The following is a 70017-nucleotide window of genomic DNA, read 5'->3' on the forward strand; positions in this document are numbered from 1 at the left end:
GAATCCGTTGTAGATGAACGTGGCAGGACATGATAGAATCCCCTCCCTCGCTGGTGTGCCCACTTCGACCAGATATTGACCGCAAAGGCGCACCTAAAATTAGGGTTTCAGATGAGTTTATGGGAAAGGGGTCCCGAAGGGCTTGAATAAGGTGGGCGGGTCATGATTGAAGAGCTTACTAAGAAATGCGAGCAATGCCACGATGTCATTGGTCTCTCTTCGATGGCAGAAGAATCTAGATCATCGGGGCGGGAGCTCTACATGCAGTTGGTTGGGCCTTGAGGGACAATGCGGGCGGAGGAAAGACTATTGGTGTCGTGGCGGACGTTCAACGTTGTCATCCGTAGTTCACCGCAGGAGTCAGAGCCTGTGATGCGGGCAGGCTGCGGCGATGGCTAGTCTTTGGGAGGTGGGAGGTGTTGCTCGAGGTAGTGTGCGGTCTGCCATTCACAAATGAGAGAGAGAACAGACCCGACCTGTCATATGTTGCCTCGGCCTTACCTGTTATAAGCTACCTCAGTTGCCTCGGCCCCACCTGTCATAATTTACCTCGGCCCCACCTGTCAGGATTTAACGCGTCACCACTATGGGGAGAAAGAGAGAGTGGCCCAACCCCACCTGCCAGGATATAACGCGCCCCGCTCGCCAGGAGGTAATGGTTAAAGGCTTTTACTGGACGACCGTGCTCCGTTTGGGCTTTTGTGAGTAGGGGGTGAAGGAGGGAGGAGAAAAGTGAGCAATGTTAGATGACTGGGGTAAAACTGAGCACAACTAAGCAATCAAGGGCATGAAAATAGAAAACCCTCACTTTATACCTCTTGATGACGCCGATAAACCTTTTTGGACTCTTGAAGCTTATAGGATTTATCCTACTATATCCTTTTACAACAAAATCAAATGGGGGTGGGGTTTCTACCCCTGGTCGGGACAAATTTGGAAAAATAATTGTTCCACAAAGATATATTGTGTTTGTTTAGTTGATGGTTCATATCAAAATCCTTACAAGAGACAATTTGAGTAAAAGAGAACACTTTGCTGATTTAACTTGTCTCTTTTATAATGAGTATGAATATTGCCGATCACTTGCTTTTTGGGTTCATTATTGCAAGACATGTTTTGAAAGATATTGCTGAAGCTTTTCACTTTTATCTCTCTTGACAATATAAATGAATTATCTTTTTTGTGGGATAGAGATAATAAGAAATATGTTATAGTTATGGCTTGTGTCGCCTTCATCTAGAGCTTATGGGCTATGATAAATGATTTGTGTTTCATGGAGCTGTGTGGAAAGAAATCTGAATTCTTCTGAGTAGAGTAAGTGTGCTCCTTTATAGATGGATGATTATATGCTTGGATTCTCAATCAAAAATAATGAAAGACTGCCTGCTACTGCAGGATTGAAGAAGAGGAGAGCTCCTAAGGATCGTCTGGTGATGAAGAATGATGTGGGTGCAGGGATTGATCAACAGAACTTCTATCCAAGAGGCCATTCTAGCTGATGCTGATGATTATGTAATAGATAGCTTTTGTTGCTGAATTTCCTTTGCTCATGTTGTTAGTTGTCTGAGCCTGAGTGTTGTAAAGAGTCGTGTGTTTTGCTTGCCATGTTTTAAATAAAAATAAGGCAGGAGAAAACCCCTTTCTCAAAAAAAATTAGACAATGCTTAGTTGGATGTGCTTTTTTTTACGGGTAGTTGGATGTGCTTTCGTGTTTTTATAGGTGTAAGTTTTCTCCATGCGGAAGAAAAAAAGACCCGCTGAAAATGGCACCTTTTTTTGAGCATCAATACAGACACAAGCGCTCATATATACGCGCATACACTCACCCCTATGAACGCACACACGTACACCCTACCCGTATGAGCACCTCCGAGAGACTAAGCCGGCATATCATCTTGAGATTTAAATCCTGAAATAAATCCAGGAATAATGCGAGCACCAGGATTTGAACCCTGATGGGTTATACCACTGTCCACCTAACCATCTTAACCACAGTTTGATTCGCGCTGAAAATGGCGCCTGAACCAACTCAATCTGGATCATCAGATTCATCCGTAGCTCTAGGCTTCTCCTTGTACCGCACCCCCACGCGTCCACCGTCCACGCCCCACTTCTTCTGGCACGCGCACGCGTCTTCACGCCCCGCCCGAAAAGCGCAACGCGCAGATCCCCTATACGCGATACCCCAATCGAAGAAGAGAGGAAAAAGAAAGCGAGCTCTGCGGCGGAGCCATGTCCGGGGCCGGGGAGTACCGGGAGATGGCCGCGTCGGTGCCGCCGGCGCTCAAGGCCATCACGCTCACCCACGTCCGCTACCACCGGGGCGACAGGGTCGGCCTCTTCCTCGCGTGGGTCTCCCTAATCCCCGTCTTCATCAGCCTCGGCGGCTTCATCTCCCACTTCATGTTCCGCCGCGAGCTGCAGGGCATCTGCTTCGCCTTGGGGCTCCTCGTCTCGCAGGTCCTCAACGAGCTCATCAAGCACTCCGTCGCGCAGTCCCGCCCGGCCTCGTGCGAGCTGCTCGAGACCTGCGACTCCCACGGATGGCCGTCCAGCCACGCGCAGTACACCTTCTTCTTCGCCACGTACCTCTCGCTCTTCGTGCTCCGGAGGTCGCCGGCGAGCCGCGTCATGGCCGCCTTCTCATGGCCTCTCGCGTTCCTCACCATGCTCTCCAGGGTGTATCTCGGCTACCACACCGTCCCGCAGGTCAGAGCCCCTGAATTTCGGATCCGATCTGCGCGGACGCGATGGGATTTTGATTATTGATTGATGCACTTTTAGCCAACGATTGGGCATTACAGTCAGATAATTTAAGACTTCTTCGAAATGCAGGATTTGCAAAACACTGGGATACTAATTGATATCCTACAGGAATCGAAAGAATAAAAAAAGTGATCTAACCTTTCTATGAATCAATCATATGGGATTGGGTGGAAAGCAATACATACGATTTTTGGCGCTTTCATTCCTTTGATCCGAAGGGCCTTCATAGGGAAAGTTTGTATGGTTGAAACCATAGGGATTATTCACATAGGAATTTGCGTATCTGTTTGCATTTGAATTTCAATTGGTTGAAATCCATCAATTGAATCATTCGGATCTAAAACTCAAGAATATTTCTTTGAAAACACAAAAATTACAGCTAAAGCGCTATCCTTATGGCCTCAATAGGTGAATGAAATTCATATGGTTAATCTGTTGGACCTATCTGTTTGCATATGAATTTGAACCATAGGACAATTACATTTTGGATGGATATGTACTTGAAAGTTGGGTATCCTCTCTTCATAGTATACTTGTTCCTGAATCAGCAGTGTGATTCGGCTTAATGGCATCATCCTTGAGAAAAGTTGGTGGTCTCCCTGCATACCTGCTTGTTTGGAACATTGTTGGTTTTATTGCTTTTATAAATGTCATGACTGCCACTAAAAAACTGACATATATTTCAATTTGATGGGTTCATTAGGTTTTCGCGGGAGCAGTAGTCGGCCTTGTATTTGGTGCTATCTGGTACTGGTTCGCCAACACCATTCTTGCTCAATACTTCCCAATGATTGAGGAGAGCGCAATTGGGAGGTGGTTTTATATCAAGGATACTTCACATATTCAAGATGTGCTCAAGTTTGAGTATGATAATGCAAGGGCGGCAAGGAAGAAAGTTGCTACTGATTGAGGATGTAAGCCACAGCATCTCTTAACTTTTTGATCATCTGGCACATCTTGCTCTGACATGAATAACCATATCTCTACATCACAAGTACTCTGTTCTGCTCTTACATGAAGTATAAGCTGTCATCATCCATTAAAATGTGCTTCAGATTAGCAGTTTACAAATAGCATATGTAATTAAGTTAGATGCATATCATTTTACCTAATTATTTTTATGGAAGGGTTTTAGGTTCTTTGTGATATGACTACCTCATAATTCCCACATATCAACTTCTTTACCGAAAAAGGCTTTCGCCCCGCTTTATATATAAAGCAATGACCGACCACAGCTCAGATACAAACGCACACCACCACAACCCACGCACACACCCAAGGCTGGATACATAGGCACTGAGCGCAGCAACACTACCCCTAGTACTACAAGAGCAACCGGAGTCCTCAACCGTGGACACGCCAACGCGAAGAGAAGAAGCCGCATATGACGAACCGTGTGCTCCAAAGCGGCGCCTTCAAGAAGGTTACGACACCAGAGCGCCGTCACCACCCGACCCAAGGATCAGAGTTTCCCCTGGAGCAACACGACGGGCAATGAGAGCCGCGACGACGCCTTCAAGAAGGGAGCGAGCTTCGCCGCCGCCAGTCCGTCCGAAGATCGAACAGGTTTTCACCCCGGCCAACACTCACCACCACCGGACGCCACATCCCATTGACCACGCCGCCCACACGGCCATGACCACCGGGCAGCACCTAACCACGGGCTCTGCCCAAGAGCACCACGGAGCCACCACCAGGGCCGCCGCCCTGGCATCCAAGACCTGGACACCACCTCACTCGAGACCCACCGCTACCCCAACCAAAGATACGAGCGGAAAGGAACCGCCTTTCGCACCCCTGGGCTGCCCCCAACGCCGAAACCCAGAGGCCGGCCAAAATTGGCCTCCATCGACCCGTCCTGCAGCCGGGCGCGAGACGAGCACGGTCCTGCTGCCGAGCGCGAGACGAGCATGGTCCTGCTGCCGGGCGCGAGACGAGGTCGGTCCTGCTGCCGGGCGCGAGACGAGGTCGGTCCTGCTGCCGGGCGCGAGACGAGGTCGGTCCTGCTGCCGAGCGCGAGATGAGCGATGGACCGAAGTCGGGGGAAGGCCGAACCTTCGACGGAGGTAGCAACCAGTCGACGAGGAGAGGGCCGAAGGTCAAAACGGGCCGCCTAGAGACAAGCCGACGCCGGAAAGCCAGCCGCCGCCCCAGTCGACCCGCCGAGCTGTTGTGGAGCCGGCACGACGAAGCCACCACGCCGCCGCCGCCCACAGCTGGGACCGCAGCCGCGCCGGGCCGGGGCCCCAAACCCGCGCCGCCGGCCAGAGAAGAGGCGAAATCCGGCCGACACGCAACACCACCACAGCCACCATGCCGACGACGACGAGCGCATCAGCCGCCGCGCGCCGCCGGCAGGCCCTTGCCGCTCCCGGCCCGCGCCGCGAGCAGCCGCCACCGCGCAGATCTGGCGTGCCATCCCCGCCGCCGCAGCAACCACCGCACGCCCCGCCACCAACCACGCCGCCCGAAGCCTGACAGGAACACCGGAGCCCACCACGACCCCGTGCGCCGCCGCGCCGCGCCCAGGATGGAGGGGCAGCGCCGCGCCAACCCTAGCCACCATGGGAACGTGAGGGCCCCGCCGCCGCCGGCTCCAGTCGGGCTTTGCCCGTCCGAGCCCCGGGGCGGCGGCGGGGGAGGGAGGGGAGGGGGCTAGAGGCGCCGGATTTGGAGGCCCCCGGTCGCCGCGCGGGGGCGACACAGGAGGGAGCAGAGGGAGGAGAGGGCGAGTCGTACTTGGGATGTTTTGATCACCGTCTGGGTCCTCTCTTTCCGTCTTCACATATCAACTTCTTTCTCCAGGAGATAAAATCACCTGACCTACTCACATTATCTGCAAAGTTCAAAAAGGCACTAGGCATAAATTGTTCGTTTTGGGACCTACTTGCGCCTAGCTCGCTTATGCGCTGCTTAGGCGCGCGCCTAAGTATCCCGTACAATACTGTACTGACACCATACGGACAAGCCAGCAGGACATAGCTGGGATCGCTGGGGAAGTAGTTTTCAGCTGGGAAAACATAGGAATGTCAATACATAGCTCTCCATGTAGCAGATTATAGCCATGTGCCCATCTATATACAACTAAAATGTAAATTGGAGTGGGATATAATCATTGAACAGATAAATACCTTGTCAGTATATCGCTCTCATAGCCATGTGCTCACGTATATACTAATAGCAGATTATAGCCATACATAGCTAATAGCACAAGCACATCACAAATACACAACACAATAGCACAGCACAAGTGCACCACACATTAGCACAGCCAACAACAGCAGCTAGCAGCTAGTGGCACCAAATTTGAGTAGCAGTAGCTGGCCAGCCAGCGACAGAGCATGACCAGCAACAGAGGGGGCAGCACCAGCAGTGAGCAGCAGCAAAATAGCAGCACCAACAGCAAACCAAGACAAAAGAGGAGAGGGAGGCACCGAGGCAGATAGCTCAAAGGGGGAGACAGGGAGGGCTCGGGGTTTGCCTGCCTGAAAAGAAGAAGAGCACGAGGAGGGGCGCGAGATCCGTGGCGGGGCAAGGTCGGCGTCCAGCAGCCGGCGGCGTGAGGAGGGTGCGAGACGAAGGAGTTCCGACCGAGGCGAGGACGAGCTTCAGATCCGTGGCAGCGCGAGGAAGGCCCGGCGACGCAAGGAGAGGAGAGCCAAGGTTAACCCTAACACGAGCCATAATTTTGGGCTTTTGGCTCTCGTCCCGCGCCTGCCTGCCTTGCCTTCTAATTCCTGCTGACCCCCTTCCCGCCGTTCTGCGCCATTACACGTGATTTCTGGCATTCCGCGCGCCTAATCGTGCTTCAGCAGGAAAGGTGCTCAGCCTAGTCATGCGTTTCCGAGCGCACATGGCCAAAGCGAGGCGTTATGCCAGCACCTTGTGCGTAGGCATGCATAAGCGCATGATTAATAGTGCCTTTTTGAACTTTGATTATCTGTCAAACCGTTGCTTATGTTCTTACTTCAGTGCAGGTTTCTGCTCATGGATTATATGGTTGGTCTATCTCAGGGAGGGTAAGAACTTGTGTGGCATGGCAAGATGTTTGCTTCGTTGAAGCTGCACGCGAACCCATGTACTCCTAGCTGGACTTTTATTAGAAGAGAAGCCCATTGGAGTTGTGGTGTTTTTTTTGCTTTTCCTGGCCATAAGCCATTGTTCTTTTTAACCCCAGACCCTTGTATTCATTTGGCGATGAGTTGATTTTCGTTTACATTTGGACAAAGACCACAGCTTTTTTGTACTCGACTGAATTATATCTGTGCCATATATTGTTCATATAGATGGTGTATTTTTTGTTTACATGGGCAATGGGTGTGGTGTCCGCTGTAATCTTCACCAATGGGCGGTGTGTTAACATCCAAAGTTCCTCCCCTCCCGATGTTTATGGGCCAGTTATTTTGGTTTATTCCGGGAGAATCGGCCCCCTCCCCAGCTTCTCCTATAATCTTCAACTCCCATCCGATTGCTAATCCTAGTTAGGGTCTAATTTGTTAGGATTGTAAATGAATGGGGGTTGAAGATTCTTGGAGAATTGGCCAAAAAAAAACTGGCCCAAGTTATATCTGCTACCGAAAGTTGGATAAACTTGCCTGCAAGTGTCACTGAAATATGCCAGCAAACTTTTTTTTTTTTGAACCATGAACCGTGGAACCATTGTTCTATTATAACTTTCATAATAAAGCTATTTACAAGTAAAGTACAGGCCAAAAACAGACCAACGCCTGTTCTAGGAAAATTCATGGCAGTATTAATACAAATTTATCTCAATCCACTGTCTGAAAACATCTCTATGCTTGCTTATGACCATGCCACGTAGTATAAGCTTGGCGTCACTTGCGCCTTTTTTTCCGAGAAAACACGAAGGACCTTTGCGTTTCATTCCATTGAAAAGAGAGAGTTTAAGGTTACAACCCTCGTAGGAGGCTAGGAGGCAGAGTTACAGGCATTGAACAGGTACGCACGTCCCAGGTTGAGGGCAAGACTACTCTAAGCCCAACGGCGCCTACCGTATCCCAAAGTCTGGCCTCTTCCTTGATTCTACCAACTAGGGCGTGAACTGAAGGGCGCTCGTCATTCAAGATGCAGTCGTTCCTGTGCTTTCAAATCATCCAGGACTTGAGGAGCATCGCGGATGCTAGCCCTCATCGGCTTGGGCGTGACTTGTCTGCCGCCGTGCCACCAGTCCAGAAGGGTGACTTCATTGTCCGGAGGCCTGCAGGTCATGCGCATCTATGAGAGGATCTCAAACCAGACGTGGCCCAAAAAGGGGCAAATGAGCAATTAACTGGGTAATTCTTTTCTGCTTAATTAATCGATGAGGCAAATCTTTTACGTTCTGAAAAAAAAAGGCAACTGAGAAGAATACGGCGCATCATCTCAGGCTCCGAGCGAGGCGGCCTACCGTCCAGCATCGATCCAAGCTAACGAGCCAGTGAAAGAATTTTACTTCACTTTTGGGGGCGCCTAACTCTTCCAGATAAGCTTCTAGGTGCTGAATGGTCCAATCGTGGAAGGAAGGCATGTAGGCAGATTTGGTAATGTAAGTGCCAAAAGCGTTCCACATCCACACAATCCGGTCGGGCACGTCGGAGAGCGCCGTGGCCTCGATCAGGCGCCACAGTAGGAGGTACTGGCCGATTTCGCCATGGATGTCTCGCGCCCATAGGTGTCCCGGCGGGCAAATTTGATAAATTTAACCCGTAGACAAAATTAAATCATAGAATAAACTGCCTGTGAAACTATTTCACGCGGCTGGCCTTTTTCTGTGACGCCCGACACGAAGGCGTCACATTACACTGTGCAACGCCTCACAGATAGGCGCTACACGCCTGCCAGCGTTGCACCCCAGACTATCTAAAAATTGCTAAGTCAATGTGCAGAGCCTAAGAGCTAGGTGTTGCACTGTATAGTGTGGCGCCTAGCTCTCAGGCGTTGCAATAGTGGTTGTACTACAAAATGAAGCAACCACTAGTGCAACGCCTAGAAGCTAGGCGCTACACTGTATAGTGTGGCGCCTAGCTCTCAGGCGCTGCACACTGACTTAGTAATTTTCGGATCACACGGGTGCGACGCTGACCAGGTGTGTAGCGCCTATCTGTGAGGCGTTGCACAGTGTAGTGTGGCGCCTTCGTGTCGGGCGTCACACAAAAAGGTCAGCCGCGTGAAATAATTTTACGGGCGGTTCATTCTATGATTTGATTTCGTACATAGGTCAATTTTGTCAATTTTGCCGTCCCGGCGAGCCCTCGCCTTTCTGCACCTTTTAGGAATGCATGCGTGGAGAAGGGGGGCGATCTCGCGAACAAAGCGTCACTTGCGACTTGAGATGGTCTAATTTGTTTTATCTGTAGGAACGAACAAGTAGTTAGCTAGTTTTCCTGTACAAGTTGAATGCGTTCGGCTTTTCAAGCAAAAAAACAATGTAAAAACATTTACCTCCAAAGTACTCTTCTAGTCCCGAGTTCAAATGACCTTGGATGAACAGTAAAATCAAAAAAAATATTTACAAAAAAGTCTAAATATTTTTAGTGATAAACATTGACAAAAGTTTTCAGCGTTTGCAAAATTTCAGCATGAAACGACAATTGTAAAAGCCATGGCAAAAAAAAATGACCGCTCCCATTTACCTTCTTTTTATCTCCCTGGATACCAGGAGTATATATTGTTTGATTTCTTCCGTATGAAGTACACCCCCGATCCAACCTTAGTTCAAAGCTGCGACACTTATTATGGATCGGAGGGAGTACTAAGTATAAAACTGACTTAACACATTGACAGAACACTCCTCGCTAATATGAGTATAAAACTTGCTTAACACAGAATGTTGATCAGTTCACCAGTGCACACATTCGGTTTGTTTCTAAAAGACTGATGTTCTACCATCCAATCACACGAAAAAGGAACAAATTGTAACGCTGGTCTGGTTACAAACTCGAACTCAACAGCTCTTTGCACCAAGAAACCAAAGCCACTCTGAAATTGCTCAAACGATGAGATATTTAGGCAAATAGTTTCGGTTGGGTGTGTGATATACACATACCACAGCTCCCAGAGAATCACAAGCAAAGCAGGGTAAAAGTATCGCTTATATCCGTTTGCCAGGATTCAGAAAATCTCGCCGAGTTATACCATAGAGAGCAGCAGCACCAAGGGTATGCACCATGAAGCACCAAAACGCTATACCTCTGGCTGCTGACTTGTAACATCTTCTTGGTTAGAGGCGTCATCAGGAATACTGGAAGATGGGCTTTGTTTCTGACTTGTAACATCTTCTTGGTTAGAGGCATCATTAGGAATACTGACAGATGGGCTTTGTTTCCTTTCTGCCTGTAGCGACCGGCACAGGGACTCGAGTTTGTCCTTTTGATTCTTATATTTGTCTAGTTGCTTCTTCATCACCTCACGCTGCACGCATGACCAAAAATAGGTTCTAAGTTAGCAACATGCGTACCAACTTGCACAAAATTCTCCTAGTATGCAAGCTAAGGTAGATGAAACTGCATAACCATAAAAAATAAATAAGGTGATACCACACACGGGTATGGTATTAAAGGAGATTAATATGAGCTATCAAAAGCATGTGGCTATTAGCTTCAAACAAATAAGATCAGGTAGGTGCGCTTGTTTTCGAACATCCTGATTAGTTTGTATAATGTATGCATTACCTCCTCAATGAGCTTCACAAGAGCAATATCTGAATTCTCACACTTGTTCTTCAGGGCTTCATTTTGCTTCCTGAAGTCTTTTATCGCCTTCACCATCTAATGTGGAGATAACAAAATAAATTTTAAGTTCTGTAGGCAGAGCAATTAATAAGAACAAAGGTTCAAAGCAGAATAGCAGACACAGTGATGAGTGTGAAGTGAGATGGGTAAAAACCTGTTCCATCTCCTTCTTGTAAGTTTCGAACACTTCATTGCTTTTTGACAGGGCATCCTGAAACGATATAATGGAACACAACATTTACACCTATAATCCCCATTAAAATGGATAAGCTGGAATGCTGTTTATGTGCTCATCTACTGGGGGAGGGGAAATCCACCATTAAGATAAACTGGAGCAATAGAATTAAGAGTTAAGAGTAGGATTTTCTCTGCAAAAGTACCTGAAACTGCTGAAATTTTTCACCATCAGCAGCTAGCTGCACCCGCAGGTTCTTCTCAGTAGTGACAAGTTGAGAAACTTGCTCAGCATACAATACCATTTGGGCATGTTCTTGAGCTGCTTTCGCTTGATGCTGTTGAATTTTCAGATCAGCAAGCTCAAGTTCCAGCGTCTTTTCTTTCAGCTGCATGTGTGACGAGCCAACGAGAAACAAAAGTTCATAGAAAGTACAATAAACAACACATAAATCATTGTTGTGGGCTTGTGGCAGTATTGGATCCTTGGAGATACTGGTCAAGCATACCTGATGAGCATATTTCTGCTGAATGATATTATATTGATCAGCAAGGTCTTTGAGTTTATTTCTCAGCCTACAAAATAGCAGCCATCATCACGTATGTAACTTTGTTGTGAATCGAGGTTGTTTCAATTATTGAAACTCTTAAAACTGAAGACATGCCTAAGCTTAGTAGTCTTACGAATTGTTCTCTTCAAACTGAGCAATGCATTCGTTTTTCTGCTCCTCAAGCTTGACACTGACAGCCTATAAAATATTATAAATATAATGGTAAATAAAGGATAAAAAGTACTCCATTTAATGACCAAGTCAAATACAGGGATCAAGCTGGCCCGGAAACATGCTATCCCCCTTTCATGGGGGGCAGCCAATCCCATAGAGTATGTATTTAAGGTAATGAAATTAAAAAGGACATTCATAAATATTTATTTCAGATTACTGTCATGTAATGTATCATTGACCTTCATAGCATTCTCGAATTTGTCGGACATCTCCATCCGAAAGTTCTGCCCCTCTGTTGACACCCTTTGGCACTCTTCCTGAACCACAGACCTAAAATATATCACGGTTGAACAAAAGTGCAAAATACTTATGAATACTAGTTTCACATCTCAGAACTAACTGAACATACCTTTAACATTTTGTTTTGACGCTGAAATTCTCTACAAAGAGATTCTAATTTTTCTTTAACTGCAATGGCTGCAAGAGACAAAATGCAAACATCACATCTTAGTAGGTGGGAAGGATAGAGTAAAAACCCAGAGTAATCATGTATTTAGTGAGATCTATTTTGCTTTGTCCTAATGACATGTATATTATACTCCCTCCGTTCCTAAATGCAAGTCTTTGTAGAGATTTCACTATAGACCACATACGGATGTATGTAGATGCATTTTAGAGTGTAGATTCACTCATTTTGCTTTGTATGTAGACCATAGTGGAATCTCTACAAAGACCTATATTTAGGTGCAGCTGTAGTGTTTGGGCAGTGAACCCTTAACTGTTGAAAAACAGGCATGTAGTCGGGATCATGGTTTCACATAATACAAACTTGCCTGCATCCCTCTCTGCTACCAGCCTACCACCCTATGGAGATATGATTTCTAACCAATACACTTCCAGGCAATGATTTCTACTGCGGTCAAAATAATTTTGGGCCTCTTCTGAATACATCTCTCACGCGTTCGACTTGGTGTCTTGGGCATTGCTCTTCAAGGTGCTGCGTAGGATCGGCTTTGGGCCTCACTTGAACGCTTCCATGAGTGGGTTGCCGTCCTCGAGAAGCACAATGGTGATGCTCAATGGTGAGCCGGGGCCGCCGATATGGCACCACAAGGGATTGCGACATGGTGACCCGCTATCCCCCATGTTCGTGTTGGTGATCGACACCCTCAACAGTTTGTTTTGACCAGGGCCAGGGAATTCGGGGTGCTCCGTAGTTACGCGCCTCGCACTTCGTTTGCTGGCGTCTACGCTTTACGCGAACGACGTGGTCATCTTCAGTCACCCAGATAGGGGGGAGTTGCTCGCTGTTCGCAGCTTGTTAGCGCTCTTCGGGCACATGTCAGGATTGCACAACTTCGCTAAATGCTTGGTGTCCACCATAGGTTGTTCGGACGAGGTGGCCTCAAGGCTGCATTGGTGATGAAGTGTCAGCTGGCTCCATTCCCGATCAAGTACCTCGGGATCCCCCTCGTCCTCTGGAAGTTTTTAAGTGCGGCTCTCGAGCCATTGGTTGACATGAGCACGGATCGCCTCCCTACTTGGAGGGCATCGATGATGGCGAAGGTTGGGGGCCTAACCTTGGTCAGGTCGGTGCTAGCCACCATGCCATTGCACTAGGTGGTGGTTCTTGGCTTGAACAAGCGGTCCCAGATTGACAAGATCCTCAGGGGGTTCCTTTTGGTTGGCAGGGTGGCCACTGCCATGTCAACTGGCATTGGGTGTGTAGGCCCCTTCGTCTGGGCGGCCTGGGTGTTCTGAACCTTAGGAGGGTGGCGATCAGTCTCCAGGTCCGCTGGCTCTAGAGGATGCTCACTGATCCCAACCGCCCCTGGAAAGGCCTCGGCCTCCAGTTCTCCTGGGATGAACACGCAGTGTTCACCGCATCCACCAAGATGGTGGTTGGCGACGGAGCTACTGCCTTATTCTAGGAGGACCGCTGGCTTCATGGTCGGGCAATCTCAGAGATAGCACCCAAGCTGCACCAGCTGGTCTCCCTGACTCTTCAGAATGCCCGATCGCATCGACGTTGGATCTCGGATATCAGGGGCGGCATGGGGCGCTGGCACTATGCCATCTGCCAGTTGGCACGCGTGGCGCAGCTTGCTCCCCACACGGATGCCCTCTAGTGGCGTTGGACGGCGGATGTGCAGTACATGTCCAAGAGTTGCTATGACGCTCTCTTTGAGGGCGCGGTCGGATCTCACTCTTCAAGTTCTTCCTGTAGCTCGCTTGACCAGATTGGAGCATCTTGCGCTTCATGGCTTGCAGCACACATCGAGTTTTGTGCTATACGACCAGTCCAAGGAGACGATTGCCCACCTCCTCTCTGGCAAGTGCTCTCCTGGTTCAGGTTGACTGCTATTGGCCCAGCCGAGGGGCGGACTTTGTGGATTAGTGGCAAGAAACTTGCCTCTCGGTTCCTACCTCGAGTCCTCGGCTCGGAAGGGCGTGTCCTCGGTCATCCCGTTAGTGGTTTGGTGCATCTGGAAGCATCATGACGCAATCATCTTCGACAATGCTCGGCTCAACCTCGACCGTCTCCTCAACACAATCAAGTTGGAGGCTAGGCAGTGTGAGCTCTGGCGGGCGTGTCTAGGCTTGCGGCTTTGCTCCTGAAGGGAGCAACGACTAGCGTCTAGGGGCGTTGTGTTGTGCGTTGGGTATGGCCTTGCTTGGGCTATTGTATGTCGGGTGCGTCCTTCTTGGAGCTTGTAATGACTCTTCTCTCTATCAATGCAATGAAATGCAAAGGTTTTGCGTTTTCTCAAAAAGAATACATGAACGGTAAATACAGGAACAGAAAAATACACAGTAACTAAATGTCATGACATACTGAATCCTGCATGAATTGAAAACACATGAACAATAAAAACTATTTGATCATCTGGTTGCACCATACAAAAACATATGAATTTTCTTTAGGGATTATTAGATGTATTGCCATAGCCCACAGTTGCCAGACACAGAAAAAATTCTAGAGCTCTAAGCCTTGGCTAGGAATTCTACGGAATTGGGGTGTATGGACTATGGAAACCATAGGAATTTCAGTGTTCAGAGTTTTTTAGTTTTCTGATCCCATGTGCCTCTATAGGAAAATTTTCTAGGGGTTGAAAATCCTTCCATCTAAAGGAGCTACAAAGAATCTTAACAGTGATTTTCATGTTTTCAACAAAAATGTTAATGAATTTTAAATCCTTTAATGAAACATGCGCAATTGAGCTGTCTCCGTTTGGGGGGCGTTCATTGTTAACCCAAATTTCAAAGAAAAAAGTCCACTTTACTACCCTGAATAAAGTGGGTGGTTCACTTTACCCCCTGATTATTTTTCTGCTTCTTTTACCCCCCAAACAAACCCAAACTGGACAAAACACCCCCCCCCCGGCTGGTTTTTCTCCACCCGCTGCTGATGCGGCACTAGTCAACGACGGTTTTGACCTGGGTGGGGCCCCCTTGTCAGGTTTCTCTCAGCACCCCCCCCCTTTTCTCTCTCTCTCTCTCCAGGCCGGATCCGCCGCCGCCCTAAGAGCTCGCCCCGGGCCGATCCGGGCCCGGAGCCACCCGCGCCTCACCTCCCTCACCACGTCGCCCAGGAGCCGCCGCCATCTCCCCACCATCACGCCGGCGTCCTGCCAGAGGAGCCCCGTCCCGCGCCGCGGCGGATCGCCCAGCCCCCGCGCCGTCACCGCCTCGCCGACCCCGCTGGCCACGCCATCCCGCCGCCGCGCGAGCCCGCCCCGAGTACCCAGCGCCGGTGCACCGCCTCCTGCCGACCCCGCCTGGCCCTGCTCTGCTCGCCGGCGGGTGCAGCGGCAGCTCTATCCCAGCACCACCTGACAAGTGGGCCCCACCCAGGTCAAAACCGCCGTTGACTAGTGCCACATCAGTAGCGGGTGGAGAAAAACCAGCCAGGGGGTGTTTTGTCCGGTTTGGGTTTGTTTGGGGGGTAAAAGAAGCAGAAAAATAGATCAAGGGGTAAAGTGAACCACCCACTTTATTCAGGGTAGTAAAATGGGCTTTTTTCAATTTCAAATAAATGAATACATTTATATAGTGATGGAACGATCATATAATGCATCTTTCCTATATAGAGTGGACATTTGTCCATGGAAGAAGCAGAAAGGAGATTTCGCTATGTTCTTCTTGCTAAATGTGTCTGGTCCAGCAGATGTTCCATGCTATAATTTCTGATGAAAGACCAAAAGAATACATTTTAAGGTAGGAAGGATTTTACGAGTGTGCATACAAAGGAAAAAAACAGAGTGGTATTTAGTTATATAGGTTTTGTTTTGTTTAATGAGAAGAATCCAGAAGTTTCCAAATTACCACACGTTATATATTAACATGGTTATTAGATAACTTTATTCCAAACAAAGGACAGCTGTGGGTTTTTTAACAGTGGATCCTTAACTGAGAGTAACCAACGGATTTATCCATTACATTCAACTGTTGGAGAACTAAACATCGGGGTCACATTTTGGATAACAGAAACTTGCCTGCATCCCTCTCCGCTACCACTCCATGGTACCTCTGGGCAAGTTGCAACAACTCCCTGTCCTTCTCTAGCTTACTGTTGCGCTTCACGACCTTACGCTTTGGCTCGCCACTATCCTACAAAGTCATGGAAGCAATCCAGTTTAGCACACACTTATCTTCCCCAATGTTCAAGAAAGCGGTAAGCGTAAGCGGAGCGGAAGGCCACAGCTTAGAGCAATGGCCGCTTAAGCGCAGCTTAACCGGGATTAAGCTTTTTTTAAATTGGCCAGAATTTGGCTTTTTTCAATAATATGCAGAAGAAAACAGGTAACATAGCACATAAGTAACTGAAAATCTGAAATAGCATATAATATTGAGGTTCAGTGGTTCACACACCATAACAAATAGGCAAATAACACATAAGGATAAGGTTCAGTGGTTCACACAGCAAGCAAAAATGCATAATATTGTCTTAGAATGAGCATATAAGATAAATGGCAGCAGCCAAGCAGCAGCTCATGAAACTGCAGCAGCAGCCCAAGCAGCAGCTGCAGCACCAGCAGCCCAAGCAGCTTTTAAGCGTCGCAGGGCATCGGCTATATAGCAGGCAGAGAAATCTAAACCATATCAATTTCTGCGTTGGCAACCTTTGGATTGGCCAGCGGTTCCGATTGCTCTACCACAAAGCTCTCCTTCATTGCATCTTTGGCACCTGTGCGAAGAGCATCAAAACGAAGGTGAGCGAACATATTACAGACTTCAATGGCGATGGGCGAAGCCGCTTAATAAGTTGCCTCATTCACCCTAAACTGTAACTGACGATTTGACGTCGAAATTAGATGACATCAGATCAGGAAGCTGCCAGTGCGTGGGAGAGGGGGAGATCACCTCCTATGTCTGCGGCGGGCCCCTGCTGCTCGGGGGCACGCTCCGGCTCCGAAGCGGCGGCGGCCATGGAGAGGCTCCGCAGGGCATCGGCGGCGTCGGCGGGGGTGTATGGAGCGCCTAGGGTTTCCTCGCCGTCGGCGCGGGCGGCGCCCTCGTGATCAGGGCCGAGGGCGGGATGCAGGGGATCGCCGGCGGCGGAGGCGGGGGCGGAGGAGACTGGCTGGGCCTGGTCGGCGGAGGAGCTCTCGACGAAGCCATCGGGGAGCGCGTCGGCCTCGGGGAGACACGTCGCCGGCGAGCCTTCCATTGGTGTAGAGAGGGAGGGAGGGATGGTGTCGCCGCGCAGTCCCCTTGTGCTGGTGTCGTGTGTTTCGTGTAACTCTGCTGCTGCGAACACGCGTTCGGCACAAAGGCCGGTCATAACTCCGTCACTCCGTATACGCTACTGGTAAATCCGCCGTATAAGATTCATGTTCAGAGATGAATTCATTTCTGTTCGTTCTAGTTTCAGCAATCAAATCTGAATGGTCCTCGATTCAAAAGCAGGGCTATTGGGCTATCGCATTCAAACTTGTTCATATGCAAAAAATAAAATAAAAACAGACTTGGTTCGGAATACTAGTACATTGTAATCTACTACTCCATAAGAGCGTTTTTGACATTAGTGGTGTAAAAAACGCTCTTATATAATGGGACGGAGGGAGTAGTTTACATGCTTGCAGATGATAATCTTAGCCAAAATTTTAATGAATTTTGATTGCTGTGTGCATATATACGACACGAACACACACACGCTCACGCGCACACACGCACGCACAGCAGTTAGTCCATCCTTTGGCTGTGTGCATGCATCTTCAGACGCAGTGACCTGAAAAGTTTACTATGTTCCATCATCTAACACAAATGTTCCTCATGGTTCCCCCTCAGAAGCGTCCAGTGACCATTTAAACTCACAATACCATTTCCTGTATTGTCCACGCTGCCCCACACGCAAAAACTCAGTCTGACAGTCCGTAAGATACACTCAACACCTCATATGCGGACGTTAGCGTTCAATAGCCTCCATCTCCACAGGCTTGTAAAACATGACCTGTGAACTCTTACTGAGTGCTCAACTCATTGGATGCACATACTTTCAAATGGAAAGTTATGAGCTCAAGTATCAACTTGTGGATCGCAACGCTCCTCTCGAGTTTGTAGGATATGCGGCAGAGGGGCGGTTATCTTCAGCATCTGCATAGCCAACCAAAAAAAATGTAACGGAAACACACACCTGGTGTTCAGTCATTATCGTTTGTTGGTCAGTGAACCTAAAAGGAAAGGGACTAACAAGAAAAATATCATGTCAGCATTCCTATGAAAGAAAGGATGAATAAATGATCAAACAGTCAATTGCATAGTTCGTTCTGCCAGCCAGATCACCTAAAGTGAACAACTAGAAGCTGAACACAAACTGAAATACTGGAGTTTATATTTACAATTCTAATGTTAGATTGAAAATATTGAGGTATTTCTTGCATGACTATAACTGCATCGACAAAAATAAGCAGTGTTGATCTTTCTCTGTTTCTCTCCATTGATGGGGATTTTTTCTTCTTCCCTTTTTATAAATAATGCAAAAGCTTGCTTCCTCGTGCACTGATATAATGAAAGAATCGTTTTGTAAATGAGACTAGACAACACCCATGACCATGTCTTCGTGTAGATCTGCAGTCACCTGCTGCACGTCCGGCCACTTACCCCCACAGACACAGTCACTGCGTAGTTAGTATAAGAATTTAGACTCTCAGAGGAACCATTGATGCTTCTTTTAACATCATTTTGCATCTTGGTAATATGATTGGTAGCATATCCTACCTGCTTTGTTCAGTCTAACAATCTAACAAAATAGTAGCATATACAGTTATACAGGAGCGAACCTAATTCTTCATTGTTTTAGGGAAAGAAAATACTCTTTGTCATTTGTTAAGATTTACTCATAGTTGTACTGAAAAATAAAACCCTACAATCATGTCTTATTCAGAAATAAATCACAAAATTAGTTGCAACTCATTCCTCATTAAATAAAACAGTTCTTAAGGCCCATAAGCTATTGCGCATGTTAGGCGGAGAACACTACCCAATTTAGAAAGATCAATTTCTCATTACCTTATTCGTGGTTGGATGAGAAAGGACCAGCCAATGAGCATGCAAGTGATACCCACAGTCCCCGGGAACAGGCTGTAAAGGCCTCTCATAACCTCTGAAAAGAATTAGTAAGGTTAGTTAAACTAGATAAAAGAACAGGGGGGGTCATACATGGACGTACTTCGCAGCACAACTAAAAGATGAAAGAATTACCCGTCATATGCAAAAGAAATATCCGTACTAGTAGATTCCAGGTCATGAAATTTAGGCTGCCCACCAATACAATAGAGAGGATCATCTGGGGAAAAAATCATGCAGTGTCTGAACATTGGAATTTATTTAATGAAAATAAGATCTGCCATGCCCTTTATTTAGATTCTTTTTACCGATGATATGCAAAAACGCTTTTAGCTAAGCCTGGAAGAAAGAGCTCAAGTAAAATCATGCCCATCACAATAACAAAAGTGTTTTGGCTTACCAACAAGAGGGTGTCCAATGTATGCAAGGTGTATTCGGATTTGGTGAGGCCGTCCTGAATGAATTTCAACCTGCACCAGTCAAGGAAAAGAAACAGTGACATATATAAGAAATCATAATCTAAGCCTTGTACACATCAGTAATTCGAGGGAACGATGTGCATATATAAATGAATATGTAAAAGCAGGACACAGAACCCCATCATACCTGGACCAGCGTTTGATTTTGGTGCGCAAGTCTCTCAAGAACACACACTTTGCTCATGGCTGGCTTCCCTGAGAATTAATAATGCAAGATAAAACCACATAAGGCCATGTCCAATGCAGCGCTAAGCCGCTAACAGCAGGCACTAATCACGGTCATTTTGCCAGTTTCGGCCTTATTCCTGGTATCAGCGCTGGCATCGCTGCTGGAACTGGAGACGGACACTCCGAGCTATTCATGTAGGCGGAATTTTTCGCCAGGCAACAGCACTACGCTGTGATCTCCTTTTGATTTGTTAGCTTGTTTGTTACGATCTCGACTGTATTCATCTATCGGGATACAAGTGCTATACCGGTACTCCTTGGCATAATAGATTTGTGCGCTACATGTCTGCCTTAATTAATGCCATCTCCTGCATGCAGCTTTAACTAGCAACATTTTTCTTTTCTTTTAGAGAGCCCTTAATTAGCTAACATAATTATCTGAGAAGCTGAGAGCTCTGGAGACTTCCGCTAAAACCAGTAAAACAAATGCAGCCAACTTGGTTGTTCGAGGGATATAGGCACTTGCAAAATTTGCATTGGAATTACTGGATGCTTAAATCAAAATTTACTACCTAAGTGTCTGTAAAATAATTGCCTGGATTGGAGATCGAGGCTCTTACGCTAGACGCTTACTGCACTGGAGATGCATTAATAAATCAAGCAAGATTTGTTCGATATAACCTATATTGTCGATTTTAGTAAGCCCATTCTTGGTTCGGTAAACTTGTAGTACCTGAGGAACATGCCACATAAAGTCCCTCTGCAACTCCAGGGTAATGAACCAATCCTATGGGTTGAGTAACCACATCCTGCAGGTGCAAAGAAAAAAAAATCATACCATAAATATTGGTTTGCAAGAATATGGCCATTACACACATTTTTTAAGCAAGATATCAGTTAGGATAGTGTAATTCACAGGCGTGAGTAGGGAAAGGACAGCACCCCATCGTGTTCAAGTATACCAGTTACTAATGCTCGATAGAATTTTGAAATTTTCCGTTCTTTGCCAACCTCAGTTCCATCCCTATAAATTAAATTAATCACTTAACCAGTACTGGGTGGTGCTAACGATACAGATACTCTTTCCAAATTTAAAAGAGAAGATTGTACACCTTTTCTTCTCTGCATTTGCAGCACCTTCTGCAAAATAAGATGCAAGTTGAACTTTGGCAAGCTTTGTCTTGGCACAAAGCAGTAGACCTAATAACATGGAACATGCAGGTCATCAGCAAGAGTTTCACTTTTACATATGGAAATGCAGCGGTAACAAACATTTTTCTGTGAGACACATTTTATAACCAAAAAATTAGTAGGAAAATGAGGCTTCATTGCAGAAGGGCTCTTTGTTACAGGATGGTAAAAAAAAAGAGCTCCAGAAACAGCAAATATGTATTTCTCCTAGATTCCTGGTTTCATAGGCAAGGAACATAATTCACATCTGCTAGGCCTCAACTGGTCAGAGTGAACTAAACAAAAAGCTACAAACCTGACGTGCCCCTTCCTAATCGATGAACAGGTACAGGATGTAACTGCACATTTTTTCTCTTAGAGCAGCTTGATGGGGGCATCTTCCACTCTTTCCACTGAAGCTGTGCTAGAACAGTGCGCTGCTGGAAGATTCCTTTTGGCAGAACTTGCAAACCGGAAGGCTTGTTAAGGGCGACCTGAAAAAAAATGGTGAGCTGATTTATGGCTATGATTATATAGCTTTAAGTGTTACAACTAATTTTATTAAACATACATAGGGATGAAGGAAGATTCATACTTTCTGAAAATCGGTACCAAGATTTGCAACTACCATAGCAATAACGGACAAACATGACAATGGGAAAAAGCATTGGCTCGCAAAAAATAGATGAAAAACAGTTGAACCTTGACAACAAGCTAGGCTGAACGACAGTTGGATAGAATGTGTTTATGTGCAATTTAGCAAGAATACCAGGTTGAAGTGCATACCATGTCGTCATCTTCATAAAGCACTTGAAGCAAATGTGGTGCAAATGGCTCCTTCCATGCGAGGCGATGATATACCAACTTAGAACCCTCCCTGAAAAGGGGGATCCAAATGAAATACATATTAGTTTTGAAAGGTAGCTACTAACATAAAGGAAACGATGAAGGAGAATAAGAATGATAACACTCTTGTTGCAAATGTGTACTGCAAACAGCATAAGAGGATACCTGAGAATCATATCTGGATCAGTGACAACTTGGCCATCAACCGTTATCTGCAAAAAAATCTCAATGCCTTCATTTGTATTTCAATACGCGTGACTTACAATGCAGAAACATGAGTATTTGACAAAAAACTACCACATTAGGGGTTGCCGTCCCACAGAACCACCACATTCAACTGCACTGGTCTCGCGCGCTGGCTGCAACTGCACGGAGGACGGGAGGTAGGCAACGAAGAGCCCCAGGAGCTCATGTGGTAGCTCGGACCAAGGCCGATGCTTGAGCGTGCGCGTGCGTTGCCGTTTAATTCTTTGAACAAGAATTTAGTGGCCAATGCTTGAGCGTGCGCGTGCGTTGTAGGTTCGTGCGAGTACTAGCTAGGTTGGTTTGTGCGTGCCGGTGGCGGTGGTCACCGGCAGAGGTGACCTCGCCGAAGTGATGCGAGGGGGAGAGGCGGTCGCCGGAGTGGTTGGGCAGCTCGGGCTCTCCCGATCCAGATGGGATCGAGGCATGGGGAGAGGTGAGCGTCGGCGGTTGAGGACGGCGGAGGTGCCTTGCGAGTGCACACGAGGTGTTCGAGGAAATGCCAAAGAGAGAGAGAGAGGAGGAAAAAGAAGAGTGATGCTGACAGGTGGGCCCCACTTGTAATAACGGTCAACGTAACGGTCAAAATAAACAGAGTTGACTTTGCCACCACGTCAGCCCTGACGGGTGGGTCCCGCATGCCATAAACGTGTTTAAATCATCTAAACTGACCATTTTTTAAAAATGGTAGTTTTTAGTCACGAAATTAGAAATTTTTGGTAGTTATCAGTCACTTTTTTGAATGTGGTAGTTCTGTGGGACGGCAACCCCTAATGTGGTAGTTTTTTGTCAAATACTCGCAGAAACATACTGCTAATTAGCTACAGGATACCACATAAATTTTCTTATGCATGCATTTGAAGCTCAAAACGGCAAAGAGAAAAAGCATCCGCATGAAGGATTCATAAACCTAACAGCTAGCAATTCATAACAACAAAAAACGACTGATTGCAAACAGCATGATTTAATTTATCCACACACACACACACACACAAACAGCATGACTAATTAACTACTGGTTGCTGCGTATGCTACCTGTCCATTGCGAATCCTATGAATCCACCTGCAGAGGCGTGCAACCACCACAATCAAATCAACACGGCGTTCCAGCCTCCAGTCCAGAGAAACGAAATGCAAAAGGAGAAGGCAGCCACGGGGATTAACAAGTGAGCTCGGGCATCAGATACGTACCCTGGCAATGGCGCCGAGCTCTTGTAGTTCTCGGAGTAGAAGTTGATCAAGGAGGCGGTGGTTTCCGCATCTGCTCGCGTGTGGGTAAATCAGAGGAAGTTCAAAAGCAAAACAGGAAGAGAGCTGGGGAGAGGGAGGGGAGGCTGACCAGCGCCGCGGAACGTATCGGTGTAGGAGAGTCCTTCGTTGAGATCCGGCCATGCCCTCCCGAAGACGTAGTTCGCCTGCAGCGGCGGAGTCTCTCCGGCGGCGGCGGCGGCCATCGCGTCGGCCGTCGGGTGGGAGAATACAGCTTTAGGGGTGCAGTTTGCATATTGGTCCACTAGGTATGTTTATTTTTAGTTGAGTCCACTAGGCTCCTGCTTTTCCCCGGGACGAAACGTTTGTGCCATGAAGTTTACCGAAAAAGGGTTTCCCCCGCTTTGTATTCCAAAGCAACCAACACCGATACAGGATTGCCGAACAGCACAACAAGTCAAAAGAAAAAAAAAAGCAAATGCCAACAACGGCAGCTCGACAAGCGCGGATGACCCGCCATCGCTACGCCCACCAGAGACAAACCACTACAACCCGAGGCTCCGAACCATCGCGTACAAAACAACACCTCCAAGAAGGAAAGCGACACCGATGACTCTGCTGCCCGGACATGTCCTAGGGTTTCCCCGGCACGCGGAGGGAGGTGGGGGATGGATATCACCGACACCCTTTAGGAAGGAATGATGGCACCCACAGGTGTCACCGCATCGGAGCCGAAGACCGGCAAGGATTTCTCCCGTACTCCAATCCCCACCGCCCAACGGACCGGAGCCGACCAGCCAAACCGCCGCCCACCACCATGCGCCATCGCGGTTGCGCCGCCACCCACGCCGCCTCACTGCAAACACCCACACGAGGCCAAGGGGACCGGAGAGAAGCGCCCCGCAGAGGGAGAAGCAGCACCGAAGCCGAACGGGAGGGAACCACCTCCACCGCCGTCATGCGGGAGGCCAGAGCCTCCGGTACCGTCGCGGTAGCCGTCCGGACGCGGCAGCAGGGCATGCCAGGCCACCCCTGGCCCGGCCAGGCCCGAAACGGGCCCGCTAAGCCCCGCCGCCACGCTGCAGCAAGCAGGCGATGGTGCCGCCAGCACCCTGCCGCTCATCGCCGCTCCCCCGCCTCCCGGAAGCCACGAAGCAGACCCACCCCGCCGCCAGCCCGCCCAGGCCCAGATGGGACCCGAAGAGCCCAGATCTGGGCCGAGCGGGCGCCGCCAGACCGCGCCGCTGCGTCGCCCCGCCGCCAACGGCGACGCCGCCGACCAGAAGTTCGCCCCCGCTTGCGCCAGGAGCCCCCGCCGCCGCGCTGGACCGCCGCCGCCTAGAAGCACCGCCCGGGGTCGCCCCGTCCCGCGCCGGAGGACACCCGAGAGGGGAAAGGCCAGGGGGCTGCCGCCACCAGCGTCGCCCGGGCCAGGCCCGCAGCGGGCGCCGGCGACGGCGGCAGGGAGGAAGGAGGAGGGAGAGATGCGCGGGGGAGGAGGCTGGACGCGACCGGCCGCCCGCGGGGACGACGCGGTCGCAGGAGAGGAAAAAGGAGGATCTCGCCAACTTCGCCATGAAGTTTCAAATCGAGCCGGGGTGATTTGGCAGCCGAATACGGGCCTCGGTGTCTCAACAATTTTCTTCCCATTTTGTAGTGCTCGTGACAAAACTGATTACTCCCTCTGTCCCGTAATAATATAAGAAATGGCATACAAAATCTGATTGTTCACAATCACACGCTTAGAGTACTGTGTCAAAAACGCTTTATATTATGGGACGGAGGGAGTAGCTTCCAAGAAATGACATACAAAATCTGATTGTTCACACGTCAGAGTACTGTGTTACAATTTATTGGGCCCTTGATAAGGAAGGCAGTATTCGATCAACTCAAAAAAAGAAACTCAGTTGAGCGGACTGTGAAAATGACCATCTCCTATGGCTACACAGATGATTCCTACGGTTCAAGCCTTCAAAAGGATCATCGACCTAAGTCTCTACTGCTGGTAGCTGATGAAGCACATACTTCTCTGATGATAATGTCTCCGTAATCTCATTTTGACACTTGGACCGCATCCCAAGGAAAGTACTGAGAAACAATACGAAAGAAACTACTTGAGAGCTTTTTAAGAAAATCCCCCACTCCTTAGCATGATAACCGGTGCTTTACTTCACTTGTTTTCATTTTGTTTGGGAATCCTCTTGTAGTCGTAGCTGTTTATGTCCACCTTTTGCTGCAAAGCCTATGATAATACAAAGGGGGGGGGGGGGGGGGGGGGGGGGGGCGAGAGAGAGCTCATCAGCCAGACCAATCATGAAAAAAATGGCAGGCCTTGTTTCTTAAGCATATGAACAAACCATTACCTTCAGTTCATCCTCTAGCGAGAGCTTCTTAGGCTTATAGGCCCCTTCCACCGGTCCTGTTCGGCTCAGAGCTTTTGTTTTCTCTACGACCTCCCATTCCATATCCTCCTTTTCCTTCGTTACTTCTTTGCTGCAAAATACAAATGAGCTGCCACTGTCAAATATGTGAAACAAAAGGATGCCTGGATACAATTACAGACCGATTGATTTCCTGTATTTTGGCCAGTGCAGAATGGTAAATGCCTTACCTTCCCTGTATAAGATGAGCTAGACCAACCGCACCAAACACTGTCAACGAAATGAGTGGAAGACCATATCGAACAAATGGATGTCTACGTCCCCATCGTTTGAACTGCGAGGCTTGTTGAGCAATCTTAGCAGCTGATTCCGTTGGATCAACTTTCTGTGTGGTATTCATGACAGAATTTGACCTTTGAAATGTAACAGCTGCTACACACAAAAAAGTTGACTTAACGTCATGAAGTCGATAACACATAAAGAAAGATTTGTTCTCGGGTAACTAGGATATTCGAGTGTAAAATGGTTTACGACCGCTCACATTGTTAGCATGTAGAATGCAGCTCATCCTTTTTAATATTGAATTAAGACTCAATTAAAAAGAAGTTGTAGACTTCATTAACAGCACTAAATCACTCACCACTCAGTAAGCACCAAATTATTCACAGCACTCAAATGATCAAACTAACCTTTATGACCCAGACAGGCAGAAGACCAACAACAGCAGAGCAGACAAAGTTTTAGCAAATAATATATCATTAAACACAAATTACAGTATCAATATTTTTCGTCCAATTGACAGCAATGAATCGACAGCTGAATGCACAGTATCCATGGAATAAGATAATATTGGCCTCTTGGGGTTAACTATGATGGCCACCATCCAGAGTATTAGCATATGATGTAGAAATTTAAATGTTTCAGCACTTCAGTTCACAGAAGAAATAGGTTATAGTACATGACACTTCTTTGGGGAAAATATAAGGTGTATTCCGGTCCTTTAAGACAAGACTTTGACCAACAATTTCGGTTTGCCATCTTCAGATCACATTCCATGTTCATTTTAACACATTAATGCATCTGCATACATGTTTACTCACATTCAAAAATTAGGTGGGCCAACACCAACCACTGCGGCTGGTGGTTTTTGTAAGGCGAAGATTCGGCTGGGCGGCGAGCTGGAGGTCGAGGTTGGGACGGGGGGGGGGGGGGGGGGGGGCTCAGTGATGGCGGATTGGATGGGGGGCACCAGCGTCGATCTAGAGGCGGAACTCTCTTTCTCTATGGCGGGACGAATTCGGGTGACGGCATGGTGAAATGGAGCAGCTTGATCTGGTTCATTCGTTGCCAATCCAACGCTCGGATCGCCAACATTTATCGATATTTTCACTCCAATGGCATTTTCACCATCAGCCAGCTTTGCCGTCTCCAGCAAACCGCAAAGTTGCATCGTCCAGTCCTCCGAACGCCAGAGAAACATGAGACCTTAAGGGCTCATCTTGAACGCGAGGATTGTGCTGAGAACGCCAAGAACCACCACCTAGTGCAATGGCATGGTGGCTAGCACCGACCTGACCAAGGTTAGGCCCCCACATCAAGAAGAGACTGGGGGATGGGAGGAACACTAGATTCTGGGAAGACTGGTGGGTAGATGATAAACCCCTAAAAGAAGCTTATCCCTCACTATACTCAATTAGTAATGACTTAGAGATTACTATCATGGGGGTGATAGATAAGGGATGGGGAGCTATGTCCTTTAGAAGAACAATCTGTGGGGGATATGATAATCTCTGGGATAGTTTAAAAAGAAGATGTGAGGAAATCATAATGCATGGAGGGAGGGATAAACCTTTGTGGATGTTGAATGCTAACATAATCTTTTCTGTGAAATCCTTAGATTTACATCTTGTTAAAACTGATCTTGGCTTCCCACACAAATTTCTGTGGAAGGTTAAAGTGCCTGCAAAAATCAAAATTTTCCTCTAGCTCTTGAATAAAAGAAGTATCCTGACCAGAGATAATTTGTTAAAAAGAGGATGGAATGGAGACAAGCACTGTGTGTTCTGTGGGAAATAAGAGAACATTGATCACCTTTTTTTTCTCTTGCTCGGTTGCTAGACTTGTTTGGAGTCTGGTAGGATGTGCATTTGATCTTAAAAACATTCCAAAAGACACAGATGACTGTTTTCGGAGTTCCAAGGCTGCAGATGTGAAAAGGCTTGGTGGCTAGCAACTTGGCGTTCGGAGACGGCTGAGTTGCATCGTCCAGTCCTCCGAACGCCAGAGAAACATGAGACCTTAAGGGCTCATCTTGAACGCGAGGATTGTGCAGAGAACAATTCAAGCCCACAATAATCTGTGGAAAAGATATTCTCCAACCACAGTGGCGGCGCCAAGATTTTCTAAATGGTATGCGGAAGCAAGAAAAAAAATATTGCGGCACAACAATATGGACATGAAAGATTACAATAGCGACAACAAAAGTACAAATTGTTCTTAGTAGCAATAACTTCTCATTTTTCACACCTACAGAACAACAACATACGTCAACAAATTGCTTCTTACTCCCTCCGTGCCATAATATAAGAGTGTAAAAAACGCTCTTATATTATGGGACGGAGGGAGCACTTTCGATTGAATGCTACAATGAATCAAACAAAATTAAGGATCATCCTCTATTCTCGAATGGGGAAATTTCAGAAAATGAGGGATTGGAACACTCACGCTAGGCCCAGTGGATTGGCGTTAGCCCCTGCGTGCTGTCTGTTGCGACCCGGGCCGTTACGATGGACGGCGGTCAGCGTGCTCCGAGCGCAGTCCTGGTCGTGCCTGCCGAAGTGCCGAGCAATCGAGGACGAGGCGAGCGCGTGGTAGCGTGCGGGCGCGGGGACGCTGCTCGGTGGCTTGGGGCCGTGCCTGCGGCGCGGGGGTGGCGCGCCGACGCTCGGGGCGGCGCTCTGCTCCGATCCAGATGTCCGGTAGGGTTAGCGCCAGCGCCCAGTCCGTTCACCTATGCGTGCGCCGTGTCGGGATGAACTGAGGAAGACAGGCTAGGCGTTGGGTTCGTCTGGTATCGGACATTCAGGCCCATTTGACCCTTTTTTTTCTCTTATGAGCGAGCCACAACTGGCCCGGGGCAGCCTAGTGGTCTTCGGCCCAGATGGGGAAACCGGGGCGACCATATCGTTTTTTGCTGTGTTTTTATATACATGTAAAACCCATGCTACTGAAGTTTTTCCCGACTCTAGCCGCCACCAAGGTCTCTTCCACCGTCTCGATCCCCCTGCTTTCTCCTTTTCGTCGGTTCGTGAGTGATCAGATGAGTGGAGAACCATCCCTTATTTTTCTTTAGTTTTATTATTAGTATAGGTTTGTGTTTCATTCAGGTTCTGATTTCCGGACGGTACCAGCGAGGTAGCGGCGGCAATGACGCATCCGAATAAGGTCTAACGGGTCCTTTTCTATCTTGACGACGTCCAATTTGTTGTTGATAAAGGACTGTGATGGTAGGTGTTATCAGATTTGATGGTTCTCTTTAGATCTTGACAAAAAAAAAATTAGCAGAACAAGGTTTCCCCTCCGATTTCCATTAGAGAAACCAGGCCGAAGCCGAGCAGTAGTCTAGTAGTTCGATACAAGTTCAGAAGCAAATAAGAAACATAAAGCAGAGCAGGGGGCTTAGCTAGCCTAGCAACCCCGTGACAACAATCTTAAGCTTCATTACAACTCCAAAGCAAAAGGGAGGAGGCAAAGGACACAAAGTAACAGTAGACAAGCTCAAAGGTCGCTGCTTCACAAAGCCTTTTCACATCTGCAGCCTTGGAACTCCGAAAACAGTCATCTGTGTCTTTTGGAATGTTTTTAAGATCAAATGCACATCCTACCAGACTCCAAACAAGTCTAGCAACCGAGCAAGAGAAAAAAAAGGTGATCAATGTTCTCTTATTTCCCACAGAACACACAGTGCTTGTCTCCATTCCATCCTCTTTTTAACAAATTATCTCTGGTCAGGATACTTCTTTTATTCAAGAGCTAGAGGAAAATTTTGATTTTTGCAGGCACTTTAACCTTCCACAGAAATTTGTGTGGGAAGCCAAGATCAGTTTTAACAAGATGTAAATCTAAGGATTTCACAGAAAAGATTATGTTAGCATTCAACATCCACAAAGGTTTATCCCTCCCTCCATGCATTATGATTTCCTCACATCTTCTTTTTAAACTATCCCAGAGATTATCATATCCCCCACAGATTGTTCTTCTAAAAGACATAGCTCCCCATCCCTTATCTATCACCCCCATGACAGTAATCTCTAAGTCATTACTAATTGAGTATAGTGAGGGATAAGCTTCTTTTAGGGGTTTATCATCTACCCACCAGTCTTCCCAGAATCTAGTGTTCCTCCCATCCCCCAGTCTCTTCTTGATGTGGGGGCCTAACCTTGGTCAGGTCGGTGCTAGCCACCATGCCATTGCACTAGGTGGTGGTTCTTGGCTTGAACAAGCGGTCCCAGATTGACAAGATCCTCAGGGGGTTCCTTTTGGTTGGCAGGGTGGCCACTGCCATGTCAACTGGCATTGGGTGTGTAGGCCCCTTCGTCTGGGCAGCCTGGGTGTTCTGAACCTTAGGAGGGTGGCGATCAGTCTCCAGGTCCGCTGGCTCTAGAGGATGCTCACTGATCCCAACCGCCCTTGGAAAGGCCTCGGCCTCCAGTTCTCCTGGGATGAACACGCAGTGTTCACCGCATCCACCAAGATGGTGGTTGGCGACGGAGCTACTGCCTTATTCTAGGAGGACCGCTGGCTTCATGGTCGGGCAATCTCAGAGATAGCACCCAAGCTGCACCAGCTGGTCTCCCTGACTCTTCAGAATGCCCGATCGCATCGACGTTGGATCTCGGATATCAGGGGCGGCATGGGGCGCTGGCACTATGCCATCTGCCAGTTGGCACGCGTGGCGCAGCTTGCTCCCCACACGGATGCCCTCTAGTGGCGTTGGACGGCGGATGTGCAGTACATGTCCAAGAGTTGCTATGACGCTCTCTTTGAGGGCGCGGTCGGATCTCACTCTTCAAGTTCTTCCTGTAGCTCGCTTGACCAGATTGGAGCATCTTGCGCTTCATGGCTTGCAGCACACATCGAGTTTTGTGCTATACGACCAGTCCAAGGAGACGATTGCCCACCTCCTCTCTGGCAAGTGCTCTCCTGGTTCAGGTTGACTGCTATTGGCCCAGCCGAGGGGCGGACTTTGTGGATTAGTGGCAAGAAACTTGCCTCTCGGTTCCTACCTCGAGTCCTCGGCTCGGAAGGGCGTGTCCTCGGTCATCCCGTTAGTGGTTTGGTGCATCTGGAAGCATCATGACGCAATCATCTTCGACAATGCTCGGCTCAACCTCGACCGTCTCCTCAACACAATCAAGTTGGAGGCTAGGCAGTGTGAGCTCTGGCGGGCGTGTCTAGGCTTGCGGCTTTGCTCCTGAAGGGAGCAACGACTAGCGTCTAGGGGCGTTGTGTTGTGCGTTGGGTATGGCCTTGCTTGGGCTATTGTATGTCGGGTGCGTCCTTCTTGGAGCTTGTAATGACTCTTCTCTCTATCAATGCAATGAAATGCAAAGGTTTTGCGTTTTCTCAAAAAGAATACATGAACGGTAAATACAGGAACAGAAAAATACACAGTAACTAAATGTCATGACATACTGAATCCTGCATGAATTGAAAACACATGAACAATAAAAACTATTTGATCATCTGGTTGCACCATACAAAAACATATGAATTTTCTTTAGGGATTATTAGATGTATTGCCATAGCCCACAGTTGCCAGACACAGAAAAAATTCTAGAGCTCTAAGCCTTGGCTAGGAATTCTACGGAATTGGGGTGTATGGACTATGGAAACCATAGGAATTTCAGTGTTCAGAGTTTTTTAATTTTCTGATCCCATGTGCCTCTATAGGAAAATTTTCTAGGGGTTGAAAATCCTTCCATCTAAAGGAGCTACAAAGAATCTTAACAGTGATTTTCATGTTTTCAACAAAAATGTTAATGAATTTTAAATCCTTTAATGAAACATGCGCAATTGAGCTGTCTCCGTTTGGGGGGCGTTCATTGTTAACCCAAATTTCAAAGAAAAAAGTCCACTTTACTACCCTGAATAAAGTGGGTGGTTCACTTTACCCCCTGATTATTTTTCTGCTTCTTTTACCCCCCAAACAAACCCAAACCGGACAAAACACCCCCCCCCCCGGCTGGTTTTTCTCCACCCGCTGCTGATGCGGCACTAGTCAACGACGTTTTTGACCTGGGTGGGGCCCCCTTGTCAGGTTTCTCTCAGCACCCCCCCTTCTCTCTCTCTCTCTCTCTCTCTCTCTCTCTCTCTCTCTCTCCAGGCCGGATCCGCCGCCGCCCTAAGGAGCTCGCCCCGGGCCGATCCGGGCCCGGAGCCACCCGCGCCTCACCTCCCTCACCACGTCGCCCAGGAGCCGCCGCCATCTCCCCACCATCACGCCGGCGTCCTGCCAGAGGAGCCCCGTCCCGCGCCGCGGCGGATCGCCCAGCCCCCGCGCCGTCACCGCCTCGCCGACCCCGCTGGCCACGCCATCCCGCCACCGCGCGAGCCCGCCCCGAGTACCCAGCGCCGGTGCACCGCCTCCTGCCGACCCCGCCTGGCCCTGCTCTGCTCGCCGGCGGGTGCAGCGGCAGCTCTATCCCAGCACCACCTGACAAGTGGGCCCCACCCAGGTCAAAACCGCCGTTGACTAGTGCCACATCAGTAGCGGGTGGAGAAAAACCAGCCAGGGGGTGTTTTGTCCGGTTTGGGTTTGTTTGGGGGGTAAAAGAAGCAGAAAAATAGATCAAGGGGTAAAGTGAACCACCCACTTTATTCAGGGTAGTAAAATGGGCTTTTTTCAATTTCAAATAAATGAATACATTTATATAGTGATGGAACGATCATATAATGCATCTTTCCTATATAGAGTGGACATTTGTCCATGGAAGAAGCAGAAAGGAGATTTCGCTATGTTCTTCTTGCTAAATGTGTCTGGTCCAGCAGATGTTCCATGCTATAATTTCTGATGAAAGACCAAAAGAATACATTTTAAGGTAGGAAGGATTTTACGAGTGTGCATACAAAGGAAAAAAACAGAGTGGTATTTAGTTATATAGGTTTTGTTTTGTTTAATGAGAAGAATCCAGAAGTTTCCAAATTACCACACGTTATATATTAACATGGTTATTAGATAACTTTATTCCAAACAAAGGACAGCTGTGGGTTTTTTAACAGTGGATCCTTAACTGAGAGTAACCAACGGATTTATCCATTACATTCAACTGTTGGAGAACTAAACATCGGGGTCACATTTTGGATAACAGAAACTTGCCTGCATCCCTCTCCGCTACCACTCCATGGTACCTCTGGGCAAGTTGCAACAACTCCCTGTCCTTCTCTAGCTTACTGTTGCGCTTCACGACCTTACGCTTTGGCTCGCCACTATCCTACAAAGTCATGGAAGCAATCCAGTTTAGCACACACTTATCTTCCCCAATGTTCAAGAAAGCGGTAAGCGTAAGCAGAGCGGAAGGCCACAGCTTAGAGCAATGGCCGCTTAAGCGCAGCTTAACCGGGATTAAGCTTTTTTTAAATTGGCCAGAATTTGGCTTTTTTCAATAATATGCAGAAGAAAACAGGTAACATAGCACATAAGTAACTGAAAATCTGAAATAGCATATAATATTGAGGTTCAGTGGTTCACACACCATAACAAATAGGCAAATAACACATAAGGATAAGGTTCAGTGGTTCACACAGCAAGCAAAAATGCATAATATTGTCTTAGAATGAGCATATAAGATAAATGGCAGCAGCCAAGCAGCAGCTCATGAAACTGCAGCAGCAGCCCAAGCAGCAGCTGCAGCACCAGCAGCCCAAGCAGCTTTTAAGCGTCGCAGGGCATCGGCTATATAGCAGGCAGAGAAATCTAAACCATATCAATTTCTGCGTTGGCAACCTTTGGATTGGCCAGCGGTTCCGATTGCTCTACCACAAAGCTCTCCTTCATTGCATCTTTGGCACCTGTGCGAAGAGCATCAAAACGAAGGTGAGCGAACATATTACAGACTTCAATGGCGATGGGCGAAGCCGCTTAATAAGTTGCCTCATTCACCCTAAACTGTAACTGACGATTTGACGTCGAAATTAGATGACATCAGATCAGGAAGCTGCCAGTGCGTGGGAGAGGGGGAGATCACCTCCTATGTCTGCGGCGGGCCCCTGCTGCTCGGGGGCACGCTCCGGCTCCGAAGCGGCGGCGGCCATGGAGAGGCTCCGCAGGGCATCGGCGGCGTCGGCGGGGGTGTATGGAGCGCCTAGGGTTTCCTCGCCGTCGGCGCGGGCGGCGCCCTCGTGATCAGGGCCGAGGGCGGGATGCAGGGGATCGCCGGCGGCGGAGGCGGGGGCGGAGGAGACTGGCTGGGCCTGGTCGGCGGAGGAGCTCTCGACGAAGCCATCGGGGAGCGCGTCGGCCTCGGGGAGACACGTCGCCGGCGAGCCTTCCATTGGTGTAGAGAGGGAGGGAGGGATGGTGTCGCCGCGCAGTCCCATTGTGCTGGTGTCGTGTGTTTCGTGTAACTCTGCTGCTGCGAACACGCGTTCGGCACAAAGGCCGGTCATAACTCCGTCACTCCGTATACGCTACTGGTAAATCCGCCGTATAAGATTCATGTTCAGAGATGAATTCATTTCTGTTCGTTCTAGTTTCAGCAATCAAATCTGAATGGTCCTCGATTCAAAAGCAGGGCTATTGGGCTATCGCATTCAAACTTGTTCATATGCAAAAAATAAAATAAAAACAGACTTGGTTCGGAATACTAGTACATTGTAATCTACTACTCCATGAGAGCGTTTTTGACATTAGTGGTGTAAAAAACGCTCTTATATAATGGGACGGAGGGAGTAGTTTACATGCTTGCAGATGATAATCTTAGCCAAAATTTTAATGAATTTTGATTGCTGTGTGCATATATACGACACGAACACACACACGCTCACGCGCACACACGCACGCACAGCAGTTAGTCCATCCTTTGGCTGTGTGCATGCATCTTCAGACGCAGTGACCTGAAAAGTTTACTCTGTTCCATCATCTAACACAAATGTTCCTCATGGTTCCCCCTCAGAAGCGTCCAGTGACCATTTAAACTCAGCAATACCATTTCCTGTATTGTCCACGCTGCCCCACACGCAAAAACTCAGTCTGACAGTCCGTAAGATACACTCAACACCTCATATGCGGACGTTAGCGTTCAATAGCCTCCATCTCCACAGGCTTGTAAAACATGACCTGTGAACTCTTACTGAGTGCTCAACTCATTGGATGCACATACTTTCAAATGGAAAGTTATGAACTCAAGTATCAACTTGTGGATCGCAACGCTCCTCTCGAGTTTGTAGGATATGCGGCAGAGGGGCGGTTATCTTCAGCATCTGCATAGCCAACCAAAAAAAATGTAACGGAAACACACACCTGGTGTTCAGTCATTATCGTTTGTTGGTCAGTGAACCTAAAAGGAAAGGGACTAACAAGAAAAATATCATGTCAGCATTCCTATGAAAGAAAGGATGAATAAATGATCAAACAGTCAATTGCATAGTTCGTTCTGCCAGCCAGATCACCTAAAGTGAACAACTAGAAGCTGAACACAAACTGAAATACTGGAGTTTATATTTGCAATTCTAATGTTAGATTGAAAATATTGAGGTATTTCTTGCATGACTATAACTGCATCGACAAAAATAAGCAGTGTTGATCTTTCTCTGTTTCTCTCCATTGATGGGGATTTTTTCTTCTTCCCTTTTTATAAATAATGCAAAAGCTTGCTTCCTCGTGCACTGATATAATGAAAGAATCGTTTTGTAAATGAGACTAGACAACACCCATGACCATGTCTTCGTGTAGATCTGCAGTCACCTGCTGCACGTCCGGCCACTTACCCCCACAGACACAGTCACTGCGTAGTTAGTATAAGAATTTAGACTCAGAGGAACCATTGATGCTTCTTTTAACATCATTTTGCATCTTGGTAATATGATTGGTAGCATATCCTACCTGCTTTGTTCAGTCTAACAATCTAACAAAATAGTAGCATATACAGTTATACAGGAGCGAACCTAATTCTTCATTGTTTTAGGGAAAGAAAATACTCTTTGTTATTTGTTAAGATTTACTCATAGTTGTACTGAAAAATAAAACCCTACAATCATGTCTTATTCAGAAATAAATCACAAAATTAGTTGCAACTCATTCCTCATTAAATAAAACAGTTCTTAAGGCCCATAAGCTATTGCGCATGTTAGGCGGAGAACACTACCCAATTTAGAAAGATCAATTTCTCATTACCTTATTCGTGGTTGGATGAGAAAGGACCAGCCAATGAGCATGCAAGTGATACCCACAGTCCCCGGGAACAGGCTGTAAAGGCCTCTCATAACCTCTGAAAAGAATTAGTAAGGTTAGTTAAACTAGATAAAAGAACAGGGGGGGTCATACATGGACGTACTTCGCAGCACAACTAAAAGATGAAAGAATTACCCGTCATATGCAAAAGAAATATCCGTACTAGTAGATTCCAGGTCATGAAATTTAGGCTGCCCACCAATACAATAGAGAGGATCATCTGGGGAAAAAATCATGCAGTGTCTGAACATTGGAATTTATTTAATGAAAATAAGATCTGCCATGCCCTTTATTTAGATTCTTTTTACCGATGATATGCAAAAACGCTTTTAGCTAAGCCTGGAAGAAAGAGCTCAAGTAAAATCATGCCCATCACAATAACAAAAGTGTTTTGGCTTACCAACAAGAGGGTGTCCAATGTATGCAAGGTGTATTCGGATTTGGTGAGGCCGTCCTGAATGAATTTCAACCTGCACCAGTCAAGGAAAAGAAACAGTGACATATATAAGAAATCATAATCTAAGCCTTGTACACATCAGTAATTCGAGGGAACGATGTGCATATATAAATGAATATGTAAAAGCAGGACACAGAACCCCATCATACCTGGACCAGCGTTTGATTTTGGTGCGCAAGTCTCTCAAGAACACACACTTTGCTCATGGCTGGCTTCCCTGAGAATTAATAATGCAAGATAAAACCACATAAGGCCATGTCCAATGCAGCGCTAAGCCGCTAACAGCAGGCACTAATCACGGTCATTTTGCCAGTTTCGGCCTTATTCCTGGTATCAGCGCTGGCATCGCTGCTGGAACTGGAGACGGACACTCCGAGCTATTCATGTAGGCGGAATTTTTCGCCAGGCAACAGCACTACGCTGTGATCTCCTTTTGATTTGTTAGCTTGTTTGTTACGATCTCGACTGTATTCATCTATCGGGATACAAGTGCTATACCGGTACTCCTTGGCATAATAGATTTGTGCGCTACATGTCTGCCTTAATTAATGCCATCTCCTGCATGCAGCTTTAACTAGCAACATTTTTCTTTTCTTTTAGAGAGCCCTTAATTAGCTAACATAATTATCTGAGAAGCTGAGAGCTCTGGAGACTTCCGCTAAAACCAGTAAAACAAATGCAGCCAACTTGGTTGTTCGAGGGATATAGGCACTTGCAAAATTTGCATTGGAATTAATGGATGCTTAAATCAAAATTTACTACCTAAGTGTCTGTAAAATAATTGCCTGGATTGGAGATCAAGGCTCTTACGCTAGACGCTTACTGCACTGGAGATGCATTAATAAATCAAGCAAGATTTGTTCGATATAACCTATATTGTCGATTTTAGTAAGCCCATTCTTGGTTCGGTAAACTTGTAGTACCTGAGGAACATGCCACATAAAGTCCCTCTGCAACTCCAGGGTAATGAACCAATCCTATGGGTTGAGTAACCACATCCTGCAGGTGCAAAGAAAAAAAATCATACCATAAATATTGGTTTGCAAGAATATGGCCATTACACACATTTTTTAAGCAAGATATCAGTTAGGATAGTGTAATTCACAGGCGTGAGTAGGGAAAGGACAGCACCCCATCGTGTTCAAGTATACCAGTTACTAATGCTCGATAGAATTTTGAAATTTTCCGTTCTTTGCCAACCTCAGTTCCATCCCTATAAATTAAATTAATCACTTAACCAGTACTGGGTGGTGCTAACGATACAGATACTCTTTCCAAATTTAAAAGAGAAGATTGTACACCTTTTCTTCTCTGCATTTGCAGCACCTTCTGCAAAATAAGATGCAAGTTGAACTTTGGCAAGCTTTGTCTTGGCACAAAGCAGTAGACCTAATAACATGGAACATGCAGGTCATCAGCAAGAGTTTCACTTTTACATATGGAAATGCAGCGGTAACAAACATTTTTCTGTGAGACACATTTTATAACCAAAAAATTAGTAGGAAAATGAGGCTTCATTGCAGAAGGGCTCTTTGTTACAGGATGGTAAAAAAAAAGAGCTCCAGAAACAGCAAATATGTATTTCTCCTAGATTCCTGGTTTCATAGGCAAGGAACATAATTCACATCTGCTAGGCCTCAACTGGTCAGAGTGAACTAAACAAAAAGCTACAAACCTGACGTGCCCCTTCCTAATCGATGAACAGGTACAGGATGTAACTGCACATTTTTTCTCTTAGAGCAGCTTGATGGGGGCATCTTCCACTCTTTCCACTGAAGCTGTGCTAGAACAGTGCGCTGCTGGAAGATTCCTTTTGGCAGAACTTGCAAACCGGAAGGCTTGTTAAGGGCGACCTGAAAAAAAATGGTGAGCTGATTTATGGCTATGATTATATAGCTTTAAGTGTTACAACTAATTTTATTAAACATACATAGGGATGAAGGAAGATTCATACTTTCTGAAAATCGGTACCAAGATTTGCAACTACCATAGCAATAACGGACAAACATGACAATGGGAAAAAGCATTGGCTCGCAAAAAATAGATGAAAAACAGTTGAACCTTGACAACAAGCTAGGCTGAACGACAGTTGGATAGAATGTGTTTATGTGCAATTTAGCAAGAATACCAGGTTGAAGTGCATACCATGTCGTCATCTTCATAAAGCACTTGAAGCAAATGTGGTGCAAATGGCTCCTTCCATGCGAGGCGATGATATACCAACTTAGAACCCTCCCTGAAAAGGGGGATCCAAATGAAATACATATTAGTTTTGAAAGGTAGCTACTAACATAAAGGAAACGATGAAGGAGAATAAGAATGATAACACTCTTGTTGCAAATGTGTACTGCAAACAGCATAAGAGGATACCTGAGAATCATATCTGGATCAGTGACAACTTGGCCATCAACCGTTATCTGCAAAAAAATCTCAATGCCTTCATTTGTATTTCAATACGCGTGACTTACAATGCAGAAACATGAGTATTTGACAAAAAACTACCACATTAGGGGTTGCCGTCCCACAGAACCACCACATTCAACTGCACTGGTCTCGCGCGCTGGCTGCAACTGCACGGAGGACGGGAGGTAGGCAACGAAGAGCCCCAGGAGCTCATGTGGTAGCTCGGACCAAGGCCGATGCTTGAGCGTGCGCGTGCGTTGCCGTTTAATTCTTTGAACAAGAATTTAGTGGCCAATGCTTGAGCGTGCGCGTGCGTTGTAGGTTCGTGCGAGTACTAGCTAGGTTGGTTTGTGCGTGCCGGTGGCGGTGGTCACCGGCAGAGGTGACCTCGCCGAAGTGATGCGAGGGGGAGAGGCGGTCGCCGGAGTGGTTGGGCAGCTCGGGCTCTCCCGATCCAGATGGGATCGAGGCATGGGGAGAGGTGAGCGTCGGCGGTTGAGGACGGCGGAGGTGCCTTGCGAGTGCACACGAGGTGTTCGAGGAAATGCCAAAGAGAGAGAGAGAGAGGAGGAAAAAGAAGAGTGATGCTGACAGGTGGGCCCCACTTGTAATAACGGTCAACGTAACGGTCAAAATAAACAGAGTTGACTTTGCCACCACGTCAGCCCTGACGGGTGGGTCCCGCATGCCATAAACGTGTTTAAATCATCTAAACTGACCATTTTTTAAAAATGGTAGTTTTTAGTCATGAAATTAGAAATTTTTGGTAGTTATCAGTCACTTTTTTGAATGTGGTAGTTCTGTGGGACGGCAACCCCTAATGTGGTAGTTTTTTGTCAAATACTCGCAGAAACATACTGCTAATTAGCTACAGGATACCACATAAATTTTCTTATGCATGCATTTGAAGCTCAAAACGGCAAAGAGAAAAAGCATCCGCATGAAGGATTCATAAACCTAACAGCTAGCAATTCATAACAACAAAAAACGACTGATTGCAAACAGCATGATTTAATTTATCCCCACACACACACACACACAAACAGCATGACTAATTAACTACTGGTTGCTGCGTATGCTACCTGTCCATTGCGAATCCTATGAATCCACCTGCAGAGGCGTGCAACCACCACAATCAAATCAACACGGCGTTCCAGCCTCCAGTCCAGAGAAACGAAATGCAAAAGGAGAAGGCAGCCACGGGGATTAACAAGTGAGCTCGGGCATCAGATACGTACCCTGGCAATGGCGCCGAGCTCTTGTAGTTCTCGGAGTAGAAGTTGATCAAGGAGGCGGTGGTTTCCGCATCTGCTCGCGTGTGGGTAAATCAGAGGAAGTTCAAAAGCAAAACAGGAAGAGAGCTGGGGAGAGGGAGGGGAGGCTGACCAGCGCCGCGGAACGTATCGGTGTAGGAGAGTCCTTCGTTGAGATCCGGCCATGCCCTCCCGAAGACGTAGTTCGCCTGCAGCGGCGGAGTCTCTCCGGCGGCGGCGACGGCCATCGCGTCGGCCGTCGGGTGGGAGAATACAGCTTTAGGGGTGCAGTTTGCATATTGGTCCACTAGGTATGTTTATTTTTAGTTGAGTCCACTAGGCTCCTGCTTTTCCCCCGGGACGAAACGTTTGTGCCATGAAGTTTACCGAAAAAGGGTTTCCCCCGCTTTGTATTCCAAAGCAACCAACACCGATACAGGATTGCCGAACAGCACAACAAGTCAAAAGAAAAAAAAAAAGCAAATGCCAACAACGGCAGCTCGACAAGCGCGGATGACCCGCCATCGCTACGCCCACCAGAGACAAACCACTACAACCCGAGGCTCCGAACCATCGCGTACAAAACAACACCTCCAAGAAGGAAAGCGACACCGATGACTCTGCTGCCCGGACATGTCCTAGGGTTTCCCCGGCACGCGGAGGGAGGTGGGGGATGGATATCACCGACACCCTTTAGGAAGGAATGATGGCACCCGCAGGTGTCACCGCATCGGAGCCGAAGACCGGCAAGGATTTCTCCCGTACTCCAATCCCCACCGCCCAACGGACCGGAGCCGACCAGCCAAACCGCCGCCCACCACCATGCGCCATCGCGGTTGCGCCGCCACCCACGCCGCCTCACTGCAAACACCCACACGAGGCCAAGAGGACCGGAGAGAAGCGCCCCGCAGAGGGAGAAGCAGCACCGAAGCCGAACGGGAGGGAACCACCTCCACCGCCGTCATGCGGGAGGCCAGAGCCTCCGGTACCGTCGCGGTAGCCGTCCGGACGCGGCAGCAGGGCATGCCAGGCCACCCCTGGCCCGGCCAGGCCCGAAACGGGCCCGCTAAGCCCCGCCGCCACGCTGCAGCAAGCAGGCGATGGTGCCGCCAGCACCCTGCCGCTCATCGCCGCTCCCCCGCCTCCCGGAAGCCACGAAGCAGACCCACCCCGCCGCCAGCCCGCCCAGGCCCAGATGGGACCCGAAGAGCCCAGATCTGGGCCGAGCGGGCGCCGCCAGACCGCGCCGCTGCGTCGCCCCGCCGCCAACGGCGACGCCGCCGACCAGAAGTTCGCCCCCGCTTGCGCCAGGAGCCCCCGCCGCCGCGCTGGACCGCCGCCGCCTAGAAGCACCGCCCGGGGTCGCCCCGTCCCGCGCCGGAGGACACCCGAGAGGGGAAAGGCCAGGGGGCCGCCGCCACCAGCGTCGCCCGGGCCAGGCCCGCAGCGGGCGCCGGCAACGGCGGCAGGGAGGAAGGAGGAGGGAGAGGTGCGCGGGGGAGGAGGCTGGACGCGACCGGCCGCCCGCGGGGACGACGCGGTCGCAGGAGAGGAAAAAGGAGGATCTCGCCAACTTCGCCATGAAGTTTCAAATCGAGCCGGGGTGATTTGGCAGCCGAATACGGGCCTCGGTGTCTCAACAATTTTCCTCCCATTTTGTAGTGCTCGTGACAAAACTGATTACTCCCTCTGTCCCGTAATAATATAAGAAATGGCATACAAAATCTGATTGTTCACAATCACACGCTTAGAGTACTGTGTCAAAAACGCTTTATATTATGGGACGGAGGGAGTAGCTTCCAAGAAATGACATACAAAATCTGATTGTTCACACGTCAGAGTACTGTGTTACAATTTATTGGGCCCTTGATAAGGAAGGCAGTATTCGATCAACTCAAAAAAAGAAACTCAGTTGAGCGGACTGTGAAAATGACCATCTCCTATGGCTACACAGATGATTCCTACGGTTCAAGCCTTCAAAAGGATCATCGACCTAAGTCTCTACTGCTGGTAGCTGATGAAGCACATACTTCTCTGATGATAATGTCTCCGTAATCTCATTTTGACACTTGGACCGCATCCCAAGGAACGTACTGAGAAACAATACGAAAGAAACTACTTGAGAGCTTTTTAAGAAAATCCCCCACTCCTTAGCATGATAACCGGTGCTTTACTTCACTTGTTTTCATTTTGTTTGGGAATCCTCTTGTAGTCGTAGCTGTTTATGTCCACCTTTTGCTGCAAAGCCTATGATAATACAAAGGGGGGGGGGGGGGGGGGGGGGGGGGCGAGAGAGAGCTCATCAGCCAGACCAATCATGAAAAAAATGGCAGGCCTTGTTTCTTAAGCATATGAACAAACCATTACCTTCAGTTCATCCTCTAGCGAGAGCTTCTTAGGCTTATAGGCCCCTTCCACCGGTCCTGTTCGGCTCAGAGCTTTTGTTTTCTCTACGACCTCCCATTCCATATCCTCCTTTTCCTTCGTTACTTCTTTGCTGCAAAATACAAATGAGCTGCCACTGTCAAATATGTGAAACAAAAGGATGCCTGGATACAATTACAGACCGATTGATTTCCTGTATTTTGGCCAGTGCAGAATGGTAAATGCCTTACCTTCCCTGTATAAGATGAGCTAGACCAACCGCACCAAACACTGTCAACGAAATGAGTGGAAGACCATATCGAACAAATGGATGTCTACGTCCCCATCGTTTGAACTGCGAGGCTTGTTGAGCAATCTTAGCAGCTGATTCCGTTGGATCAACTTTCTGTGTGGTATTCATGACAGAATTTGACCTTTGAAATGTAACAGCTGCTACACACAAAAAAGTTGACTTAACGTCATGAAGTCGATAACACATAAAGAAAGATTTGTTCTCGGGTAACTAGGATATTCGAGTGTAAAATGGTTTACGACCGCTCACATTGTTAGCATGTAGAATGCAGCTCATCCTTTTTAATATTGAATTAAGACTCAATTAAAAAGAAGTTGTAGACTTCATTAACAGCACTAAATCACTCACCACTCAGTAAGCACCAAATTATTCACAGCACTCAAATGATCAAACTAACCTTTATGACCCAGACAGGCAGAAGACCAACAACAGCAGAGCAGACAAAGTTTTAGCAAATAATATATCATTAAACACAAATTACAGTATCAATATTTTTCGTCCAATTGACAGCAATGAATCGACAGCTGAATGCACAGTATCCATGGAATAAGATAATATTGGCCTCTTGGGGTTAACTATGATGGCCACCATCCAGAGTATTAGCATATGATGTAGAAATTTAAATGTTTCAGCACTTCAGTTCACAGAAGAAATAGGTTATAGTACATGACACTTCTTTGGGGAAAATATAAGGTGTATTCCGGTCCTTTAAGACAAGACTTTGACCAACAATTTCGGTTTGCCATCTTCAGATCACATTCCATGTTCATTTTAACACATTAATGCATCTGCATACATGTTTACTCACATTCAAAAATTAGGTGGGCCAACACCAACCACTGCGGCTGGTGGTTTTTGTAAGGCGAAGATTCGGCTGGGCGGCGAGCTGGAGGTCGAGGTTGGGACGGGGGGGGGGGGGGGGGGGGGGGGGGGGGCTCAGTGATGGCGGATTGGATGGGGGCACCAGCGTCGATCTAGAGGCGGAACTCTCTTTCTCTATGGCGGGACGAATTCGGGTGACGGCATGGTGAAATGGAGCAGCTTGATCTGGTTCATTCGTTGCCAATCCAACGCTCGGATCGCCAACATTTATCGATATTTTCACTCCAATGGCATTTTCACCATCAGCCAGCTTTGCCGTCTCCAGCAAACCGCAAAGTTGCATCGTCCAGTCCTCCGAACGCCAGAGAAACATGAGACCTTAAGGGCTCATCTTGAACGCGAGGATTGTCGAGAGAACAGTTCAAGCCCACAATAATCTGTGGAAAAGATATTCTCCAACCACAGTGGCGGCGCCAAGATTTTCTAAATGGTATGCGGAAGCAAGAAAAAAAATATTGCGGCACAACAATATGGACATGAAAGATTACAATAGCGACAACAAAAGTACAAATTGTTCTTAGTAGCAATAACTTCTCATTTTTCACACCTACAGAACAACAACATACGTCAACAAATTGCTTCTTACTCCCTCCATGCCATAATATAAGAGTGTAAAAAACGCTCTTATATTATGGGACGGAGGGAGCACTTTCGATTGAATGCTACAATGAATCAAACAAAATTAAGGATCATCCTCTATTCTCGAATGGGGAAATTTCAGAAAATGAGGGATTGGAACACTCACGCTAGGCCCAGTGGATTGGCGTTAGCCCCTGCGTGCTGTCTGTTGCGACCCGGGCCGTTACGATGGACCGCGGTCAGCGTGCTCCGAGCGCAGTCCTGGTCGTGCCTGCCGAAGTGCCGAGCAATCGAGGACGAGGCGAGCGCGTGGTAGCGTGCGGGCGCGGGGACGCTGCTCGGTGGCTTGGGGCCGTGCCTGCGGCGCGGGGGTGGCGCGCCGACGCTCGGGGCGGCGCTCTGCTCCGATCCAGATGTCCGGTAGGGTTAGGGCCAGCGCCCAGTCCGTTCACCTGTGCGTGCGCCGTGTCGGGATGAACTGAGGAAGACAGGCTAGGCGCTGGGTTCGTCTGGTATCGGACATTCAGGCCCATTTGACCCTTTTTTTTTCTCTTATGAGCGAGCCACAACTGGCCCGGGGCAGCCTAGTGGTCTTCGGCCCAGATGGGGAAACCGGGGCGACCATATCGTTTTTGCTGTGTTTTTATATACATGTAAAACCCATGCTACTGAAGTTTTTCCCGACTCTAGCCGCCACCAAGGTCTCTTCCACCGTCTCGATCCCCCTGCTTTCTCCTTTTCGTCGGTTCGTGAGTGATCAGATGAGTGGAGAACCATCCCTTATTTTTCTTTAGTTTTATTATTAGTATAGGTTTGTGTTTCATTCAGGTTCGGATTTCCGGACGGTACCAGCGAGGTAGCGGCGGCAATGACGCATCCGAATAAGGTCTAACGGGTCCTTTTCTATCTTGACGACGTCCAATTTGTTGTTGATAAAGGACTGTGATGGTAGGTGTTATCAGATTTGATGGTTCTCTTTAGATCTTGACAAAAAAAAATTAGCAGAAGAGGGTTTCCCCTCCGATTTCCATTAGAGAAACCAGGCCGAAGCCGAGCAGTAGTCTAGTAGTTCGATACAAGTTCAGAAGCAAATAAGAAACATAAAGCAGAGCAGGGGGCTTAGCTAGCCTAGCAACCCCGTGACAACAATCTTAAGCTTCATTACAACTCCAAAGCAAAAGGGAGGAGGCAAAGGACACAAAGTAACAGTAGACAAGCTCAAAGGTCGCTGCTTCACAAAGCCTTTTCACATCTGCAGCCTTGGAACTCCGAAGGGCCATCCCTGCGAAGCTTTGAAGATCTCACTTGCCACCTGTCCGACGAGCCTTGCCCCCAGCATCAGCATTCTTCCCCCTGGGTCCTTTTTCTGCAAAATAGCCCAGTCAGTGATCCAGCTGCACATTCTTTTGACGATCCCAATTGGGTCGTTTATATTTTTCCTACCAAACACAATATCATTTTTACAATTCCAGATCGCCCAAAGGAGGGCAAATGTATTAGTTAGGACCATTTTCTTGTCCTCTTTGTTAGATTTGTTTAACCAGCTTCCAAAACAGTCATCTGTGTCTTTTGGAATGTTTTTAAGATCAAATGCACATCCTACCAGACTCCAAACAAGTCTAGCAACCGCGCAAGAGAAAAAAAAGGTGATCAATGTTCTCTTATTTCCCACAGAACACATAGTGCTTGTCTCCATTCCATCCTCTTTTTAACAAATTATCTCTGGTCAGGATACTTCTTTTATTCAAGAGCTAGAGGAAAATTTTGATTTTTGCAGGCACTTTAACCTTCCACAGAAATTTGTGTGGGAAGCCAAGATCAGTTTTAACAAGATGTAAGTCTAAGGATTTCACAGAAAAGATTATGTTAGCATTCAACATCCACAAAGGTTTATCCCTCCCTCCATGCATTATGATTTCCTCACATCTTCTTTTTAAACTATCCCAGAGATTATCATATCCCCCACAGATTGTTCTTCTAAAAGACATAGCTCCCCATCCCTTATCTATCACCCCCATGACAGTAATCTCTAAGTCATTACTAATTGAGTATAGTGAGGGATAAGCTTCTTTTAGGGGTTTATCATCTACCCACCAGTCTTCCCAGAATCTAGTGTTCCTCCCATCCCCCAGTCTCTTCTTGATGTGGGGGAAGACCAGATCCTTAATTTTTAACAGGCAAGTCCAGAACTGAGAATCTCCCTGTCTTTTTTTGACTCCTAAAAGACATTTGTCCTGGAGATATTTGGACTTAATAATATCTTGCCAGAGCCCTTCCTCAGCCTCTAGCTTCCAAATCCATTTTGCAAGCAAGTCAATATTAATTTTTTCAAGATTAATCAACCCAAGCCCACCTTGTTGTTTTGACAAACAGCAAGTTTTCCAGTTAATAAGTGATATTTCTTCTTATCTTCTTCAGCTTGCCAAACTAATCTAGCCCTGAAGAACTCAACTTTTTTCCTAACTCCAGCAGGGAGCAGGTAAAATGACATCATATAAATGGGAATGTTGGTAAGACAGGACTGCACCAGTGTAACTCTACCAGCAAGCACACCTCTTTTCAATTTTTTCAGTCACATTTCTCCACATTTTATTACTTATCCTTCTATTATGAACTGGTAGACCTAAATATTTTAGTGGCATTCCCCCCAGAGCACAAGTGAAGATCTCTTGATAAATATTTCTCTTGTTTTTAGCTTCTCCAAAGAGATAGATGTCACTTTTGTGGAAATTAATTGTCAATCCTGACATTTGTTCAAAGGCAGTCAGAATGAATTTCAAGTTTTTTGCTGATTCCTCATCATCTTGTATCAGGAATATAGTATCATCAGCATATTGCAACATATTAACCCCATTCTCATGAATGTCAGTAAGCACCCCTTTTATGCATCCTTCAGTTCTAGCCCTATCCATAATTATTGCCAGGGCATCTACAGCTAAATCAAATAGTAAAGGGGACAAAGAATCCCCCTGTCTATGTCCCTTGAAAGTAAGAATTTACCAATGTTATCATTGACTTTCACCCCTACTTGCCCTCCCCTCATGGTATGCATCACCCAGTCACACCATTTATCAGGGAAGTTTTTCAGTTTGAGCATTTTATGGACAAAAGGCCATTTAATTTTGTCATATGCTTTTTCAAAATCAACCTTAAACAGCATAGCATTCTGCTTTTTTGTATGAATTGAATTCAGAGCTTCATGTAGAATGACCACTCCTTCCATGATAAATCTGCCTTTAACAAAGGCAGTTTGTATGGGTGAAAAAATTGGGTTGACAACCCTGCTAAGTCTATTCATCAAGACTTTAGTAATGATTTTGAAGCTGACATTCAAAAGGCAAATGGGCCTGAATTTTTGAATCTGTTTGGCATCCTTAACTTTAGGTACCAAAGTAATAATCCCATAGTTTAGTCTGGCCAAATCAACTGTGATGCCCTCAATTCAATCATACACTAATCATACACGCAAATGTGTACGATCAAGATCAAGGACTCACGGGAAGATATCACAACACAACTCTAGACACAAATTAAAATAATACAAGCCTTATATTACAAGCCATGGGCCTCGAGGGCTCAAATACATAAGCTCGAAAACACAAGAGTCAGCGGAAGCAACAATATCAGAGTACAGACATGAGTTAGACAAGTTTGCCTTAAGAAGGCTAGCACAAAAGCAACAACGATCGAAAAGGCAAGGCCTCCTGCCTGGGAGCCTCCTAACTACTCCTGGTCGTCGGCGGTCTCCACGTAGTAGCAGGAATCGGTGGTGGCATCTGGCTCCTGGGCTCCGACATCTGGTTGCATCAACCGGAAAGAAGAAGAAAGGGGGAAAAGGGGGAGCAAAGCAACCGTGAGTACTCATCCAAAGTACTCGCAAGCAAGAATCTACACTACATATGCATCGGTATCAATGAAAAGGGTAGTATATGTGGACTGAACTGCAGAATGCCAGAAGAGAAGGGGAAAGCCTAGCCTATTGAAGACTAGCATCTTCTAGAAACCACCATCTTGCAGCAACAAGAGGGAGTAGAGTAGCATAAAGTAAAGTAGTAGAAGTGTTATCAACCTCGGCCAGAGATCCTTTCTCGACTCCCTGCGAGAAAGCAATCCCAGAGCCATACTACCCATTTCTCATATCCATGTCTCATCTCAAGTATCCAGTTCTAGTTGTATCGATCGGGATACAACTCCAAGTGTCCGTTACCGTAGGACAGGCTATCGATAGATGTTTTCTTCCCTGCAGGGTTACACCAACTTACCCACCACGCTTGATTAACTCCGGCCGGACACACTTTCCTGGGTCATGCCCGGCCTCGGCCAAACAATACGCCGCAACCCGACCTAGGCTTAATAGAGAGGTCAACACGCCGGACTAAACCTATGCCCCCAGGGGTCATGGGCCATCGCCCCGGGAACTCCCGCACGTTGCGAACGCGGCCGGTGAGCAAACCTAGCTACCCCCTTAAAAAATGCAGGTGCTTACCAGTCCAACCCGACGCGCGCCGCTTAGTCGCTGACGTCTATTAAGCTTTGGCTGATGCATACGACGCAGAACGCCCATACTATGCCCACGTGATGGTTAGTGCTATCAGGCCAGAGGCCCCTCGGATCAAATATCCAAATCGTAGTGGATTAGGAGCACGCGGTAACAAGCAGAGACTCACGAAAGATGTGACCCCATTGCCCCGTCTCGAGGACTTGCGGCAACGGCTAAGAATGCCCGGCCATGCCTCGTAAGTATCTCGCGGGCACCTTCCAGGTCAACCCGACTCCACATCACTCGCGGGTACCCCTCAGGGTCGACCCGCCTTTCCAAGAAACAGCTGTAAAGTCCAAGTATCCGTGTGTCCAAACATCAAGGGGAAAACCCGAGGAATCACCCCCGGTGAATTCCACTCGATGTAATCATCAAGGTGAACGTAAGAGGAACCACCCCCGAGGTTCACACTTGAGGGGTTGCACGACAGAGTCGTATCGGAAGTGGTTAAGGCGGAATCACCCCCGATGACCACGACCGAATAGCTACACTACAGGGTTAACATGAGAAGTGTTGTAGAGGTCTCACCCTCGGCACTCGATAGTAACCCAGTAGTGTCGAGCAACTAAGGGGAAAGTGATGTGCGGTGCTGGGGCCTGGTCTTCGATCTCGTTGATCGGTTCTTAAATGATGAAGCAGGGGCAACAAGGACAAGTTGGAGGTCACTAATGGATCACTAACCAACCTATACTAAGCAGTTTAGGATAAGCAGGTAGGTAACAACAACAAGTTACAATAAACAGGCTATGCATCAGAATAGGAGCAAACAATAACAGTAGCAAAATCTAATGCAAGCATGAGAGAATGCAATGGGCGATATCGGGATGATCAAAGGGGGGGCTTGCCTGGTTGCTCTGGCAAGAAGGAGGGATCATCGTCGATGTAGTCGATCACAGGGGCGGCATCGGTCTCGGGGTCTACCGGAGAGAAGAGGGGGAAGAAACAATAAATATAAAGCAAACATAGCATCACAAAGCATAACGTGGCAATATGTTGTGCCGGGTGTGACCTAACGTATGGCTACACGATAAAGGTGAAGGGGGAATTCAACCGGGAATGAATTCCCGGTTCCGGACCTGTGTCAAACAGATGACCGGAGTGGGAATGTTCCATGTTCAGATAGTTAGAGGCATCTGACAGGTAAACGAATGCGCATCCGGATTCGTTGGATTTTTCTGAGAAACTTTCATATATAAAACATTTTCATCCGAGATACGGTTGATTTTCTATTAATTTTCAAAGATTAAAGCATATTCTGGAATTATTTAAATTAACAGAAAAGGAATTATGACATCAGCATGACGTCATAGTGACGTCAACAGTCAGCAGCCGCACTGACCAGGTCAAACCTGCCCAGTAGGGCCCACCTGTCATTGGCAGTGGGCTAACAGCAGTTCATTTTAATTTAAATAGAGTAATTAGTGACTGGACCCCACCTGTCATAGGTAAAAGACTAAACTAATTAAGTTTATTATTAAAAACGTTGATTTAGTGGGGTGGGGCCCATATGTCAGGGTCTCAGCACTGCCATGTCAACCCGTTGACCGGTCAGCGCGGTCAACTGGGACCCCTGGGCCCACTGGTCGGTGAGCCAGGGTGACCCATGTGGTGGCCACGTCGGCGTCAGCCACCGGAGTTGCTCCGGCGAGCATTTCGCGCGGCAGCGTGCTCGGGCGGTGGCCGGGAATCGGTTGTGGTGGTCCGTTTGGACCACCGCGAGCATGTACGGAACCAGGGCGACGGCGCGAAGGGACTTGAGGTAGCAGCATCGACGGGGATGGCCAGAATCGAGCGCGGCGAGCTCATTGGCGGATGGCCGGAGTCGGGCGCGAGAGGAAACGGCGATGCAGCACGTTAGCGAGCGAACTGAGAGGCCAAGCGAGACGTACGTGAGGCGGCGAGTGCAACGGGCGCTAGCCCGTGACCATTTGGTCACCGGAAGCACGCCGGCGGCGAGCGGAGGCGGCGACGCGTTCGGGCGCTCGTGGAAACAGAGCTAGGAGGAACGGGGAGGCGCACTAGTGGTGGCGTTGGACTCGCACGAGCTCCCGGAGCTCGATGCGAGGCTCACGCGCGCGTTACAGTGGCGAAGGCCACGACGGCGAGCTCGTCGGCGGCGATGCGTGTGGGTGCTAGCAGAGCGGCGGCTACGGCGGCGGAATAGCTCGGGAGAGAGAGGGGAAAGAAGCGTAGGCTTACAATGAGCCTGTAGTTGTGCTTAAGCGCGCTCGGGAAGATCGATGGCGACGAATCGGCGACGAAGGCGAAGACGGCCGTAGGGGAAGAAGAGGTTGACGGGCTCGCTGCGGTGGCTCCCTTCTCGCTCCGGTTGGTGCAGAGGGAGTAGCCGAGGACGACGCGTCGTTGTGGCACGGTGAGGCGGCGGAGAGGTGATGGTGGCCGCGGGATCGAGCGGGGGACGGCGGCGAGCGCTTTGGCCTCCTCTCCAAAACGAAGGAGAGGGAGAGGGAGAGCCAGGGGAAGGAGAAGCAGGAGTAGCGGTAGGTGAGGGGGAGGACTCGAGGCATCCAGGGGCGGCGACCTTATCCTCCCCTTGACGCCGGCGGGGTGGTTCGGCGGTGACGCGCGGGCGCGCGCCCTCGGTCGGTTGAACGGGGGGAGGGGAGAGCGACCGGGGAGGTAGGTGGGCCGGCCTGCTGGGATGGGCCGAAGCCCAAGGGGAGGCCAGGGGCTCTCCCACCCCTTCTCCTTTTCTTTTCCTTTTTTTTTAACTTTTGCTTTTTCTTTTAACAACTTTCTGTTTTGGCTATTTTAGGCCATTTAGACACTTTGCAAAAATGTTGGTTCTCCACCAATATTACTAGAAGAATACTTTCCACATGATGAACATTTTAGTTTTCATGTTTGAGCATTTTGAATTTCACTCATAATTTGAAATTGAATTCAACTGGAATTTGAAAGAGAGAGGAAACAATGATGATCAAACACTTCTTTAGGAAAATGATTAACTTAACCCCAAGGGTTACTGTAGCATCATTACACCAGGTGTTACAACTCTCCTCCTCTAAAAGAAATTCTCGTCCCGACAATTAAGAGGTAGAAGGGAACAGGTCGGGGTATTCAGCCCGGAGGTTATCTTCGCGCCCCCAAGTGGCTTCATCTTTAGTATGATTCGACCATTGCACCTTGAGGAACTTGGTAACCTTCTGGCGGGTTCGACGTTCAGCTTCTTCAAGAATGCGGATAGGATGCTCTTTGTATGTGAGATCATCTTGAACTTCAATCTATTCCGGATCCACTTCACGTTCCGGATCCTTGAAGCATCGACGAAGTTGCGACACATGGAAGACGTCATGGACGTGAGAGAACTGAGGTGGCAACTCCAATTGATAAGCCACCAGTCCACGACGGGAGAGAATGCGGAAAGGACCAATGTAGCGCGGAGCTAGATTGCCCTTGACTATGAAGCGATGAGTGCCTCTCAAAGGAGTGACACGCAAATAAGCTTGTTCACCAGGTTGATAAGTTGAACCCCAGTGTTTCCGGTCATAGTTGCTCTTCTGGCGGGACCGGACAATGCGAACCTGCTCTTCAGCTTGTTGAATAATGTCTGGACCAATGAGCGTCTGTTCCCCAGTTTCTAACCAATTCAGAGGGGTTCGGCACTTACGTCCATATAGCACTTCAAAGGGTGCCATCTTCAAGATGGCTTGATAGCTATTGTTATAAGAGAACTCCGCATAAGGGAGAGATTCTTCCCACTTCTTGCCGAAAGAAATAACACAAGCCCGAAGAATGTCTTCAAGAATTTGATTGACTCGCTCGACTTGGCCTTGGGATTGGGGATGATAAGTAGTGCTCCAGGTAATATGAGTTCCCATTGCCTCTTGGAAACTATCCCAGAACTTTGAAGTGAATATACTGCCGCGATCTGAACTGATCTCCTTCGGAATGCCGTGGAGTGACACAATTCTGGAGATATACAAGTTTGCTAATTGACTAGCAGTGATAGTCTCCTTGACTGGCAGAAAGTGAGCAACCTTCGAGAATTGGTCGATGACGACAAAGATAGCATCGTTACCTTTCTGAGACTTGGGAAGGCCAGTGACGAAGTCCATTTGGATCTTATCCCACTTCCATTCAGGAATCGGAAGCGGTTGTAGAAGTCCAGTCGGTTTCCGATGTTCTGCTTTGACGCGACGACAAACGTCACATTCTTCGATATATCGAGCAATGTCTTGCTTCATTTTAGACCACCAGTACTTCTGACGGATGTCTAGATACATCTTGGTACTTCCCGGATGAATAGAGAGAGGGGTGTCATGCGCTTCTTTCATCACCTTCTCTGTCATAAGCTCGAACCAGGGTACTACAATACGATCTCTGAAGTATAAGGTTCCATCTTCACCAAGTGAGAAATCTCTGGATTTCTCGAAGTCAAGATCCTTTTTCATCAAATCAACGTGAGCATCTTTGGCTTGTGCAGACTTAATAGCTTTGAGAAGAGTTGGTTCCAGGACAAGGTTATTCAAAGAACCCTGTGGAACTAGTTGAAGGTTCAGCTTGCATAGCTCTTCATAAAGGCGGGGTTGAGCTTTGAAGACCATGTGGTTGTTGCAATAAGACTTACGGCTCAGGGCATCGGCCATTACATTAGCCTTACCAGGGGTATAGGATATACCGCAGTTGTAGTCAGCAATAGCTTCCATCCATCGCTGCCGACGGAGGTTCAGATCTGGCTGGGTAAACAGGTACTTCAGACTCTGATGATCGGCGAAGATCTCGCAACGATTACCGAGAAGGTATTGTCGCCATAGCTTCAGTGCAAAGATAACCGCAGCAAGCTCGAGGTCATGAACTGGGTAGTTCTCTTCGTGAGGACGTACTTGACGGGAGGCATAAGCAATCACCCTGCGCTCTTGCATTAGGACACAGCCTAATCCTTGATGTGAAGCATCGCAATAGATGACAAAGTCCTTGGGAGAATCAGGGGGAGCAAGCACTGGGGCAGAAGTCAGCTTGTCCTTGAGTGACTGGAAACTTTCCCGACAATTGTCTGTCCAATCGAACTTAACGCCCTTGTGAAGCAGATTAGTCAGGGGCTTGGCAATCTTGGAGAAGTTCTCGACGAAACGGCGGCAATAACTGGCAAGTCCGAGAAAGCTTCTGACTTGCTTGACAGTCTTCGGAGGGGTCCAGTCAAGAATAGCCTGAACGCGCTCTGGGTTGACGGCAATACCATCCTTGGAGATGACATGACCAAGGTAGGTGACTTTGGGTAACCAGAATTCACACTTGGAATACTTGGCATAAAGCTGATGCTCTCGAAGCTTTTCCAGAACAAGACGAAGATGTTCAGCATGTTCTTCTTTATTCTTCGAATATACGAGAATATCATCCAGATAGACTACGACGAACTTGTCGAGGTAATCCATGAATATGTAGTTCATCAGACGAGACAATGTAGCTGGAGCATTGGTTAAACCGAATGACATGATGGTGTACTCGTAAGAACCATAACGAGTGACGAAGGCGGTCTTTGGAATATCCTCTTCACGAACACGGATCTGGTGGTAACCCAACCTCAAGTCGAGTTTAGAGAATATCGATGAACCAGCCAGTTGATCATACAGATCATTGATCCGAGGAAGGGGATATTTGTTCTGAATTGTAGCTTGGTTGATAGGACGGTAGTCTTGGACCAAACGGTTCGTTCCGTCCTTCTTCTTGATGAAGAGAGAAGGTGCTCCCCAAGTAGAGGAACTTGGACGAATAAAACCCTTGCGAAGAGATTTGTCGATTTCCTCCTTAAGTTCAAGGAGTTCATGAGGTGGCATCTTGTAGGGTCGTTTGGCAATAGGAACGGTGCCTGGTTTCAAGTCGATGACGAACTCGACAGCCCGGGCGGGGGGTATTCCTAGAAGTTCTTCTGGAAAGACGTCTTGGAAGTCGCGAACGACTGGAATCTTTTCAATTCCCTCAAGAGGTGCTGCGTTCAACGCATTCAAGATATAAAGTCGTGCTTCGTCATTTTGAACCAGATGAGCATTGTAGCTTACTATCTCATCTGAAGGGTGTAGAAGGTGGACGGTTTTAGTGGTGCAAACGATAGAAGCCGTATGTGCTTTCAACCAATCCATTCCCAGAATGAGGTCAAAATACTGGAAGACTTCAGAATAATGGGGGAGGCAAAAAATTCCAACCCTTCGATTTCAACTGAAACGTTGTGGTTAACCATGGAGGTTTGGCATTGGCCCGCAGGGGTTTTTACCACTAGTGGAGTGTGCATCTCTTCGTGTTTAATGCCATGCATGAATGCAAAATCTTCAGATATGAAAGAATGTGATGCTCCTGTATCGAATAAAACAGCAGCTGGTACTGAATTAACAAGAAGAGTACCCATCACAGTGGCAGGCTGGTCTTGAGCTTCATTCAGATCAATATGATTAGCCTGACCATGACCATAAGGTCTGGCATTGTTGTTATGGGGCTGATTGTTACGACCAGTTGAAGGCAGAGCCAGCTGGCTCTTTTTCTGATTGCACTCTTTGGCAAGGTGACCTGGACGGCCACATCTGAAGCACAGACCATCATTGGGATTGGGAGCAGGAGCTTGGGGTGGTACAACTCGAAGAGGATGTCTCTGCGGTGGAGGAGGCAGACGAGGTGCAACATAGGTCTGTCTTGGAGCAGGTGCAGTTGGACGATACATGTTGTGGGGGATCCATATCCGACGCTTCTGCGCTGACGGGCCTGAAGATGAGCCAGTGTCACGGCTGCGCCTGAGGGATCCCTGGTGTTCCTGAAGACCAGTCTCAACATGAATAGCCTTGTTCACCAAAGTGGCGAAGTCGACAAAATCATGAACGAGTAGTGCTAGCTTGGTATCAAGGTGAAGTCCATCACGAAACTTCTCTTGCTTACGAGCATCAGTTGCAATGTCTTCTTCAGCAATAACGTGACAAGTCCAAGAATTCCTGCTGATAAGTATCTACAGACTTGTTGCCTTGGGTGAGGTTGCGGAAATCTCGCTTCTTCCTGTCCATGATTCCCTGAGGAATGAAGCGGGCACGGAAAGCGGCTTGGAAATCCAGCCAAGTGATGACCGTTCCAGCAGGTAGGGTACGCTTGTGGCTGTCCCACCATGAGCAGCGGGACCCTTCAGAAAGAATGATGCAAAGGTGACATAGCTAGCAAAGGCCACACTAGCAGACTCCATTTCATGCGTGATGTCGCGGAGCCAGTCATCAATACCAAGGGGCTGAGTTGAGCTGCGGTAAATAGCTGGGTTGAGGCGCATGAAGTCCTGCAGAGTTACTGGGGTTGGCTGTTGATTCATGTTGGGGCGAGGAAACTGAGCCATCATTCCTTCCATGAACTGGCGATTCAACTCAAACTGTTGCATCATTCCAGCAAATAATTCAGGCGGTGGTGGATCGTTGGCACCACGGCCACGACCAGCGGGTCTAACCATCCTACTAACATGTAACAAGGGGTACTTCAGCATTAAGCATTTGCAAAGACAAGGATCATTCATGATGAAACATGCATAATGAAAGAGGTACGATGGATACCACTTCGTAGTCAACACGACAGTGTGTGTACCATTCAGAATACTATTCTAAGGAATATCTATGGCTTATCCAACTTTGGGGTGAATGTGGTCACAGGATCCTAATGTTAGAGTTAGTAAATTCGTTTAACCCGGATGGAAGAGAGATCAGAGTCCCAGAGTACAGATGAGGAGTAAAAGATCCTAATACCACCCAATGGCAACGTGGGCTCGTAAGACACACAGCCAATATTAGTAAAAGTTTTTCAGTGACTAGACTCAACTTCGGCCAAGGAGTTGGAAAGGGGGCTACCTACAGGCAGTCAGCTCTGATACCAACTTGTGATGCCCTCGATTCAATCGTACACTAATCATACACGCAAATGTGTACGATCAAGATTAAGGACTCACGGGAAGATATCATAACACAACTCTAGACACAAATTAAAATAATACAAGCCTTATATTACAAGCCATGGGCCTCGAGGGCTCGAATACATAAGCTCGAAAACACAAGAGTCAGCGGAAGCAACAATATCTGAGTACAGACATGAGTTAGACAAGTTTGCCTTAAGAAGGCTAGCACAAAAGCAACAATGATCGAAAAGGCAAGGCCCCCTGCCTGGGAGCCTCCTAACTACTCCTGGTCGTCGGCGGTCTCCACGTAGTAGCAGGCATCGGCGGTGGCATCTGGCTCCTGGGCTCCGACATCTGGTTGCATCAACCGGAAAGAAGAAGAAAGGGGGAAAATAGGGAGCAAAGCAACCGTGAGTACTCATCCAAAGTACTCGCAAGCAAGGATCTACACTACATATGCATCGGTATCAATGAAAAGGGCAGTATATGTGGACTGAACTGCAAAATGCCAGAAGAGAAGGGGAAAGCCTAGCCTATCGAAGAATAGCATCTGCTGGAAACCACCATCTTGCAGCAACAAGAGGGAGTAGAGTAGCATAAAGTAAAGTAGTAGAAGTGTTATCAACCTCGGCCAGAGATCCTTTCTCGACTCCCTACGAGAAAGCAATCCCAGAGCCATACTATCCATTTCTCATATCCATGTCTGATCTCAAGTATCCAGTTCTAGTTGTATCGATCGGGATACAAATCCAAGTGTCCGTTACCGTAGGACATGCTATCGATAGATGTTTTCTTCCCTGCAGGGGTGCACCAACTTACCCACCACGCTCGATTAACTCCGGCCGGACACACTTTCCTGGGTCATGCCCAGCCTCAGCCAAACAATACGCCGCAACCCGACCTAGGCTTAATAGAGAGGTCAACACGCCGGACTAAACCTATGTCCCCAGGGGTCATGGGCCATCGCCCCGGGAACTCCTGCATGTTGCGAACGCGGCCGGTGAGCAGACCTAGCTACCCCCTTAAAAAGGCAGGTGCTTACCAGTCCAACCCGGCGCGCGCCGCTCAGTCGCTGACGTCTATTAAGCTTCGGCTGATGCATACGACGCAGAACGCCCATACTATGCCCACATGATGGTTAGTGCTATCAGGCCAGAGGCCCCTCGGATCAAATATCCAAATCGTAGTGGATTAGGAGCACACGGTAATAAGCAGAGACTCACAAAAGATGTGACCCCGTTGCCCCGTCTCGAGGACTTGCGGCAAGGGCTAAGAATGCCCGGCCACGCCTCGTAAGTATCTCGCGGGCACCTTCCAGGTCAACCCGACTCCACATCACTCACGAGTACCCCTCAGGGTCGACCCGCCTTTCCAAGAAACAGCTGTAAAGTCCAAGTATCCGTGTGTCCAAACATCAAGGGGAAAACCCGAGGAATCACCCCCGGTGAATTCCACTCGATGTAATCATCAAGGTGAACGTAAGAGGAACCATCCCCGAGGTTCACACTTGAGGGGTTGCACGACAGAGTCGTATCGGAAGTGGTTAAGGCGGAATCACCCCCGATGACCACGACCGAATAGCTACACTACAGGGTTAACATGAGAAGTGCTGTAGAGGTCTCACCCTCGGCACTCGATAGTAACCCAATAGTGTCGAGCAACTAAGGGGAAAGTGATGTGCGGTGCCGGGGCCTGGTCTTCGATCTTGTTGATCGGGTCTTCAATGATGAAGCTGGGGCAACAAGGACAAGGTGGGGGTCACTGATGGATCACTAACCAACCTATACTAAGCAGTTTAGGATAAGCAGGTAGGTAACAACAACAGGTTACAATAAATAGGCTATGCATCAGAATAGGAGCAAACAATAACAGTAGCAAATCTAATGCAAGCATGAGAGAATGGAATGGGCGATATCGGGATGATCAAAGGGGGGGCTTGCCTGGTTGCTCTGGCAAGAAGGAGGGGTCGTCGTCGATGTAGTCGATCACAGGGGCGGCTGTTGGAAATATGCCCTAGAGGCAATAATAAATTGGTTATTATTATATTTCCTTGTTCATAATAATCGTTTATTATCCATGCTAAAATTGTATTGATAGGAAACTCAGATACATGTGTGGATACATAGACAACACCATGTCCCTAGTAAGCCTCTAGTTGACTAGCTCGTTGATCAATAGATGGTTACGGTTTCCTGACCATGGACATTGGATGTCGTTGATAACAGGATCACATCATTAGGAGAATGATGTGATGGACAAGACCCAATCCTAAGCCTAGCACAAGATCGTGTAGTTCGTTTGCTAAGAGCTTTTCTAATGTCAAGTATCATTTCCTTAGACCATGAGATTGTGCAACTCCCGGATACCATAGGAATGCTTTGGGTGTACCAAACGTCACAACGTAACTGGGTGGCTATAAAGGTGCACTACAGGTATCTCCGAAAGTGTCTGTTGGGTTGGCACGAATCGAGACTGGGATTTGTCACTCCGTGTAAACGGAGAGGTATCTCTGGGCCCACTCGGTAGGACATCATCATAATGTGCACAATGTGACCAAGGAGTTGATCACGGGATGATGTGTTACGGAACGAGTAAAGAGACTTGTCGGTAACGAGATTGAACAAGGTATCGGGCTACCGACGATCGAATCTCGGGCAAGTACCATACCGGTAGACAAAGGGAATTGTATACGGGATTGATTGAATCCCCGACATCGTGGTTCATCCGATGAGATCATCATGGAACATGTGGGAGCCAACATGGGTATCCAGATCCTGCTGTTGGTTATTGGCTGGAGAACGTCTCGGTCATGTCTGCATGGTTCCCGAACCCGTAGGGTCTACACACTTAAGGTTCGATGACGCTAGGGTTATAGGGAATAGATATACGTGGTTACCGAATGTTGTTTGGAGTCCCGGATGAGATCCCGGACGTCACGATGAGTTCCGGAATGGTCCGGAGGTAAAGATTTATATATGGGAAGTCCTGTTTTGGTCACTGGAAAAGTTTCGGGTGCTATCGGTAACGTACCGGGACCACCGGGAGGGTCCCGGGGGTCCACCAGGTGGGGCCACCAGCCCCAGAGGCCTACGTGGGCCAATAGTGGGAAGGGACCGGCCCCTAGGTGGGCTAGGGCGCCTCCCACCAAGGCCCAAGGCGCCCTCAAGAGGAGAGGGGGCAAACCCTAGGAGCAGATGGGCCCTAAGGCCCACCCTAGGTGCGCCCCCCTTCTCTCCCCCTTGGCCGCCACCCAGATGGGATCTGGGGGCTGCCGCCACCCCTGGGGAGGGAACCCTAGGTGGGGGCGCAGCCCCTCCTCTTCCCCTATATATATATTTGAGGTATGGGGGCTGCCCAACACATGATTTGCTCTCCCTCTTGGCGCAGCCCTACCTCTCTCCCTCCTCCTCTCCCGCGGTGCTTGGCGAAGCCCTGCGGGATTGCCACGCTCCTCCATCACCACCAAGCCGTCGTGCTGCTGCTGGACGGAGTCTTCCCCAACCTCTCCCTCTCTCCTTGCTGGATCAAGGCGTGGGAGACGTCGCCGGGTTGCACGTGTGTTGAACGCGGAGGCGCCGTGGTTCGGCGCTTAGATCGGAATCAACCGCGATCTGAATCGCTACGAGTACGACTCCATCCGCGTTCTTGCAACGCTTCCGCATCGCGATCTACAAGGGTATGTAGATGCACTCCTCTTCCCCTCGTTGCTAGATTACACCATAGATTGATCTTGGTGATGCGTAGAAAATTTGAATTTCTGCTACGTTCCCCAACAGTGGCATCATGAGCTAGGTCTATGCGTAGTTTCTATGCACGAGTAGAACACAAAGTAGTTGTGGGCGTCGATTTTGTCAATTTACTTGCCGTTACTAGTCTTATCTTGATTCGGCGGCATCGTGGAGATTGTTGGAAATATGCCCTAGAGGCAATAATAAATTGGTTATTATTATATTTCCTTGTTCATGATAATCGTTTATTATCCATGCTAAAATTGTATTGATAGGAAACTCAGATACATGTGTGGATACATAGACAACACCATGTCCCTAGTAAGCCTCTAGTTGACTAGCTCGTTGATCAATAGATGGTTACGGTTTCCTGACCATGGCCATTGGATGTCGTTGATAACGGGATCACATCATTAGGAGAATGATGTGATGGACAAGACCCAATCCTAAGCCTAGCACAAGATCGTGTAGTTCGTTTGCTAAGAGCTTTTCTAATGTCAAGTATCATTTCCTTAGACCATGAGATTGTGCAACTCCCGGATACCGTAGGAATGCTTTGGGTGTAACAAACGTCACAACGTAACTGGGTGGCTATAAAGGTGCACTACAGGTATCTCCGAAAGTGTCTGTTGGGTTGGCACGAATCGAGACTGGGATTTGTCACTCCGTGTAAACAGAGAGGTATCTCTGGGCCTACTCGGTAGGACATCATCATAATGTGCACAATGTGACCAAGGAGTTGATCACGGGATGATGTGTTACGGAACGAGTAAAGAGACTTGCCGGTAACGAGATTGAACAAGGTATAGGGATACCGACGATCGAATCTCGGGCAAGTACCATACCGGTAGACAAAGGGAATTGTATACGGGATTGGTTGAATCCCCGACATCGTGGTTCATCCGATGAGATCATCATGGAACATGTGGGAGCCAACATGGGTATCCAGATCCCGCTGTTGGTTATTGGCTGGAGAACGTCTCGGTCATGTCTGCATGGTTCCCGAACCCGTAGGGTCTACACACTTAAGGTTCGATGACGCTAGGGTTATAGGGAATAGATATACGTGGTTACCGAATTTTGTTCGGAGTCCCGTATGAGATCTTGGACGTCACGAGGAGTTCCGGAATGGTCCGGAGGTAAAGATTTATATATGGGAAGTCCTCTTTTGGTCACCGGAAAAGTTTCGGGTGCTATCGGTAACGTACCGGGACCACCGGGAGGGTCCCGGGGGTCCACCAGGTGGGGCCACCAGCCCCAGAGGCCTACGTGGGCCAATAGTGGGAAGGGACCAGCCCCTAGGTGGGCTGGGGCGCCTCCCACCAAGGCCCAAGGCGCCCTCAAGAGGAGAGGGGGCAAACCCTAGGAGCAGATGGGCCCTAAGGCCCACCCTAGGTGCGCCCCCCTTCTCTCCCCCTTGGCCGCCACCCAGATGGGATCTGGGGCTGCCACCACCCCTGGGGAGGGAACCCTAGGTGGGGGTGCAGCCCCTCCTCTTCCCCTATATATATTTGAGGTATGGGGGCTGCCCAACACATGATTTGCTCTCCCTCTTGGCGCAGCCCTACCTCTCTCCCTCCTCCTCTCCCGCGGTGTTGGCGAAGCCCTGCGAGATTGCCACGCTCCTCCATCACCACCACACCGTCGTGCTGCTGCTGGACGGAGTCTTCCCCAACCTCTCCCTCTCTCCTTGCTGGATCAAGGCGTGGGAGACATCGCCGGGCTGCACGTGTGTTGAACGCGGAGGCGCCGTGGTTCGGCGCTTAGATCGGAATCAACCGCGATCTGAATCGCTACGAGTACGACTCCTTCATCCGCGTTCTTGCAACGCTTCCGCATCGCGATCTACAAGGGTATGTAGATGCACTCCCCTTCCCCTCGTTGCTAGATTACTCCATAGATTGATCTTGGTGATGCGTAGAAAATTTTGAATTTCTGCTACGTTCCCCAACAGTGGCATCATGAGCTAGGTCTATGCATAGAATCTATGCACGAGTAGAACACAAAGTAGTTGTGGGCGATGATTTGTTCAATTTGCTTACCGTTACTAGTCTTATCTTGATTCGGCGGCATTGTGGGATGAAGCGGCCCGGACCGACCTTACACGTACTCTTACGTGAGACAGGTTCCACCGACTGACATGCACTTGATGCATAAGGTGGCTAGCGGGTGTCTGTCTCTCCCACTTTAGTTGGATCAGATTCGACGAAAAGGGTCCTTATGAAGGGTAAATAGCAATTGTCATATCACCGTTGTGGCTTTTGCGTAGGTAAGAAACGTTCTTGCTAGAAACCCATAGCAGCCACGTAAAACATGCAACAACAATTAGAGGACGTCTAACTTGTTTTTGCAGGGTATGCTATGTGATGTGATATGGCCAAAAGGATGTGATGAATGATATATGTGATGTATGAGATTGATCATGTTCTTGTAATAGGAATCACGACTTGCATGTCGATGAGTATGACAACCGGCAGGAGCCATAGGAGTTGTCTTAATTTATTGAATGACCTGCGTGTCAATGAAAACGCCATGTAATTACTTTACTTTATTGCTAACCGTTAGCCATAGTAGTAGAAGTAATAGTTGGCGAGACAAATTCATGAAGACACGATGATGGAGATCATGGTGTCATGCCGGTGACGAAGGTGATCATGCCGCGCCTCAAAGATGGAGATCAAAGGCGCAAGATGATATTGGCCATATCACGTCACTTTATGATTCGCATGTGATGTTTGTCATGTTTACATCTTATTTGCTTAGAACGACGGTAGCATAAATAAGATGATCCCTCACTAAAATTTCAAGAGACGTGTTCCCCCTAACTGTGCACCGTTGCGAAGGTTCATTGTTTCGAAGCACCACGTGATGATCGGGTGTGATAGATTCTAACGTTCGAATACAACGGGTGTTGACGAGCCTAGCATGTACAGACATGGCCACGGAACACATGCGAAACACTTAGGTTGACTTGACGAGCCTAGCATGTACAGACATGGCCTCGGAACACAAGAGATCAAAAGATCGAACATGAGTCGTATAGTAGATGCGATCAACATGGAGATGTTCACCGATGATGACTAGTCCGTCTCACGTGATGATCGGACACGGCCTAGTTTGACTCGGATCATGTATCACTTAGATGACTAGAGGGATGTCTATCTGAGTGGGAGTTCATTAAATAATCAGATGAACTTAATTATCATGAACATAGTCAAAAGGTCTTTGCAAATTATGTCATAGCTTATGCTTTAGTTCTACTGTTTAAGATATGTTCCTAGAGAAAATTTAGTTGAAAGTTGATAGTAGCAATTATGCGGACTGGGTCCGTAAACTGAGGATTGTCCTCATTGCTGCACAGAAGACTTATGTCCTTAATGCACCGCTCGGTGTGCTGAACCTCGAGCGTCATCTGTAGATGTTACGAAACATCTGACATACACGTTTTGATGACTACGTGATAGTTCAGTGTGTGATGCTAACGGTTTAAACTTGTGGCGACAAGACGGTTTTGAAATGTCGCAGAACATATGAGATGTTCCAAAGACTGAAATTGGGATTTCAGACTAATGCCCACGTCAAGAGGTATGAGACCTCTAACAAGTTTCTTAAGCCTGCAAACTAAGGGAGAAAAGCTGAATCGTTGAGCATGTGCTCAGATTGTCTGAGTACTACAATCACTTGAATCGAGTGGGAGTTAATCTTCCAGATGAGATAGTGATGGTTCTCCATAGTCACTGCCACCAAGCTATTAGAGCTTCGTGATGAACTATAACATATCAGGGATAGACATGATGATCCTTGAGCAACTCGCGATGTTTGACACCGCAAAAGTAGAAATCAAGAAGGAGCATCAATTGTTGATGGTTAGTAAAACCACTAGTTTCTAGAAGGGCAAGGGCAAAAGGGATACTTCATGAAACATCAAATCATTTGCTGCTCTAGTGAAGAATCCCAAGGTTGAACCCAAACCCGAGACTAAGTGCTTCTGTAATGAGGGGAACGGTCACTGAAGCAGAACTACCCTAGATACTTGGTAGATGAGAAGGCAGGCAAGGTCGACAGAAGTATATTGGATATACATTATATGAATGTGTACTTTACTAGTACTCCTAGCAGCACCAGGGTATTAGATACCGGTTCGGTTGCTAAGTGTTAGTAACTCGAAATAAAAGCTGCGGAATAAACGGAGACTAGCTAAAGGTGAGATGACGATATGTGTTGGAAGTGTTTCCAAGGTTGATGAGATCAAGCATCGCATGCTCCCTCTACCATCGAGATTGGTGTTAAACCTAAATAATTGTTATTTGGTGTTGAGCATAAACATGATTGGATTATGTTTATCGCAATACGGTTATTCATTTAAGGAGAATAATGGTTACTCTGTTTATTTGAATAATACCTTCAATGGTCTTGCACCTAAAATGAATCTCGGTCGCAGTGATACACATGTTCGTGCCAAAAGATATAAAATAGTAATGATAGTACCACATACTTGTGGCACTGCCATTTGAGTCATATTGCTATAGAACACATGAAGAAGCTCCATGTAGATGGATCTTTGGACTCACTCGTTTTTGAAAAGATTGAGACATGCGAACCATGTCTATTGGTATATATGCATGAAGAAACTCCATGCAGATGGATCGTTTGGACTCACTTGATTTTGAATCACTTGAGACATGCAAATCATACCACATGGGCAAGATGACTGAAAGGCCTCGTTTTCAGTAAGATGGAACAAGAGAGCAACTTGTTGGAAGTAATACATTTGATGTGTGCAGTCCAATGAGTGCTGAGGCACGCAGTGGATATCAATATGTTCTTACTTCACAGATGATTTGAGTAGATGCTGAGAATATTTACTTGATGAAACACAAGTCTGAATTATTGAAAGGTTGAAGTAATTTCAGAGTGAAGTTGAAGATCGTCGTGACAAGAGGATAAAATGTCTATGATATGATCATAGAGATATCTGAGTTACGAGTTTGGCACACAATTAAGACATTGTGGAAAGTGTTTCACAATTAATACCGCCTGGAACACCACAGTGTGATGGTGTGTCCGAACATCATAACTGCACCCTATTGGATATGGTGCATACCATGATGTCTCTTATCGAATTACCACTATCGTTTATGGGTTAGGCATTAGAGACAACCGCATTCACTTTAAATAGGGCACCACACAATTCCGTTGATACGACACCGTTTAGAGAAACCTAAGTTGTCGTTTCTTAAAAGTTTGGGGCTGCGACGCTTATGTGAAAAAGTTTCAGGCTAATAAGCTCGAACCCAAAGCGGATAAATTCATCTTCATAGAATACCCAAAACAGTTGGGTATACCTCCTATTTCAGATCTGGAAGCAAAAGTAATTGCTTCTAGAAACGAGTCCTTTCTCGAGGAAAAGTTCTCTCGAAAGAATTGAGTGGGAGGATGGTGGAGACTTGATGAGGTTATTGAACCATAACTTCAACTAGTGTGTAGCAGGGCACAGGAAGTTGTTCCTGTGGCATCTACACCAATTGAAGTGGAAGCTTATGATATGATCATGAAACTTCGGATCAAGTCACTACCAAACCTCGTAGGTTGATAAGGATGCGTACTACTTCAGAGTGGTACGTAATCCTGTCTTGGAAGTCATGTTGCTAGACAACAATGAACCTACGAGCTATGGAGAAGCGATGGTGGGCCCGGATTCCGACGAATGGCTCGAGGCCATGAAATCCGAGGGAGGATCCATGTATAAAAGCAAAGTGTAGACTTTGGAAGAAATACTTGATGGTCGTAAGGCTGTTGGGTGCAGATGGATTTTAAAAGGAAGACAGACAATGATGGTAAGTGTCACCATTAAGAAAGCTCGGCTTGTCGTTAAGATGTTTTCCGACAAGTTCAAGGAGTTGACTACGATGAGACTTTCTCACTCGTAGCGATGCTAAGAGTCTGTTGGAATTGTATTAGCAGTCTTGCAGATAGGATGTCAAACATTGTTTCCTCGATGATTTTCTTGAGGAAAGGTTGTATGTGATACAACCAGAAGGTTTTTGTCAATCCTGAAAGATGACAACAAGTGTGCAAAGCTCCAGCAATCCTTCTAAGGACTGGAGTAAGCATCTCGGAGTTGGAATGTACGCTTTGATGAGATGATCAAAGATTTTTGGTTTATACAGAGTTTATGAGAAACTTGTATTTCCAAAGAAGTGAGTGGGAGCACTATAGAATTTCTGATGAGTATATGTTGTTAACATATTGTTGATCAGAGATGATGTAGAATTTCTGGAAAGCATAGAGGGTTATTTGAAAAGTGTTTTTCAATGGAAAACCTGGATTAAGCTACTTGAACATTGAGCATCAAGATCTATAAGGATAGATCAAAAAACGCTTAATAGTACTTTCAAATGAATACATACCGTGACAAGTTTTTGAAGGAGTTCAAAATAGATCAGCAAAGAAGGAGTTCTTGGCTGTGTTACAAGGTGTGAGTATTGAGTAAGACTCAAGACCTGACCACAGCAGAAGAGAGAGAAAGGACGAAGGTCGTCCCCTATGCTTTAGACGTAGGCTCTACAGTATGCTATGTACCGCACATGAAGTGTGCCTTGCCATGAGTTGGTCAAGGGGTACAATAGTGATCCGGGAATGGATCACATAACAGCGGTCGAACTTATCCTTAGTATCTAGTGGACTAAGGAATTTTCTCGATTATGGAGGTGGACAAGGAGTTCGTCGTAAAGGGTTACGTCGATGCAAGCTTTGACACTAATCCGGATGACTCTGAGTAGTAAACCGGATTCGTATAGTAGAGCAGTTATTTGAAATGGCTCCAAGTAGCGCGTGGTAGCATCCACAAGATGACATAGATATTCGTAAAGCACACACGTATCTGAAAGGTTCAGACCCGTTGACTAATAACCTCTCTCACAAGCATAACATGATCAAACCAGAACTCATTGAGTGTTAATCACATAGTGATGTGAACTAGATTGTTGACTCTAGTAAACTCTTTGGATGTTGGTCACATGGTGATGTGACCTGTGAGTGTTAATCACATGGTGATGTGAACTAGATTATTGACTCTAGTGCAAGTGGGAGACTGTTGGAAATATGCCCTAGAGGCAATAATAAATTGGTTATTATTATATTTCCTTGTTCATAATAATCGTTTATTATCCATGCTAAAATTGTATTGATAGGAAACTCAGATACATGTGTGGATACATAGACAACACCATGTCCCTAGTAAGCCTCTAGTTGACTAGCTCGTTGATCAATAGATGGTTACGGTTTCCTGACCATGGACATTGGATGTCGTTGATAACGGGATCACATCATTAGGAGAATGATGTGATGGACAAGACCCAATCCTAAGCCTAGCACAAGATCGTGTAGTTCGTTTGCTAAGAGCTTTTCTAATGTCAAGTATCATTTCCTTAGACCATGAGATTGTGCAACTCCCGTATACCATAGGAATGCTTTGGGTGTACCAAACGTCACAACGTAACTGGGTGACTATAAAGGTGCACTACAGGTATCTCCGAAAGTGTCTGTTGGGTTGGCACGAATCGAGACTGGGATTTGTCACTCCGTGTAAACGGAGAGGTATCTCTGGGCCTACTCGGTAGGACATCATCATAATGTGCACAATGTGACCAAGGAGTTGATCACGGGATGATGTGTTACGGAACGAGTAAAGAGACTTGCCGGTAACGAGATTGAACAAGGTATCGGGATACCGACGATCGAATCTCGGGCAAGTACCATACCGGTAGACAAAGGGAATTGTATACGGGATTGATTGAATCCCCGACATCATGGTTCATCCAATGAGATCATCGTGGAACATGTGGGAGCCAACATGGGTATCCAGATCCCGCTGTTGGTTATTGGCTGGAGAACGTCTCGGTCATGTCTGCATGGTTCCCGAACCCGTAGGGTCTACACACTTAAGGTTCGATGACGCTAGGGTTATAGGGAATAGATATACGTGGTTACCGAATGTTGTTCGGAGTCCCGGATGAGATCTTGGACATCACGAGGAGTTCCGGAATGGTCCGGAGGTAAAGATTTATATATGGGAAGTCCTCTTTTGGTCACCGGAAAAGTTTCGGGTGCTATCGGTAACTTACCGGGACCACCGGGAGGGTCCCGGGGGTCCACCAGGTGGGGCCACCAACCCCAGAGGCCTACGTGGGCCAATAGTGGGAAGGGACCAGCCCCTAGGTGGGCTGGGGCGCCTCCCACCAAGGCCCAAGGCGCCCTCAAGAGGAGAGGGGGCAAACCCTAGGAGCAGATGGGCCCTAAGGCCCACCCTAGGTGCGCCCCCCTTCTCTCCCCCTTGGCCGCCACCCAGATGGGATCTGGGGGCTGCCGCCACCCCTGGGGAGGGAACCCTAGGTGGGGGCGCAGCCCCTCCTCTTCCCCTATATATATTTGAGGTATGGGGGCTGCCCAACACATGATTTGCTCTCCCTCTTGGCGCAGCCCTACCTCTCTCCCTCCTCCTCTCCCGCGGTGTTGGCGAAGCCTTGCGAGATTGCCACGCTCCTCCATCACCACCACGCCGTCGTGCTGCTGCTGGACGGAGTCTTCCCCAACCTCTCCCTCTCTCCTTGCTGGATCAAGGCGTGGGAGACATCGCCGGGCTGCACGTGTGTTGAACGCGGAGGCGCCGTGGTTCGGCACTTAGATCGGAATCAACCGCGATCTGAATCGCTGCGAGTACGACTCCTTCATCCGCGTTCTTGCAACGCTTCTGCATCGCGATCTACAAGGGTATGTAGATGCACTCCCCTTCCCCTTGTTGCTAGATTACACCATAGATTGATCTTGGTGATGCGTAGAAAATTTTGAATTTCTGCTACGTTCCCCAACAGCGGCATCGGTCTCGGGGTCTACCGAAGAGAAGAGGGGGAAGAAACAATAAATATAAATCAAACATAGCATCACAAAGCATAACGTGGCAATATGTTGTGCCGGGTGTGACCTAACGTATGGCTACACGATAAAGGTGAAGGGGAATTCAACCGGGAATGAATTCCCGGTTCCGGACCTGTGTCAGACAGATGACCGGAGGGGGAATGTTCCATGTTCAGATAGTTAGAGGCATCTGATAGGTAAACGGACCACGCATCCGGAATCGTTGGATTTTTCTGAGCAACTTTCATATATAAAACATTTTCATCCGAGATACGGTTGATTTTCTACTAATTTTCAAAGATTAAAGCATATTCTAGAATTATTTAAATTAACAGAAAAGGAATTATGACATCAGCATGACATCATAGTGACATCAACAGTCAGCAGCCGAATTGACCAGGTCAAACCTGCCCAGTAGGGCCCACCTGTCATTGGCAGTGGGCTAACAACAGTTCATTTTAATTTGAATAGAGTAATTAGTGACTGGACCCCACCTGTCATAGGTAAAAGACTAAACTAATTAAGTTTATTATTAAAAACGTTGATTTAGTGGGGTGGGGCCCATATGTCAGGGTCTCAGCACTGCCATGTCAGCCCATTGACCGGTCAGCGCGGTCAACTGGGACTCCTGGGCCCACTGGTCGGTGAGCCAGAGTGGCCCATGTGGCGGCCACGTCGGCGTCAGCCACCGGAGTTGCTCCGGCGAGCATTTCGCGCGGCAGCGCGCTCGGGCGGTGGCTGGGAATCGGTTGTGGTGGTTGCTACCTCTTGAGCACTGCGTTGGTTTTCCCTTGAAGAGGAA

The 70017-nt window shown here is 47.7% G+C and overlaps 4 protein-coding genes across 15 annotated transcripts; 1 reads left to right on the plus strand and 3 right to left on the minus strand.

Annotated features, from left to right (window-relative positions):
* The first annotated feature begins 2093 nt into the window (after window positions 1-2093).
* On the plus strand, window positions 2094-7071 carry LOC109786436 (lipid phosphate phosphatase gamma). 2 transcript variants are annotated; one of them, XM_020345001.4, is made up of 3 exons: window positions 2094-2709; window positions 3470-3680; window positions 6739-7071. In XM_020345001.4, exons 1-2 carry the CDS (start codon window positions 2233-2235, stop codon window positions 3674-3676), a joined length of 684 nt encoding a protein of 227 aa, XP_020200590.1. In that variant the 5' UTR covers window positions 2094-2232; the 3' UTR covers window positions 3677-3680; window positions 6739-7071. The 2 variants fall into 2 exon arrangements, with proteins under 2 accessions (XP_020200590.1, XP_020200591.1); XM_020345002.4 differs by having other exon boundaries at window positions 2097-2709; window positions 6744-7071.
* Window positions 7072-9542: 2471 nt separating this feature from the next.
* Window positions 9543-23403, minus strand: LOC109786437 (RNA pseudouridine synthase 5). 6 transcript variants are annotated; one of them, XM_073496715.1, is made up of 22 exons: window positions 23210-23392; window positions 23062-23131; window positions 22906-22933; window positions 21793-21839; window positions 21568-21658; window positions 21098-21275; window positions 20724-20811; window positions 20554-20635; window positions 20345-20420; window positions 19571-19638; window positions 19365-19434; window positions 19100-19184; window positions 18908-19001; window positions 15892-16006; window positions 11805-11872; window positions 11635-11712; window positions 11355-11419; window positions 11180-11246; window positions 10877-11059; window positions 10651-10707; window positions 10437-10532; window positions 9543-10176 (listed from the first exon to the last, which is right to left on the minus strand). In XM_073496715.1, exons 1-22 carry the CDS (start codon window positions 23322-23324, stop codon window positions 9949-9951), a joined length of 2049 nt encoding a protein of 682 aa, XP_073352816.1. In that variant the 5' UTR covers window positions 23325-23392; the 3' UTR covers window positions 9543-9948. The 6 variants fall into 6 exon arrangements, 4 of the variants coding, with proteins under 4 accessions (XP_073352816.1, XP_073352817.1, XP_073352818.1 ...); XM_073496716.1 differs by lacking the exon at window positions 22906-22933 and having other exon boundaries at window positions 23210-23385; XM_073496717.1 differs by lacking the exons at window positions 9543-10176; window positions 10437-10532; window positions 10651-10707; ... (4 more) ...; window positions 11805-11872; window positions 15892-16006 and adding an exon at window positions 17421-17992 and having other exon boundaries at window positions 23210-23401.
* A 1424-nt stretch (window positions 23404-24827) lies between these two features.
* On the minus strand, window positions 24828-34377 carry LOC123493778 (uncharacterized). 2 transcript variants are annotated; one of them, XM_073496720.1, is made up of 6 exons: window positions 33707-34377; window positions 33466-33530; window positions 32839-32953; window positions 25691-25889; window positions 25443-25572; window positions 24828-25321 (listed from the first exon to the last, which is right to left on the minus strand). In XM_073496720.1, the coding sequence occupies exons 1-6, from the start codon at window positions 34125-34127 to the stop codon at window positions 25250-25252; spliced, it is 1002 nt and encodes a 333-aa protein (XP_073352821.1). In that variant the 5' UTR covers window positions 34128-34377; the 3' UTR covers window positions 24828-25249. The 2 variants fall into 2 exon arrangements, with proteins under 2 accessions (XP_073352821.1, XP_073352820.1); XM_073496719.1 differs by having other exon boundaries at window positions 25691-25892; window positions 33707-34314.
* On the minus strand, window positions 34368-40346 carry LOC109786438 (RNA pseudouridine synthase 5). 5 transcript variants are annotated; one of them, XR_006662710.2, is made up of 14 exons: window positions 40157-40346; window positions 40009-40078; window positions 39853-39880; window positions 38738-38784; window positions 38513-38603; window positions 38043-38220; window positions 37669-37756; window positions 37499-37580; window positions 37291-37366; window positions 36517-36584; window positions 36311-36380; window positions 36046-36101; window positions 35854-35947; window positions 34368-34940 (listed from the first exon to the last, which is right to left on the minus strand). XR_006662710.2 is itself a non-coding variant. In XM_045227874.2 (14 exons), the coding sequence occupies exons 1-14, from the start codon at window positions 40269-40271 to the stop codon at window positions 34863-34865; spliced, it is 1170 nt and encodes a 389-aa protein (XP_045083809.1). In that variant the 5' UTR covers window positions 40272-40346; the 3' UTR covers window positions 34368-34862. The 5 variants fall into 5 exon arrangements, 3 of the variants coding, with proteins under 3 accessions (XP_045083809.1, XP_045083810.1, XP_045083811.1); XM_045227874.2 differs by having other exon boundaries at window positions 36046-36130; XM_045227875.2 differs by having other exon boundaries at window positions 34368-35464; window positions 36046-36130.
* Between the last annotated feature and the right edge of the window lie 29671 nt (window positions 40347-70017).

This window comes from Aegilops tauschii, chromosome 4, assembly GCF_002575655.3.
Source record: "Aegilops tauschii subsp. strangulata cultivar AL8/78 chromosome 4, Aet v6.0, whole genome shotgun sequence".
In the NCBI taxonomy this organism is placed as follows: domain Eukaryota; kingdom Viridiplantae; phylum Streptophyta; class Magnoliopsida; order Poales; family Poaceae; genus Aegilops; species Aegilops tauschii.

Coding starts and splice junctions, on each gene's coding strand:
- LOC109786436 (XM_020345001.4), top strand. CDS start 2,233: ATGTCCGGGGCCGGGGAGTACCGGGAGATGGCCGCGTCGGTGCCGCCG. Junction 2,710..3,469: donor GCTACCACACCGTCCCGCAG/GTCAGAGCCCCT, acceptor TGGGTTCATTAG/GTTTTCGCGGGAGCAGTAGT.
- LOC109786437 (XM_073496715.1), bottom strand. CDS start 23,324: ATGGCCGCCGCCGCCGCCGGAGAGACTCCGCCGCTGCAGGCGAACTAC. Junction 20,421..20,553: donor GTATACTTGAACACGATGGG/GTGCTGTCCTTT, acceptor TTGCACCTGCAG/GATGTGGTTACTCAACCCAT. Junction 11,420..11,634: donor AATTCGAGAATGCTATGAAG/GTCAATGATACA, acceptor AATATTTTATAG/GCTGTCAGTGTCAAGCTTGA.
- LOC123493778 (XM_073496719.1), bottom strand. CDS start 34,127: ATGACCGGCCTTTGTGCCGAACGCGTGTTCGCAGCAGCAGAGTTACAC. Junction 25,893..32,838: donor GGTAGCGGAGAGGGATGCAG/GCAAGTTTCTGT, acceptor TTTTGTGTGTAG/CAGCTGTTACATTTCAAAGG. Junction 25,322..25,442: donor CGCTAGAGGATGAACTGAAG/GTAATGGTTTGT, acceptor GTATTATCATAG/GCTTTGCAGCAAAAGGTGGA.
- LOC109786438 (XM_045227874.2), bottom strand. CDS start 40,271: ATGGCCGTCGCCGCCGCCGGAGAGACTCCGCCGCTGCAGGCGAACTAC. Junction 36,381..36,516: donor AAAATCAAACGCTGGTCCAG/GTATGATGGGGT, acceptor TGACTGGTGCAG/GTTGAAATTCATTCAGGACG. Junction 34,941..35,853: donor CTCATCCAACCACGAATAAG/GTAATGAGAAAT, acceptor TTGGCTATGCAG/ATGCTGAAGATAACCGCCCC.